This window comes from Dasypus novemcinctus, chromosome 13 (genome assembly GCF_030445035.2).
Source record: "Dasypus novemcinctus isolate mDasNov1 chromosome 13, mDasNov1.1.hap2, whole genome shotgun sequence".
Classification (NCBI taxonomy): Eukaryota; Metazoa; Chordata; class Mammalia; order Cingulata; family Dasypodidae; genus Dasypus; species Dasypus novemcinctus.
In genome coordinates this window covers 92,266,162-92,336,609 of record NC_080685.1, presented here as the reverse complement: position 1 = coordinate 92,336,609, position 70,448 = coordinate 92,266,162, and the positions used below count along the sequence as shown (strand labels likewise).

General features: G+C 46.4%; 3 protein-coding genes and 1 pseudogene across 6 annotated transcripts in view; 2 read left to right on the top strand and 2 right to left on the bottom strand.

Moving 5' to 3' along the window:
• Window positions 1–16,512, top strand: part of PIGR (polymeric immunoglobulin receptor) — an 18,680-nt gene extending 2,168 nt beyond the window's left edge. For 2 of the 3 annotated variants that reach the window (XM_071207698.1, XM_004470054.5), the window contains exons 2-11: window positions 5,327–5,425; window positions 6,390–6,734; window positions 8,036–8,695; window positions 10,451–10,771; window positions 11,340–11,663; window positions 12,482–12,650; window positions 13,060–13,181; window positions 13,863–13,994; window positions 14,116–14,174; window positions 15,279–16,512. In XM_071207698.1, the coding sequence (XP_071063799.1) occupies window positions 5,383–5,425; window positions 6,390–6,734; window positions 8,036–8,695; window positions 10,451–10,771; window positions 11,340–11,663; window positions 12,482–12,650; window positions 13,060–13,181; window positions 13,863–13,994; window positions 14,116–14,174; window positions 15,279–15,374 (2,271 nt within the window). In that variant the 5' untranslated portion in view covers window positions 5,327–5,382 and the 3' untranslated portion in view covers window positions 15,375–16,512. Of the gene's footprint in view, window positions 1–3,961; window positions 4,020–5,326; window positions 5,426–6,389; window positions 6,735–8,035; window positions 8,696–10,450; window positions 10,772–11,339; window positions 11,664–12,481; window positions 12,651–13,059; window positions 13,182–13,862; window positions 13,995–14,115; window positions 14,175–15,278 lie in introns of those variants that run through there. The other variant, XM_004470055.4, reaches the window with a different exon arrangement.
• A 17,696-nt stretch (window positions 16,513–34,208) lies between these two features.
• FCMR (Fc mu receptor) lies at window positions 34,209–50,601 on the top strand. Of its 2 annotated transcripts, none has more exons than XM_004470050.5 (8): window positions 34,209–34,401; window positions 40,208–40,543; window positions 41,278–41,415; window positions 42,372–42,579; window positions 45,063–45,193; window positions 45,532–45,687; window positions 45,868–45,926; window positions 48,698–50,601. In XM_004470050.5, the coding sequence occupies exons 1-8, from the start codon at window positions 34,365–34,367 to the stop codon at window positions 48,896–48,898; spliced, it is 1,266 nt and encodes a 421-aa protein (XP_004470107.2). In that variant the 5' UTR covers window positions 34,209–34,364; the 3' UTR covers window positions 48,899–50,601. The 2 variants fall into 2 exon arrangements, with proteins under 2 accessions (XP_004470107.2, XP_004470108.2); XM_004470051.5 differs by having other exon boundaries at window positions 34,267–34,401; window positions 42,375–42,579.
• A 157-nt stretch (window positions 50,602–50,758) lies between these two features.
• Window positions 50,759–54,949, bottom strand: IL24 (interleukin 24). Its single transcript, XM_004470053.4, has 5 exons — window positions 54,737–54,949; window positions 53,382–53,444; window positions 52,262–52,420; window positions 51,758–51,832; window positions 50,759–50,894 (listed from the first exon to the last, which is right to left on the bottom strand). The coding sequence occupies exons 1-5, from the start codon at window positions 54,905–54,907 to the stop codon at window positions 50,811–50,813; spliced, it is 552 nt and encodes a 183-aa protein (XP_004470110.1). The 5' UTR covers window positions 54,908–54,949; the 3' UTR covers window positions 50,759–50,810.
• A 14,636-nt stretch (window positions 54,950–69,585) lies between these two features.
• Window positions 69,586–70,213, bottom strand: LOC101436940 (ras-related protein Rab-11A pseudogene; annotated as a pseudogene).
• Window positions 70,214–70,448: the final 235 nt, after the last annotated feature.

Here is a 70,448-nt window from a genome sequence, read left to right as displayed (position 1 = left end):
GTGACGGAGTCAATATTCTTGATCTTCAGTGCCTGCATTTGAATTCGACCTCAGTCACTTACTAGCTATGTAGCCTTGAGCAAAGTTCTTACCTCTCTGTGCCTTAATTTTCTCATCTATGAAATGGGATTGCCCATTTCATCCTACCGCCTAGGGTTGCAGTGACAATTGAATGAGTTAGCACAAATAAAGCACCTGGAAAGAGCTCACTCTGTGTTAACTATACATACTATTCCCCACTTCTATTCCATAACACTTGCCTCTTCTTTCAGGCCATGCTTGCCCCCAGTCTGCAAAGAACACCCAGCAAACCGACTGTTTTCCTCTCACTCTGGGTCAGGGAAAAGGAGGGCTGTGTTGATTTTTAAAAGCAGAGTGGAAAGGAACTAATATTTTTATTAGTACCTCTGTAAGAGGTACTGTTATCTCCAATTTACAGGTGAGAAATCTGAGGGTTGAAGAGTTTAAATATCCTTCACCAAATCACACAGTCATCAAGTGACAGAGCTAATAGCCAAGTTTAGGAGTTCATGTTCATAGCAACCATGCATGAAGGTCAAGTGCAAGGCCCCCACCTCCTGAGGTTGAGTAATTGTAACCCTACAGTTAAAGAGCACTTTCTATTTTAAGGACTTCATACAAAGTGCTTATACTTTATACTAAGTATTTCCATAAACATTCTCTCACTATTGTGCCTTCCATATTCTGCCACCTGCCCTAGCCCTTCATGCTGGTGGAGTCCAGGATTCTTATCCCCATTTCACATTGAGAAGACTGAGCTAGTATATTTTGCCCAAGTGGTAGAGCTCTACTAATAGTCCAAGGCAAAGCAGTATGCTGGACTCCTGGGTTCACATCAGACCTTCAGTTACCTCTTCATGAAACTGCCCCCTCGGGTGCTCAGAACCAGGAGGGCATTTGGCAAAGTGAGAGAAACCAGCCCTGCCTTTGTCCCCTCTGAGAAAGGGTGAGACATAACCATCTCCAATCCAATCGGTCTTTGCTGAGCACCCTGTCCTTGCCACGTGTCCTCATGCAAGGCCCTCTGGGGAGGAGAGATTAATCACACTTGGTCTCTGATTTTTAGAAAGTCACCATTTGGTAGAGGGGATGAGAAAATTTCTGTGCATTGAGGCAGAATGGGCTGGATTCAATCCAGAGGTTCTAAGTCATTGTTAAAAGCCTTTTTAGAAAACCACAAGGCTTATTCTGAGAGCTTTACAGAGCTGTCAGTTCAAATGCTTGACTTCTGTTTATGTCTTACCATAAATCAGGTCAATTTTGACAGAGATGGGACCAGAGAGTACTGGATCTTTCTAGTTCAGACATTCTCAGGACTCTGACTATTCTCTTTCTTTTTTTTAAGATTTATTTTTATTTATTTCTCTCCCCTTCCCCCCCGCCCTCAGTTGTCTGTTCTCTGTCCATTTGCTGCGTGTTCTTTTTTGTCCGTTTCTGTTGTTGTCAGCAGCATGGGAATCTGTGTCTCTTTTTAGTTGTGTCATCTTGCTGCGTCTGTTCTCCGTGTGTGCGGTGCCATTCCTGGGCAGGCTGCACTTTCTTTCGCGCTGGGCGGCTCTCCTTACGGGGCACACTCCTTGCGCGTGAGGCTCCCCTACGCGGGGGACACCCCTGCGTGGCAGGGCACTCCTTGTGCACATCAGCACTGCGCATGGGCCAGCTCCACATGGGTCAAGGAGGCCTGGGGTTTGAACCGCGGACCTCCCATATGGTAGACGGACGCCCAAGTCTGCTTCTCACTATTCTCTTTTCATCTCCCTGCCCTCTGCAGTTCTGATTTCCTTCTCCTAACGTGGTCTTTACCTGGAGTCTCTCCCAGACTCCTACTACTTACATAAACTCCTACATAAACTCTCTAAATTTCCTTCCTGTCACTCCTAAATCTGAGGCCCCTCTCGATCACACAGACTGCTGTCCCTCCCTCAGTGATTTTGTGGTTTCTGGGCTCCTTCACCTGTGGGGAGATGAGAGTGACAATCCCAAATGGTCTCAGGCAGTGCCTCTCCTGAAAGTAGGGGAAAGGGCTGTTCAGGCCAAGGAAAGCCCCCTACCCCAGCCAGACCAGCCACCCCCACTCCTCTGGGCTCTCGAGCTTCCTGCTCCTCCAAGTTCACACTCACCAGAAGAGTCAGAAACTGCCAGCTTGGCTACATGTGCCCTTAGCACATGCTCTGTCTGTCCTCTGTGAGCCCCAGCTATTGGGAGAGCCCCACTGAGCTCTGCTGTGGGCCAAGCAAATGAGGAGGCCAGAACGGCTCTGGGGTTGCCAAGCCATTGGCTCACCAGAAGCCAGGCCAGGACTTGGGCCCAGGACACCCTTCTCACTTCCCATATCAGGAGAATCACAGGTTTGGACTCAAAGAAGTCACTCTAACTGAAGGGGAGTTAGCTAGGTTAATTTTATAAGGAGACAAACTTCTTCAGCTCAGCCTACACCCCTGCCTCCATCCGCATTCATGTACACATAAGATATGAATATATCAGGGACGCTAACTGGACAAGAGAATAATCTTGAATATAATAGCCTGACCAGTGGAAACATAACTCCTAGTTTTAGGACCAGAAAAAGGGTCTTTGTGCATGATATATTAACATCCATTTATTGCACATGGAAGAGGCCCCTCTGCTCATTCAAGGAATGATAACGGTGTAGCAGTTTCAAATTCCATTCTGCTGTGGGTCTTGGACCCAAAAATCCCTCTAATCTTTAGATGTCCTATCTGCAAAAGAAAGATAAACATACCTACTTCTTGGGTTGCTTTGGTCATATATGAAATCACTGAAAAAAAAAAGGAATCTAGCAAAACATCTGGTATTTCATAAGTGCCCAGTAAATGTTACTTTCCTTCCTTCCTTCCTTCAGCCAAACTAGCTCCAGCCACCCTGGAACTGGACTTCCTAGAGGCTGGAAGTCTAGTTTTGAGAGGAAGGGGTCTCTAAAGATTCTCAAAGCACAGGGTCCTTTCAGTTACCAAATTTTAGCTTTGGACAAAGAAGCTTCCCGACCCAGAGAGCATGGATGCCCTCTCCCTCTCATCATCACCACTGGGACTGGACTCTACACTTGCTTGCCAAGGTCACCCTCTGCCAAATTTGCCTTCCCAGCTGGGCATGGCCTTTGTTCTCCCCTGTGTTAGGCCATGCAAATGGTAGTGAGTGGACAGCTCCATGTGGACATGCACAGCCATCCAAACATTGAACAAGCGGAGAGGAAGCCTGTGCCGAAGTCGGGACCCCCACCTTGGAAAAGCTGGCATTTGGCTTGCCAGGCAAGTCACCTTGCCAATCAGGACTACATCCCCCAACTCATCTATGGGAAGACCCACTCCTGTCTCACAGAAATATTAGGAAGCTTGTTTATTTTGAGATGAGAACAGGGTTGAGAACCAAGGAAAGACACTGCCAGATGGGGCTCTTAAAAGTAAGTGCCATTTTGTCCTCTCACCTGTGACGGCACCCAGAGTCCGCACGCAGGGAAATGGTAGAGTCCCTGGTACCTTGCAACTTGCCCCCTGCCCCCGAACTGTTCCAGGACAGACTTTCCACCTGTCCCATGGTGACCCGTGGTGTCCACTCAGATGTCCTCCCAGCCCCCAGCATCCCTTGAGCACATCCAGGCTGGGGCTGAGGCTCTCGTTTTTGGCTAAGGTCTCACTCCAGGAGTTAATCATTGGCCTGGAGTGAAAGGTCTGGGGTGATTAACTGGACTCAAGAGAGCCTGAAGTGGCCACTGACACCCATATCTAGCCCCACCTCCCCCGCACCACCACCACCCCGCCCCCACTTACTCTTCCAAAGAACAGGAGAAACAGAATACCTTTATCTCCACAAGGAAATGAAAGGTTTCCTTGCCGGGAAATTCCCCTAATGAAAAGAAACTACCAAGATAAACAACTCTATTGCTTTTGGCTCAGTCTAGTAAAGGGTGTCTCCAGAAGCTGGGCGCAGGGGCCAGGGTAGTGAGCTGGAGGCCTGGGAGATAATGTCCTGGACTGTGGGTGAGTCCCTCCCCTCTCCCTTGGGAGCTCCCTTATCTTTATGGGTGCTCATTACTGCGCAGCACTTGTTATCGTGGTTTTCTCCTTTTAACACTCTCTCTCGTCAATCTATTACCAAGTTTAAAGCCCCACAAAGTCCGTGGGAAAGAGCGGTCTCCTCCCTCCTCTTTTCTTAGGCTGGGCACTGGGACCCTCATCCCTCCCCACCCTGAGCTGAGTCCACACAGCGATGAGGTCCAGCTTGCTGCACCCTCTGAGTGGGGCCTTATCTTGCATTCTCATCTTTGTCTGCTCTGGCCTCACCAGGCTGCATAACAAAGGCAGACGCCTGTGATTTTCAACCCTGACCCCATCGCCTAGTCACTGGGAAACCTTGGGCAGGTCACTCAGCATCTCAGTATCTCAATTTTCATCTCCATAAAATGGTTGTGATTAAACCCACTGCCTTACTTAAAGGGAAGCTATTAGGCGCAAATGAAATAGTGTAAGTGGTAGTGCTTTGATCAGCACAGGGGCACTGCAATAACAAGGAAAAGCAGAGGTAAGCCTGTTGTCCTCGAGTTACAATGTAAAGATTGGAAGGAGTCAAGGGCATGGCTGTTGGAGTCACCCCACTCCTCCCCACCCCCTCACCCCCACCATACCCATGTAATCCTTGTGTGACATTGAAAAAGGTACTTAGCCTTTAAACTTTCACTTCCTCAGGTATGAAATGAGGATAAGAATATCCACTTCATAGGATTGATATAAAGCTTAAATCTGATAAAGCATGGAAATTATTTAGTGCAGTGCCTAGGGCATGGGAAGAGAACAATTAATGGTGGCTATCACCATTATGATTACATTTACAACCCTAATAATTATTAGCCTCCTTTTTGGATCTTAGCTGGCTCATGTGAACATACCATAAAATACACCTCCCAGGGACATATGGATGGCAGTTGAAATGGGAAGATGGGGCCACGTGTTTGTAATAACCACATGGCCAGTGAGCCCGTGAGCGGTACCTAAGATCCCAGGTGTGCCCAGGACCAGGCACACTGAGCGAGGAGAATCAGTGCCTGTGTCTCTATACCAAAGGAAGCTACAGTTTAGGTGAGAAGAAAGGAATCTGCTTATAACTAACAGGAACAATAAGCGCTGTGATATGGGTCTTTGAGCTGGAATGGGAAAGGTGGAGCCACCCACTGATTCAACAGTTTGTATGTCACTTTTTGGAGACACAAAGCCAAAAAGCTGTAGAAACTTTAATGTCACCTGGTCTTGGAAGACAGGGGCCTCATCTCCTTGTCCTTATTGTCTTTCAGCATCTCACGCAAGAGGTTGACCTGGGCGGCACAGCCCCTCTCCGGAGCCACCAGCCATGACTCTCTTCACCCTCACCTGCCTGCTGGCTGTCTTCCCAGGTGTGTCTGCCAGGTCCCAACTTCCCATGGCTCCATCCCTTTCCCCCCATCCCTCTTCCAGGATCCAGCTTCCTGGGGACCTTGAAATCAGACCCATCCCAGGGAGGTCCCTTTCAAAACATGACTTCCCTTAAGGTGGGGTCACATGGAGACAATACAGAAAGGCATCTCTGGAAAAGGATTGGTGAGAGATGGGGATCTGGGACAGGAATGGCAATTCCAAATTCCAAGGCCAGGGATTTGGTGAAAGGTCTTTACTGGGAAATAAGACCTTGATCTCTGGATCAAGCATTTCTAAGACTTGTTATGGGATTTGGGGGAAATCATTTATCCTTCCTGGCTCTCAGTATTTTTATCTGGAAAAATCTACAAGGTGTTCTTATAAATAAAAGGAAATAGCAAATGTGAAAGCATAACACTCTACAAAGGTGACATTTATTTTTATAAACAAGGAATATCACTAAAAAAAATTTCCATTCCCTTGTCTTTAAATGATCATCATTAATTTATTAAATTATAACTTAATCATGATCAATCAATCATTTTTCCCAATCCCAGCAAATATCTAGCTGTCTTTCACAGTAAATATGCCACAGAGGGCACATGTGGTAAGTGGGAAATTTCATCATCTCCATGTGAACAGTCAGGATCCCTTCAGCAGACTTTTTTTCTTTCTTTTTTTTCTTTTTTTTTTTTTGAGGTACCGTGGGCTGAGGCTTGAACCTGGGACCTTGTATGTGGGAAGCCAGTGCTCAACCACTGAGCGACATTGGCTTCCCTGAGTTGGTTTCTTCATTTGCTTTGCTCATTGTTCATTTTTGTTTTATCAGGAGGCACCAGGAACTGAACACAGGACCTCCCTTGTGGGAGGCAGGAGCCCAACCGCTTGAACCACATCCACTCCCCCTTCAGCAGAATTTACCTCCCAAGTGCCTCAGCAATCTTCTGTCTTATCTCTCCACAGTGATTTCCATGAAGAGTCCCATATTCGGTCCCAAGGAACTGAGTAGTGTGGAAGGCAAGTCGGTGTCCATCAAGTGCTTCTACCCAGACAGCTCTGTCAACCGGCATACCCGGAAGTACTGGTGCCGGCAGGGAGCCAGTGGCCGCTGCACAACCCTCATCTCCTCAGAGGGCTACATCTCCAGTGACTACGCCGGCAGAGCCAACCTCACCAACTTCCCGGAGAGCAACACGTTTGTGGTAGACATCGCCCGTCTCACCAAGAGTGACACCGGGCACTACAAGTGTGGCCTGGGCATAAGCAGCCGTGGCTTGTCCTTTGATGTAAGCCTGGAGGTCGGCCAGGGTAAGGGCCAAGCCCCCTGAGCTTCTGTGGAAACGTGGGCGGGAACTACCTCAGGTGCAGTGGCGAGGGCTTGAAGAACTGCCTGAGGGGAAGGGCTTGTGGTCCTAGCACGAGGGGAGGAAGGCTGTGGGCCCTCCCCCTCCGGAGGCAGGACTTTTCATAGCAGGAGATGGGAAAGAGACAGATGGCGCCTGAGGGGAAGGGTGGCAGCCAGACCCTTCTAGGTCTCCAGGGCCTATACCATTTTAGGGCACCAGGAGGACAACTTCTCTCTTGTATTTGTTGCAGATGAGACAAAAGCTCTGTGAGTCACTGAACCCCTAAATCCCTGCCATGAGGCAGCCTTTAGAGCAAGGCCTTGGGTCACCAGAAGGTTCCTTTTCCAATGCGTATTTGTTACCTGGGATCCACTAGCCCATCAGCACTGTCAGCATCAATGAGATGATCAGTTCTCTCCAAGAACAAGGCCCTGAGGGCACAGGTCACTGCTCAGGGTTTGTTTAAATTAGGGAAGAAAAAAATTGGAAGGATCCTTCTGACGAGGATTTAACAGTGAGTGAAAGGGCATCTTCAGAGAAGAGGACCTTAAGGGAGGAAATTTGGGAAAGATGAGGTGCTTCTAAAGATGTTTTACTTCTTTGTGATGTGTCTAACATTGTCTGCTTTGTGGGCTAAATAGAGAATTAATTCAGATGATGAGGGAGATTCATAGAGTTTCGGAATCTTAAGAGCAGAGGAGAGCTCTGTTGCTGCTTCTGATTAAGCACTTTAAGTGATTGAAGCTCACTTCTTCCAAAGCAGCCCATTCCATGTTTTGACTGTTGTAATGTTTTAGAAGCTTCCATTGCCATACGCCGAAATCCACCTCCCTGTTGCTTACACTCCTTGCCCTCATTTCGGCGTGTATTAATTTTGGCACCTGCGCTGTACAGACGCTGTGCTAGGCAGGGGAGACAGGCATGACAAATGCATCTCTACCTTCAAGGAGCTTCCAGTTTGTGGGCAAGACAGAGGGGAACATAATTAACTATACACAAGATTGGCTGTAATAAGTGATACAGATATAAGTGCCAAGAGAGCCCAGAGGAGGGAGAGATTAATGCCAGCTTGGGGAAGGCTTCAGGGAGGAGGCAGCAGTAGAGCAGTAGAGCTGGGCCTTGGAAGACACATATGGGTGTGCTCCTCTGGGGAGGGGGGCATCCTGGGGGATGAGTACTCCCAGGCTCTGAATGGGAACAACGAGCAGTCCTGTGCTGCAAGAGAGGAATCACAGCTCACCCTTCTCCCTCTCCGTCCTGCAGGTCCTGAGCTCCCACCTGGCACTCAGGTCTACACAGCAGACCTGGGCAAAAATGTGACCATCACATGCCCTTTCAAGGCTGAGAACGCTCAGAAGAAGAAGTCCTTGTGCAAGAAGTCAGGCCAGAGCTGCTCCCTAGTCATCGACTCCTTTGAGAATAAGGGTCCCAGCTATAATGAGAGGACAAAATTCAGTTTAAAGGGTACAGGGCAATTAGTGTTCACTGTCTTCATCAACCGACTCCGGCCCAGCGATGCTGGCATGTTCGTCTGCCAGGTCGGGGACCAAGAGCCCAGTGCCGAGCAGAGCTTTGCCCACCTCCAAGTGCTGAAGCCCGAGCCCCAGCTAGTTTATGGAGACCTGCAGGGCTCGGTAAATTTTGAGTGTAACCTAGGTCCCGAGGTGGCAAATGTGCCCAAATTCCTTTGCCGGTCAAGGAAAGGGGGAGCCTGTGAGGTGATCATCAATACTCTGGGGACGAGCGCTCCAGACTTTGAGGGCAGGATCATGCTCATCCTCACGAACATGCCAGGCTTCTTCAGAGTGCCGATCACGGGCCTGAAGAAGGAGGACGCGGGGCACTACGTGTGCGGAGCCCACCCCGAAGGTGTGCCCGCGGAAGGCTGGCCCATCCAGGAGTCGCAGCTCTTCATCAATGAGGGTGAGCCCCTGGAGTGGGGGAGGGAAAGGGGGAAGCAATGCAGTCAGGGAGAGCCTAGCGTGGCTTCCTTTCCCAGAGCATGAACTGTGAGTCGATTCGTCAATATTCGTCTTTCTGCCAGCAATGTCCACTCACTGACGAGCCCTGAAAGGGGTGCTGTGTGGACAGCAGTTCATACAGGAGTGTCTTAGTTTCCTAGGGCTGCTGGACCAAAGACTAACCGGATGGCTTAAAACAAGAGAAATGTCTTCTCTCACCATTCTAAGAGGTTAGAACTCCAAGATCAAGGAGCCAGCAGGGCCATGCTCCTTCTGAAATCTGTAGGGGAGAATCCTTCCCTGCTTCTACTGGTCTCTGGTGTTTGCCAGCTCTGCTTGGGCGTCCTTGACTTGGACGTGCAGCCCTGCACTGACTGCTCCAGTTTCACATGGCCGTCTTCCCTGTGTCTGTCTGTGTCTGGGTCCAAATTTTCTCTTCCCACAGGGACCCCAGTCCTATCGGATTAGGCCCACCCTGATCTAGCTTGGCCTTGCCCTACCTAATCACATCTTCAAGGTCTCTATTTCCAAATAAGGCCACATACAAGGGATTGTGGGTTAGGACTTGAATATGCCTTTTGGGGGAACACAATCCAATCCATGACAAGAAGACCTAGAAAGCACGGCTTCTGCCTGTGTTAGCGCCTAATTATACTTCTGTTATCAAAGGCCTTTTGACTGCTGTCAGCACTGAATAGGAATGTAGAGAGTGAAGGTCCTGCTTGAGGCAAGACTTGAACATTGTGTTTCAGAGAGGCACAGTGTGCCACCCCATGAGGACCTAACGTGGAATCCTAGAGCCATGGCAGGGCTTATGGGGCCATGCTCAGTGGCCCCTGAGCAGGACAGCACCCCTTCCTTCAGATTCAGATGGCAGAAGGATTGCTTAGCTTTCCTGGGAGGGCAGTGCCATAACCTCTACATTTTCTGCTCCTGTCTCTCTTAGGGTTATTTGTTATTAGCAATATCTGGCTCACTCAGCTCTTCTTTGTAGAACCATAAACATGATGAAATAAATCCCTGCTCCTTTGCACCCTGGAATACTCTACATTGAGTTGCCTTCATGAGAAGTAGCAAGCCAGTACTTGCATTTCAAAGTATCCATTGTTGGGGTTTTTCTTTAAGGGGCTCATATGCCTCATGCATCATTTATTTATATACAGCTTGGGGTCTCTCTGCATCTGTGGTCCCCCAGGCTTCTCTCTGGACCTCGGTTTTAGCTGCTTGGGGAATAGCTATCCATTTCCTCGAAATGCTCCTCAGGATCTTAAACAATTAAACTTCTCTTTGCTACATAGTTTATATTTTAAATTATACCATCCTAAATATATTTTCTTAACTTGAAGAAAATCCGACTGGTCACTTTTAGGTGATGAATAGACAAAAACATTTATAGAGGAAGATTAGTTAAGAAGCCAAAGAGAAAGGCTGATATTCTCTCCTTAAACTCCTTCCACTCTCTGCTCAGAATAAGGCAGGAAGAGGGAATGAGCTGCCCAGGCTGGTTGTTAAGGTCACAGAAGCCTGGTCCTGGGGTTCCAGCTACAGGCTCTGTGTCATTAGGAAAGTCTTTTTTCCTTTTCTGAGGAAGGTAAGGTAATTAATCTGAATGTCACTCCCCATATCCTGGCTGAAACCACAGGGCGGGGGCTGCTCAGGCTATATAAGATGATTATGGGTTGCTTTCCATCCCATCTCTCTCTGTCTGTGCTTTTAGAGACCACCATTTCCAGTGTTCCTTCTGTGGTGAAAGGAGTTGCAGGGGGCTCTGTGGCGGTGCTCTGCCGCTACAACCCTAAGGAAAGCATCGGGCTGAAGTCCTGGTGTCGCTGGGAGAAGAATCAAAATGCCCAGTGCTCAGTGTTGAGGCCGAATAATAACAAGTACATGGGCAGGCTTGCCCTGTACGAGGAGCCAGGCAACGGCACCTACACAGTCATACTCAGCCAGCTCACCGCCCAGGACGCTGGCTTCTACTGGTGTCTGACCGATGGCGATGTTCGCTGGCGGTCCAGCGTGGAGCTCAAAGTTGTCGAAGGTAAGAGCTGAACTGGCACAAGAGGGAAGGGAGGTGGTCCCAGGACCTCTCCAGCCAGCAGCAGCAGATTCTCAGTCCATTCTTCCTCCCGTCCCACCTAACTCCATGCTGCATGGGTCAGTCCTCAGGAGCGTGCCTCCCCTTGGAGGTCACGGCTTTGTATCTATAACAAGTGCTGGCGCACACCCCATATCCGTCAAAGGAGCGTACCACATGTAGCACTTCCTGTGAGCATAAGCATCGGTCTCTTTTACAGGATATCCAGCCTCAGCTGAAGTGCAGCTCTTTGTGTTGAATCTAGAAGAGAAGGGAAGAGAAAAGAAAGCAAACTGAAGTCATGCAAAGTTGTAGGTTCTGTGATAGACACTCGACTGATTCATGGCAGTCATCAAAAAGAATTATAACATAGATGTACAATTACATGTCCTATGTATTCAGCGTAAGGCATTTATTTACAATGCTGCCCAAAGAGGAAATGGGTTACAATTGTCCCCACCACAGCTACGTCCCTGCAATATCGACTGCAGGGCAAACTCCTGTGCCTATTTTTCCTCCCTCCCTGCTCCAGGAAAGCCAAACTTAAGGGTACCAGAGGATGTCACTGTTCCACTGGGAGGGACTCTCAAGCTCCCCTGCCACTTCCGTGCAAGTTCTTACTCTTACGAGAAATACTGGTGCAAGTGGAGCGAGCAGGGCTGCCGCACTCTGCCCAGCCAAGATGAAGCCCAAGCCAGGCCTTTGTCAACTGCTGACCAGAATAGCCGGGTCATCTCCCTGACCGTGAGCCCAGTCACCAAGGCCGATGAGGGGTGGTACTGGTGTGGCGTGAAGCAGGGCCACAGCTACGGAGACACCATGGCCGTCCATGTGACCGTGGATGACGGGACAAAAGGTGAGTCTCTGTGGGCAGAGCCTGTGCCCCTCAGGACCTCAGGGGTAGGACCCTCTAAGGCCCCCGCCTAATAGCTTCTCAATCAGGAGTGGCCCCTTGCTGACTCTAAGGAGTAGAGGGTGGGGAGCCGGTTTACCTTCACGCAATTTCCCTTTTTGCTCCAAATTGCATCCCAAATAAACATACAAGCTAAGTGAAAATAGCGTTACCTAGCCTTAGCTTGAAGATAAATCCCATAGGTCCCCCTTCAAACCAGAGAGCCACTATCATCTGCAATATAGTTGTGCTTCCTCCCACTACCAAAGCCTGTTCTCAGGAGAGGGTCAGATGCCTTCTTTTACAAGTTCTGGTAAAGAAACCAAGCCAACCTATTCTGTTAATGTTCACATTTTAAGTCTCTTTTTTAACTGTCACATGAAACGTTTTAGCCCTAATTTAGTCTAATGTGTCTGGGTCCAGTGGGTCTGTCAGGCTCACTGTGGGACTCACTGCCAAACCACCACCAGGGGACAGTCCTATCACACCCAGCCTGACATCGAGAATGGGTCAGCAGGCAGGCGCAGCTGGATGCAGGGTGGAGTCTCATAGATGAAAATGCGTTGGGTATTAATGGAGCAGAGATCATCTGTGAGAAGCTAGGGGAGGCCATCACTCGCCATTTCTAATGCATCCAGGGTCCTACCCCAACAGCCTTGAGCTGTAATACCAACCTGGAGATTCCCAACAAAGCCTCATTCCTTGGATTCGCTAATTGCCAGGAGAAAAAAAAACATGGGGCAAGAACCATAAGCCACCCTCCTTACCCTGCTCTGTTCCAGGATCACACGACGTCGGCCGAGCAAATGCTGCTCCCAGTGAGGGGGTGGTGGAGCCGAATGGCAGGATAATTGAGCCCAGAGCCAATATAGATCCCAGCCTTGTGGTTGAGGGCAGAAAGGATCCTGGAGCCCCAGCTGGTGGGAGCAGAGCTGTCGCAGAGGCTGGCAGGTGAGGAAGGTTTCAGGCTCGCCATGGGATGTATCCCAGAGGCCACAGAACTGAAGCTGGGCCACCAGGTCCAAGGGAGAGGGCCTGTTTGTCTCATGAACAGCAGGGGCAGCCCTTATTGCTTCTTCTTGTGCTTGGGAGGGCCCAGAGGTCCCCTCCGACCTTCTCCCCATGGCTGGATGGGTGCTATTTATAATTTAGATCAGTCTCCCAGGTCTGGGATTCAGTGAAGCTCCTGTCCTTGTCTTTGCTATACATGTGAAGCCCTCTTAGGAGAACGGAGCTAAGAAGATGTACGGGGAGGAGGGAAGCAAATCACCCTGGAGAAAAACAGGCTGGAGCCAACCTGCCCGCTCATCCAGGGACCCCCAGGTTTCCCTTCTGTTGACTGACTTAATCCTCTTTCCAGTTCTGCAGGACAAGGCGGGAGCTCCACAGTGCTGGTCTCCACCCTGGTGCCCCTGGCCCTGGTGTTGGCGCTGGGCGCCATGGCTCTGTGGGTGGTCAGAGCTCGGCACAGGAGGAACGTCGGTGAGTCCCAGGGATGCTCCCTGCCCCTACCTCCCACCCCGAGCCCTTACTTCTGGTTCAGACACACAAAGAGGAGGCTGCCACTGTCTCTTTCCTTTCATGAGCTGCAGAAAAGTTTTCTGGGAAAGGGTGGTGGGGTAAGATAAACCCACTTACACCAAATCTTAAAGTAAGTGTGTGCCGACAAATATTGTCTCTTGAAGGGCATCTCCAATTGCTCAGGATCAAAGTTCAGAGGCTGGACAGCCTGGCAAGATGATGTCAAGGTGTCAGAACACCTGGACTTTCACCGTAGTTGGGTGACTTTGGCAATTCCCCATTTCATGCCGCCATTTCCTCATGGCTCAAAACGGGGATAACAATAACTCAGTCCTCAAAGGGCTGGTGTGATAATGAAATGAGTTGCCTTGCAAGGTCAAAGAGCCACAAGCTCAGGTCAGAAATTGAGTCTTGATGTCTCAAAAGGGAGTAGGGAGGAGACAAATAATCTGAAGGTCACTTCTATTCTGCTTCAGATAATTGTCATAAATGAGGAACCAGAGACCCTTGCTCCTACCTCAGCTGTACAGTAGAGCTACAGCAGACCAGCCACAGAGGAGAGGCATGTCACTAATCGCCAATTGTTCTCACACCTGCCCGCCCACCCCCCATCTCAATGCGAATCCTCTTCCCCTCCACCAGACCGGATTTCAATTAGAAGCTACAGGACAGACATCAGCATGTCGGACTTTGAGAACTCCAGGGATTTTGGCGCCAATGACAACGTGGCAGTCTATTCAGTCAATCAAGAGACTTCCCTTGAAGAAAAAAATGGTATGTTTCCTCACTCAGGGAAATGCTCAACTCCTGGGAGAGTAAGAGCTGGTCCTGACTCTGAGCCTGGGGTGGGAATATGATGTTCTGAGGCCTAATCTATGCCCTCCTCTTCACTCAGAGTGTGTTACCACCCCCGAGAGCATCACTGAGAATGAAGAACCCAAGAAGGCAAAAAGGGTAAGGGGAGGAGGGAGAAGGAAGCTCACAGTGTGATGAGGAAATGAAGCATGAGGAACTGCAGTTAGACATCAGGGAAAAAACTACCTCAAAGTGGGGCCAATCATAGAAGAAGGAAGATGTTATATTGTAAATATTATTGAGGAGAACTTTTTGAGGGAGATGTATCTTACAGAGAAGGGATTGTTGCTGGGGTGTTGATGTGGATGAGGCTGAGGAAGAAGGCAAGCAGCATTCATAGGACTGTAAGCTTACAGGAGGGAGAGAACCTGGGAGAGGAGGAAGACAAGTACATAAAAGATAAAACCACAGGGTGGGAAGACTAAATGTCAGATGCTGATGATTAAGGGGTTACTCTTCCTAGGCTTTGGGATGCATGGACCTCAGGTCACCTGCTTCCCTTGACGTTTTGCTCAGGACCAGCCTTTGGCCTGGGCCTGAAAGACATTCGTTCATGGCAGGCAGTTTGATCATCACTAGAAGCCACCACCTTCCCCAACCAAGTGCTGCAGTCCTTGAACTCCCACCAGAGACAACCCCTGCCTTTGGGCTACATATACCTTCCTCTCCTGCTTCAAAAGGATAATTCTCTGTGCCTCTAATTCTGAGTGTTTTTATCATATCCACTTTCCCTCCCAACAGTAGAGACCCCAGCATTTGGAACAATTCAGGGGATGAATTAACTCTGGAGACAGCCCTCACATCTAGCTGTAGTGCTAAGAGGCTACCTCTCCGGCTGCTGGAGAAAGAAACGTGTAACCTGCTGTGACTGACACCAGCCTTGGCCACCTTGGCCTGTGGACTGTGTGGGCAGAGCTTCTGGGGACAGGCCCAGGCAGCAGAGGTGGTTCCACTTCATGAGTTGGAAGGAGGTAGTGAGACAAAGGGAGATATTTTTAGAGGTTTTAACTTTCTGTTTCTCAAAATAAGTCCCTGTTGGTGAGCCTGGGGGCCAGAATAAGAACAGCAGGTCAACACAGGCTTTTGCTTCTGGTGCTCTAGATTGTGAATTTAGGATACTTATTGCATGTCCTCTCTGCTGACCGCCCCCCCCACCACCACTGAGCAAAGCCCAAAATACTGACTCCTCTCTTGCTCCCTTAGTCCTCCAAGGAAGAAGCCGACATGGCCTACACTGCCTTCCTGCTCCAGTCCAACAACATGGCGGCCAACGCCCAGGATGGCCCCAAGGAAGCATAGGCAGAACGCCGGGGGCTGCCCCCTCTGCCCTCCACAATCACCTTCACAGTCACGTTGATCGCAGGGCCCTCAGCTTCAGGGCCTCCCACTGCCTGCATTCGCAACCCACCGAAGCTTTTCCTGTGTGTGCTGGTCCCCTCCCCAGTGGCATGGAGCCTGGTGTCGTTCGGGTTGGGGGTTGGGCATGGGGGCTGGGGTTCCACCCACCTGCAACTTACTTGTAAGGTGAGAGGCTGAGGCATGGAAGGGGAATTGCAGTCTTAGAGCCGACTCAGAAAGAAGAGAGAAAAGGGTGGGTGGGTAGCTAGTTTCAGAAAGGAGAGCACTTGAGGGCCTCTGTGCAGGCTTATTTTGGGATGTCAATGGGATTTTCCCTTCTTTCTTTCCTCTCTTCTTCTTTCCTTCATTCAAAACACACGTTTGAATACTTGCTAGTTTCCAGGCACTTTGCTAGACCCTGGGACTGACCTGCTGCAAACCCAACAACCAGTATTTCTGGAAACACCATGAATCCTTGGAAGCCACAACTTCTCTTGGTGCATTTGTACTCACTAAGATCTTAAATACTTGCCAGGTCTCCTCCTCTGTCCTATTTGACCAAAATAGGGACTCGGGAATCATGTAACACAGATAACACAAATAATCATAAACATACATTCTTACAAATTTATAGATGAGAAAATTGTGGTGCTGAGAGGTGAAAAGGTTTTCCCAAGAGCACCAAGTGTGATAAGTCAGTATCTGGCTCCTAGCCAGAGCTCTTTCTTCAAGGGCCACTGCTCCCTTCTTGGAGGAGAATAGGATAAAAATAAGGAGAAAGATGTAAAGGGAGGTACCACTCTCACAAACCCCATGCCTGGGAAGATGGCACTTTGCTTTTCTGTCACTCACTTGGACATAAGAAGATAAAAGAACAGACACTCAAAATCCCTTATAACTGAGGAGTTCCAAAGAGAAGAGAAGGCAAGAGGCTGTTGAGGGTAGCAGGGAGAGGCTGATTTCACAGAGCTAACTAAGGTTTAAGGTCTTTTTCCCTCTGAACTCTGTACTTCAACCTGTTTCTACAAGCTGGCACTTGCTAACAAATCAAAACTGTGACTTAATTCATTAATAATTAAAGACTGTGATTGCCACCAAAGAGGCTAAGATTGCATTTTTCCCCCATACCTTCTGCTTCCCAGTCAGCCTTTGCTTTGATCCCACTCTTAGGCACCCAAGGACATGTGTCTAAACCAAAGGCTGCCCCACCTCCAATGCTGGGCTGAGGGCGACTGTGAGAGTGCCCAAAAGTGAGATCAAGATTATCTTCAACAAAAGAATAGTTTTGAATCTACGCCAGTGGTCAAGACCTCAAAGCTCTATACTAAAGAACACAGTTAAGCATACTTTATATTGGAATAAATTGAAAGCAGGTATAGCCAGCGTTCCTCTTGAGAATGAAAAAAAAAGTCTTGGTAAAATCTCCATGGGATATTTCACCTTAAATCTCAGACCTTCCTGAGTACCCTCCAAGGTCAAGAAGCTGCTAATTAAAACTGAAGTAAACAAATGAGTTAACTTACTCTCCAGGATTATTAACTGGAAGTGAGTTAAATAATAACTTAGATTTTAGAATAGTTGATCCAAAGTCTCTTTTGGAGGATGGTGATTAGTAGGAACTACTAAGGCTGTTGCAAGGTTCTGGCACTAAACCATGTTAGCTTATATGGAAGGTTCAAACTGTCTATGGGCAGCTCTACCCCACACCACCCTGCCCTTAGACTCCTCAGGACCCCGTGTCTGGGGGGTTTTCTCTGGAAAACCATTCCCCCCAGTCTTCCATCCTTCCTAATGAGGGGCAGAGCCATTGCTTCCACCCAGGCCTGGAACATAATGCTTCAGAAGCTGTGTGCCCCCCCAGCCTGCCCTTGCCCAGGACTCAGCCTTCAGTTATCTTCGGGTCTCCACTCCAGCCCCCCTGACTGGGGTGTCCAGTGCAGATTCCCAGGGCCCCAGCCTAGGCAGAGGCTTGGGCTCCTCCATATCAGGAGAGACGGTTCTCAGGAATGTTTATTTCTCTGTTCTCTATCATGGGCGTGCATATCAAGCTTTTCTTGGAATAGGAGCAAATCATTTTGAGACCAAAACCCCAAGGCATGCCAGAAACTAGCCTTGTTTTCCCCTGGAATTTCCTCTCTGACCCACCAAAGGGCCACGACTGCAGCAGAAGAATTGTGACACAGATTCTGGATTAATACCAACAGCCAGCAAGCCAATCCTTCACTTGCGCAGCTCATGCCAGTCCCTAGAATCAAAGAAATGTCACTAAAGCCACAGGCCATCTTACATTACTCACACTGATATTGCCAATCGGTCATAACTGGTATAATAATATACTTGCCCCTGCTCCTCATGCAGCCTCAGGTACGGAGGAAGCCTTTTATATAGGAAGCTGGTCTACAGGCTCGATGGGATGTCTGATAAGCTAAAACCGCCAATTTGGAGGAGTAAAAATCAGGCGTGAGACTTATGATGATAAAGCAATTAGTAATGACTGATGTCCAACAACTATTCAGAGAACTACTTAATATATTTCTCACGGCAACTGAATCTTCCCCAAGTTCTCAAATTATTTTTGAGAGGTTTTTTTCCCTGTTAAAAACTAATTATGGAGAGCAGTTGTAGCTCAGTGGTTGAGCACCTGCTTCCTATGTACAACGTCCTAGGCCCAATTCCCAGTACCTCCTAAAAAATAAAAAGATTTAAAAAAATTTTTTTAATCAATTATGGAATGATATGACTATGTATTACTAAGGCCCAACAGGGCCAGGATCCGTTTGTGGCCATTTGTTTTGTTTGTAAAGCTAAGAAAAAAAATAAGAATTCTTTCATTGGTTTGAGATTTTTCCAAGACTTGGTCATCTACTTCTTACATTAAATTATTTTCTAAAATGAACAGTTTTAGGAATAATATAAGTTTGCCTGTGGTTTTAGTAACATTTCTTGATCTACATTCCATTTTTCTCAGTCTGCTCACCTGGCCCAAAAAACACCTGAATTTTGAGGATGTTCTTTCATAATCTGTAACAAATGTTCCACAACAAAGCAAGGTGATGGTGGAGGGGTGTTGTATGGGAATTCTGCCTGTTATGCATGATGGTTTCGTAAGCTCACAGCTTCTCTAGTAAATAAATATCCATATATACACATAAAAAATTATTTAAAATAAAATTTTAAAAGCCCTGGAAAGGAGTTGTCCTGGGTGGTGCTCCAGGGACAATTGCCGGACATTGTATAACCTCCCATGGCCCACTGGAGGGAACGTGGGAGAGTGTGGGCTATGGTGTGGACCACAGGCCATGGGGTGCAGCGATGCCCAGAGATATACTCACCAGATGCAATGGATGTGTCATGATGATGGGGGAGAGTGTTACTGTGGGGGGAGTGATGGGGTGGGGGCGGTGGGGGTGAAGGGGGACTTCAAATTTTTTTAAAGTAATATTTTTTTAAAAATGAATAAATTGAGTAGAATTTGGAAAAAAATAAAAATAATAATAATAATAATTTTAAAAAGCCCTGGAAAGGTAGTGCCATCAGCTCTCTTTCAATCTAGAACAGAACAACTCTCCTAGGCATGTAGGCAGCAGAGAGGGGAGCCGACTACAACAGGGTCTGGGAAGCAGCGGCCAAGGTAGAGAAACGTGTAGTTTCGCCCAGCTTCCTGGAAATAATGAACTCTGCTAGGAAGCGTGTACAGTACAAACCGCAAGAGATATTCTCAAAAAGCCTAAATATCTGAGTGGACAGCAGGCACACTGAGAGAGAAAAGGCACAGCCAAGACCAGTGGCACGCAGCTCGCCAGGGGGCTAAGCAGGATGCCGGGGAGGCCGTCCAGCCGTGAGAGCCAAGGAGTTCTAGAGCTACTGTCTTAAAGAAAATGGTGGCCTGTCCACCCTCGCAGACCCAGAATTCCGTGTCCTGACACTGAAGATATAGAAAGTGCCCTAAACGTGAAGAGAGGATATTCTAAAATTCAGGTCATATTAAAAGTCACCCCAAATCCCTACATACTTAGGATCATAACCTTAGAACACCAACAGGAATAGGACTCTATTCTAGGAAAGAATAGTTCAAAAATTCTACCATTTCTTATAAAAGAAAGGAATGAGAAGGCGTATTTTCAAGTCTAACTCCTCCAAAGCCCTGCACCTGTGGAGTGGTGCATTCTGGGACAGGCAGGATTCCTGAGCCAGGCTGCCCGTACCTGCTAGGGTTCACTGTTGAGTCCAACAGGCAAGGGGGTTTTCACGGTCTGCCCTTGGCAAGAAGAGTGTTGGGTCATGGGGAGGACAGCTTCAGGATCACACTCCTTAGTCTGGAAAGGCCAGGAGTTGTATTTCCACACCAAGCCACTTGGGAGGTACAAGTAGGGGGTGTGATAACCAAGAAGGACCCACTGCAACAACCTCAGTGACAATGGCTGTTCTCCGCTGCTCTCTCACTACACTCTAGTCAGCATGCCAAACCATTTGCCACGTGCACCCTCACAACCTTATGAGAAATATTCTCCTCATCCTCATATCTTTAGGGATCTAACAAGTTAAACCTAAGTTAAAAAGCTGTTATGGACATTAAATGAATTTACCCAAAGGACTTAGATCAGTTCCTGGTATATCTGGTATTAGTTACTGGCTATGAATTTTTTCCATTGGGTTCATCCCTGCGTCAGTCTATAAGGAAATTGAAGCTCAGTGAAGTTGAAGAGTACTCCCGACAGAGTCCAGCACAGGACCTGAGAGAGTTTGGACAGAATTCTCTGGTGAGAGAAATGGACAGAGGTCACAGGAGTTGACTTTCTGGCCAGCTCCTGGTATCTGAATGGTAGATGAAATCACAGAAGCACAGCCTCAGCTTTACCTGGAAGTGTTTGCCATGAAGAACCCTAGTCCGTGGAATTGAGGTGACCAACAGGCCACTCTTTGTCTTGAGTTCTGATTTTCTGGGAGGGCTGAAGGTGGTGCACAGGGAATTTAATTGATTCATAGACTATTGAGCTAATCCTGGCCCAGAAAGCAATGCACCCAAGGACACCCTACAAGGGCTGGATGCTCTGCAAAGGGCATATCAGGCCTCAGACCCAGCTGCTTCTTTGCCTTAGGAATTACAGTATAATAAACTTAGCTGATCTTTGTCCCTGGTTCCTGGGAGATGTCCTCTAAATCTTCGGAATTTTCTCTTGTAAAAGTGTCTTTTGTTATTCCCCTTAGAGTTGGGTCCACTTCTGATAGTTCTTATCCTAAAGAGGTAACTCAGGGTGGGGCCTTGAACTTCCATCACTATCAGTTAAATCAGCCAGACCTCCCAGATCTCCATCTCCAAGAAGGGGAGAGGGGTTACAGACAGACTTCAACCACATAGCCACTGAGTCCATAATTGTGTCTACCTAATGAAGCACTAACAAAAACTATTGGGCTTCCATGATTTTTAGTACACATCCATGTGCCGGGGACATGATGCATTTGGACTCTACACAGAGAGGACAGAGAAGCTTGCATTCAAGATCCCCCCAGACCTACCCTGTGTGTCTCTTCCTTTGACTACTTCTTATTTTTTGATAATCATAAGTATAGCACTTTCCTGAGTTCTGAGTCATTCTAGTGAATTACCGAGCCTGAGGGGGTAATGAGCTCCCCCAAATTTGTAGCCAGTTGGTCAGAAGTGCAGATGGCCTGAGCCCCTGAACTTGCGACTGGTACCTGAAGGGGAATCTTGCAGCGGATCACCCCTAGCTGTGGAGTCTGAACCAACTCCAGGTAGTCAGAGTAGGAATTGAATTGCACTGAACTTATAGGAGTGTAGAGGGCCAGAAACTGTCCTACCTTGGGCCCCCCCAGCCGTGTGCTGTGTTTCTGCCCATGCCCTGTGGATGCTTCTTCAGTGCTCAGGTTTCTTTGTCCCTCCATCTGGGAGTCCCTGATCCTGAACCTCACTACCCAAGAGAAGGGAACATCAGAGACTCATAGAGTCCCATCAGATCCAACACGAGGTCATAAGAGGCAATAGACCATAGTGGCTAGGGCTCAGACACTGGATCCAGACTCCACAGGGTTGAATCCTGGCTCTGCCACTTTTCTAGTTGTGCCATCTTGAACAACTTACTTCACCTCTCTGTGTCTCAGTTTCCTCAACTGTAACACAGGGAGAGTAATACAACCTAAGGTAAAAGGTCATTATGGACGTGAAGTGGATTTACGTAAATGACTTAACACAGTTCTCCATATATCCGTATTATTCCCTCCACCTCCCTGTCCTCAGCTCTGAGTTTTTGCCACCAGGTTTATCCTTCTGGTCAAGCATTGCCCTCAGAGCAAATGCCCCTGGGAAGGATGTGGGGCCATTGAGTCCCCAGGCACTTAGTGTGTTTTGCTTCTTAGACATTCTCCTGGGACCAGGGCAATACAGCAACCCTGAAAGTCAGAAGGAAGAGATAAAATATAGGGGGGAAAAGAAGAGAGGAGAGAATAAGGACTATAAACAAATTCCATTTCACAATTTAGAAAGGGGGACAGGCTTCCCTTGGACCCCAACCCCAGAGACCACAAGGCAGCTAATGAAGATAGAGACTGGACAGTCCCAGGTTGGAGAACTTCTTCGTTTTGTTTTTGGATTTTTTTTTTTTTCCAGTATGTCAGAGCAATCTTTCTGGGGTTTTTTGTTTGTGTTTTTTTTTAGAGCAGTAGTAAATTTAGAAAATCATGCAAAAGCACAGAGTTCCCATACCCCGCTATACACACTCATAAACACTTTTCACTACTATTTTGTATTAGTATGGTATATTTGTTATAATCGATGAACCAATATTACTGTAACTACATTATTAAATATAGTCCATAATTTACATTTGGTTCACTTTAGTGTTGTACAGTTCTATGAGCTGTTGAAAATTTTTCATGGTGGTAACATATATACAACAGAAAATAACCCATTTTACACTTATAAGATTAGATGGTGGTAATTTCATTCACAATGTTGTGCTACCATTACCACCACCCATTACCAAAACTTCTCCATCACCCCACAGAGAAACTCTGTACCCATTAAATATTAACTGCCCATTCCCCATCCCAGCCCCCCACTCCTGGTCATTTATATTCTGATTCTATGAATTTGCATAGTCTAATAATTTCATATAAGTGAGATCATACAATATTCATCCCTCTGTATCTGCCTTCTTTTGCTTAATAGTATGTCTTCAACGATCATCCATGTTGTAGCACATATCAGAAAGAACTTCCTTCTTGAATAAAACTGCTGAATAATATTTCAATGTATGTACATGCCACATTGTGTTTGCCATTTATCTTTTGATGGACACTTGAGTTGATTCTAGCTTTTGGCAATTGTGAATAATGCCACTATGAATGTCAGTGTGCAAGAATCTGTTCAAGTCCCTACTTTTAATTATTTTGGATATATACCTAGAAGTGGAATTACGAGGTTATATGGGAATTCTTCACTTAACTTTCTGAGGAAACACCAAACTCTTCCACAGCAGCTGCAGCATTTTGCAATCCCACCAAAATGTATCAGGGTTCCTATTTCTCTGCATCCTCTCAAGCACTTGTTATTTTCCATTTTTTAGTGGTAGCCATTTAGTGGGTGTGCGATGGTATCTGATTGTGGGTTTGATTTGAATTTCCCTATTGGCTAATGATGTTGAGCATCTTTTCAAGTGCTTTTTGGCCATTCATATATCCTCTTTGGAGAAATTTCTATTCAAGTCCTATGTCCATTTTTTATTTGGCTTGTTTATCTTTTTGTTGTTGAGTTGTAGATGTTCTTTATTCTGAATATTAAAAGTTTATCAGATATATGGTTTCCAGATATTTTCTCCTACTCTGTAGGTTGTCATTAACTTTCTTGATAATATCCTTTGATGCACAAAATATTTTAATTTTGATGAGGTCCCATTTATCTACTTTTTCTTTTGTTCTTAGTACTTTTGGTGTAAAGTCTAAAAGTCCACTGCCTAATGCAAGGTCCTGATGATGTTCTCTTATGTGTTCTTTTAGGATTTACAGCTTTGCCAATTATATTTAGGTCTTTGATCCATTTTGAGCTCATTTTTTGGACATGGTATGAGAAAGGGGTCCACCTTCATTCTTCTGCACATGGATAGCCAGTTTTCCCAGTACCACTTGTTAAGGAGACTATTCTTTTTCCAGTGAGTAGACTTGAAACCCTTGTCAAAAATCAATTGGCCATGAATGTGAGGGTTTATTTCTGAATTCTCAGTTCCATTCCATTGGTGTGTATGTCTGCCTTTGTGTCAATACCATCCTGTTTTGATTACTGTAGCTTTGTAATAACATTTTTTGGGGGGTACTAGGGGCCAGGGATTGAACCCAGGACCTTGTATGTGGGAAGCTGGCACTCAGCCACTGAGCCGCATTGGCTTTCCTGAGTTAGTTTTTTCATTTGTTTTCTTGTTGTTTTTTGTTGTGTTGTTTTGGTTTGTTTGTTTTGCTTTTTTTTTTCTTTTCAGGAGCACCAGGGACCATACCTGGAACTGCCCATGTGGGAGGCCGGCATGCAACTGATTGAGCCACATCTGCTTCCCTGTAATAACTTTTGAAAACAGAAATTATGAGTCCTCCAACTTTGTTCCTCTTTTACAAAATTTATTTGGCCCCTTATCCTTTCACATGAATTTGATGATTAGGTTTTTCAGTTCTGCAAAGAAGGCTGTTGGGATTTTGATTAGGATTGCACTGAATCTGTAAATCACCTTGGGTAGACCGGACATCCTAACTATACTTGGTCTTCCAATCCATTAACTCAGAATGCACTTTCATTTATTTAGGTCTTCTTTAATTTCTTTCAGCAACATTTGGTAGTTTTCTGTGTATAAGTCCTTCACATCCATGGTTAAATTTAGTCCTACATATTTGATTCTTTTAGGTTCTATTACAAATGGAATTATTTCCTCATCAGATTGTACATTACTGATGTATGTAAACACCAATGATTTTTGCATGTTAATTTTGTACCCAGTCACTTTGCCGAATTTGTTGATTAGCTCAACTAGCTTTGTCATAGATTTTGGGGGGGTTTTCTGCATGTAGGATCATGTCATTTGCAAATAAGGAGAGTTTTATTTCTTCCTTTCCAATTTTGATGCCTTTTGTTTCTTTTTTTCTTATCTAATTGCTCTGGCTAGAACTTCTAGTACAATGTTGTGGTGGTTTGAAGCTGTATGTACTCCAGAAAAGCATGCTCTTAAATTTAACCCATTCCTGTGTGTATAAACGCTTTGTAAGTAGGATCTTGTGATGAGGCTACTTCAGTTAAGGTGTAATTTGCCTCATTTAGAATGGGTCTTAATCCTTTTACTGGAGTCCTTTATAAGTAATACAGAGAGAGAAAAAGAAAGCCAAGGAAGCAAGAAGGTAAAATAATCAAAACCCAGAAGATAAAGGAGAGACCAGCAGATGCTGCCATGTACCTTGTCATGTGGCAGAGAAACCAATGATCACCAGCAGCCAGTCTTTGGAAAGAAAACACTGCTTCAATGATGACTTGATTGGGATATTTTTCTGGGTTCCAACTGTAAGTGAATAAATTCTCATTGCTTAAGCTGAACCAATTCGTGGTATTACTTTGAGCAGCCTAGGAAACTAAAACAAATAGCCAATAGCCATGGTGTAAGTGGGCATCCTAGTCTTGTTCCTGATCGTGGGGGGTAGGGGGGGTGGAGTTTTCCATCTTTCACCTTTGAGTATGATGTTAGCTGTGGATTTTTCTTATATGCTCTTTATCATGTATTATTTCCTTCTATTCCTTGTTTTCTAGATATTTTTTTATCAAGAAGTGGTGTTGGATTTTGTCAAATGCATAGTCTACATCAATTGATATGATCATTTTTCCCCCATCATTCTATTAATGTGGTGTATTACATTAATGATTCTCTTATATCGAGTTACCCTTGCAATCGTAGAATAAATCCCACTAGATCCTAGGGTATAATCCTTTAAATATGCTGTTGGATTCAGTTTGCTAGAATTTTGTTTGACAGTTTTTACATCATATTCATAAGGGATACTGATCTGTAATTCTTTTCTTGTCATATTTTTATCTGGCTTTGGTATTAGGATGATGCTGGTCTCTTAGATTGCATTAGGAAGTGTTCCCTTCTCTTCAGTTTTTTGGAAGAGTTTGAGCAGGATTGGTGTTACCTCTACTTTGATTGTATCATAAAATTTACCAATGAAGCCATCTGGTCCTAGACTTTTCTTTACTGGGAGGTTTGTGATTACTGATTCCAATCTCTTTACTTATTATTGGAATATTGAGGTCTTCTTTTACTTCCTGATTCAGTTTAGATAATTTGTATGTTTCTAGAAATTTATCCATTTCATCTAGATTATCTAATCTCTTGGTCTACTATTGTTCATGGTATCCTCTTAAAATCCTTTTTATTTCTGTGGGGTTGGTAGTAATATCATCCTTTTTTTTTTTTTTTTTTTGTAGGTAGTGGGGATTGAATTCAGGACCTTATACATGGGAAGCAGGCATTCAACCACTGAGCTACATCTACTCCCCACCCCACTCCCTTTCATTTTTTATTTATTTGCATGCTCTCTCCTTTTTTTCTTTGTCTATTGTCTTAGAGTCTTGGCTGTTATGACAACTATTTCATAGTGGGTTGGCTTAAACAATGGGAATTTATTATCTTATGGTTTCAAAGGTTAGAAGGCTTGCTTCCTTACAGGATTAGCAATGTTATGACTGGCCAGAAATTCTTGAGTTCCATGACTTCCCATCACATGGTGATATCCTCTCCTTTCTCTTCTGGCTTCCATTGACTTCCAGCTTCTGGCTCCTCCAGCTGGCTTCAAATCTTCAAATCTGTCAATATTTGTTTCACAGATTTTGGGGCTCTGCTTTCAGGTGCTGCTTTAGTTTACCAAAGGCTGCTACTGCAAAGTGCCATAAATGGGTTGGCTTTTATGAAGTGGGTTTATGTGGGGTAAAAGCTTACAGTTCCAAGGCCGCGAAAAGTCCAAACTGAGGCACTTAAGAGGTGCATTCTCACCAAAGTCAGCTATTACTACTTCTGTTGTCCAGGCGCATGGCAAAGCAAGGTGGCTGCCAGTCTCTGCTGAGATCTAAGCCTTCCCCTCTGGGCTCATCATCTCCTCTTGAACTGCTCTGTGGACCCAGCCTCTTGGGGGCTTTGTGCTTATGAAATCTTCTGGTCCTCTCTCAGATGGCAGTATCAAAAATGGTGGCTTCCTTTTCCTGTGTGTCTTTCTCTGTGTCACTGTTTTTATCAGAACTAGCAGGAGGGTGGGGACTCGACCTGAGTAACAGTTCACTGACATAATCCAGTCAAAATGGTCTCACACCCACAGGAATGGATTAGTTCTCTTTTGGGGATTCATAATAGAATTTCAAACTGCCACAAGTATGTATATATTTATCATTGTTATGTCTTGTTGAATCGACATTTTTATTAACATATAATATCCTTTTTATTTTACCCTTGTGACAGTTTTTTACTTGAAGTTTATTTTATCTGATAGTAGTATAACCACCCAAGGTTTTTTATTCTTAATTGAGAGGTTTTTGTTTACTATGTGCATGGAATATTTGTTTCCATCCTTTCGCTTTCAACCTACTTGTGTCTTAGAATTTAAGACAAGTCTCTTATAAACAACATATGGTAGGTTCATGCTTTTTTTTCTATTCTGCTAATCTCTGTCTTTCAGTTGGAGAGTTTAATCCATTTAATTTACATTTAAAGTGGCTACTGTTAATGCAGCACTTCCTTCTGCAATTTGCTGTTTGGTTTTTGTAAGTCAGACACCTTTTTTGCCTCCCAATTCTTCCATTCTTGCCTACTTTTGTATTTGTTGATATTTTATTGCAAAACCTGTTGAGTCGCTTCTCATTTTCTTCTGTGTATTTTTCACATATTTTCCTTGTGGATATCATGGGGCCTGAATTTAACATCCTAAATTTATAACAATTTCACTTGATTTGATGCCAACTTAACTTCAATGGTATGCACAAATTTTGTTACTATATCCCTCCTCTACCCCACCTTTATGTTATTTTTGTCACAAATTACATCTTTATACATTGTATTCCAAAGTCATAGCTTTATCATGACTTTTTTTAAAAAGTAAAGTTAATAGATCACAAGGACTGTTACATAAAAAAACATAAAAAAACAAAAAACATAAGAGGTTCCTATATAACCCACTCCCCACCTCCCACCACATCATTTTTATAAATTGTATATTTTTGAGGATATATACATTACCAAAAAAAATGTTACTTTAAAAAATACAAGAGGTTCCCGTATACCCCCCAACCCCCCACTCCTCCCTCATCACTGTGGCATACTCATTGCACTTAGTGAACACATTTTAGGGCACTGCTATACTACACAGATAATAGTTTACCCTGTAGTTTGCACTCTCCCCCAGTACATTCAGTGGGAATGGCAGGATATATAAAGCCCAGCATCTGACTCTGCAATATCATTAAGGATAACTCAAAATCCCAAAAGTGCTCCCACATCACATCTCTTCTACCCTTTCCCTGCCCTCAGCAACTACTGTGGCCACTTTCTCCACCTCAATTTCTTCTATTACTCATCACAATAGTTTTATAGTAGAATATCAGTAAGTCCACTCTAGTCCATATTTTATTCCTCCATTCTGTGGACTCTGGGATGGTGATGTCCCTTCCACCTCTAGATCAAGAGGGGGCTTAGATTCCACATGGATGATGGATGCAATTCCTCTGCTTACAGTTGTAGGCACTCTTGATTCCCTGGTGTGGTGGTTGACTATCTTCACCTCCCTGTTAGCTGACCTGGGTAAGACCAATGAACCAGAAAGTAGGAGCCACCACTCTGCTGAGGCTCAGGGCCCAGGTGGCACAAGAGGAGTCCAGAGATTCAAGTCTCCTGAGTATGGACCATCCCTGGCACCAACCACAGGTTCAGTAAAAGTGACAGAAGAGGCATGTGTAGAAAAGTTACATTAGAGTCCAAATCCATCACACTCAGGAGCACAAATTCCAAAGTAGGGCCCTCTGACATGGCACAGATCTCCAAATCCATCTGCCATGACTATATACTCTGTGGACCTCTGTAGCCTTCTGGAGAACCAGTACCTAGGGTTGTATCTACTTTGGCTTTTTCTGGAGTCCTGCTGAGGTGCGCATAAGCACAGCGCCTCTGATGAGCTCCCAACTCTTTTTGGAAGACTCTTAGCCATATTGACTCATTTGTCTTTGCCATTTCCCCTTTTATTCAAGATCAAAGAGCAGTTTTTAACACTTGATCCAACATGTAGGCTGAGATATTCTGCTGGTCTGAGTTGACCCTTTTATTTGAGGTCTCTTTCTAGTTGCTTCTCCAGTTAGTGATTGGTAGTAATCCCTCAGTGCCAGGGAGGCTCATCCCCAGGAGTCATGTCCCACATTGAGGGGAAGGTAATGCATTTACATACTGAATTTAGCTCAGAGAGTGGCCACATTTGAGCAACATGGAGGTTCTCAGGAGGTAACTCTTAGGCACCCTACAGCTCTAGGCCTAGTTCTTATTCCAGGCACACAGGCTCCTAAGCATAGCCATCATTTCAAGGGCTCATTATTGGTCCACCCTTCCTTGTTGATCTTTGCCGTTACACTTGGGTATCATGACTTTTTGTGTGTTGGCACCTTAGATTCTACCAAAGTAAAAAGTGGAGTTACACACAAAATACAATAGTACTGGCATTTATAATTACCCATGCAATTACCTATACCAGTGATCTTTTTTTATATATGCTACATTGATCTACTGTCTCCTATACTTATCTTTCAATCTGAAAAACTCCCTTTAGTAATGCATGTAGGGCAGATCTAGTGGTGACAAACTCCTTCATCTTTTGTTTATCTGGGAATGTCTTATTCTCTCCCTCATTTTTGAAACACTCTTTTGTCAGATTAAAAAAAAAATTCTTGTTAGCAATTGTCTTCTTTTAGCACTTTAAATATGTTATCACCCCCCACACACCATCTTCTTGCTTCCATAGTTTCTAATGCGAGATTGGCACTTAATCTTACTGAGGCTCACTTCTACATGATGTGTTTCTTCTCTCTGGTTGCTTTCAGTGTTCTCTCTTTGCTTTTGGCATTTCGCCATTTGATTATACTGTGTATGGGTGTGGATGCCTTTAAGTTGAACTTGTTTGAGTTTCACTGGGATCTTAGATGTGTGTATCATGCCTTTCTGTAAATTTGGGCAGTTTTCAGCCATTACTTCTTCAAATTCAGTGTAATGTATTAGCTTACAAGCTTAGAGTTTTGAAGCTGTGAAAAAAATGTCCAAATCAAGGCATTATCAGGTGATGCTTTCTCACAAAGACCAGCTTCCAGTGATCCTGGACTTCTCTGTCACATGACAAGGCACATGGCAGCATCTGCTGGTCTCTTCCTTCTCTTCCAGGTTTTGTTGCTTCCAGCTTCTTGCTTCCACAGCTTTTTCTCTCTTTGTCTGAATTTCATTCTCTTATAAAGGACCCTAGTAAAAGGAGTAATTGCACCAAGCCTTAACTGAAATAACCTAAACAAAAGTTCCCACTTACAGTAGGTTTACACTCACAGGAATAGATTAGCCTTAACTACAAGATTCTCAAGGGACTACACTGCTTCAAACCATCACACTGCTCCACCTCAGACTGAATAATTTCACTTGTCTTATTTTTGAATTCACTAAATTCTTCCCTTTCTGATGCTAAATCCTTTTAGGGAATTTTTCATTTCAGTTATTGTGGTCCTCTGTTGGTTTATAATTTCTATTTCTTTACTGAAATTCTCATTTTGTTTACATACTGATTTTCTGATATCCTTCAGTTTTTTGTGTTTTCTTTAGCTCTTTGAACATATTTAAGAACATTTTTTAAGTCTTTGTCTGGTATGTACAAAGACTTGCTTTGTTGATGATTTCTGATACTTTATCTTTTTCCTTTGAATGGATCATCATTTCCTGTTTTGTTTTGCTTGTATGCCTTTCAATCTTATCTTGGACACTATGCATTTTAGTATTTTAATGTGTTAACAACTCTGGAATTTAGTCCCAGAGTTATTTGTTCCTTAAATTTGTATACAGTTAGTAATATGACAGACATTTCCTTGAATGCCAGGTTTAAACAAAATCAAACAAACCAATGCAGAAAAACACGTTCCACAGTCTTGGCAGACTGGTTCTGTGCTGGCTAGTACTCTCAAAGAACAGCCTGAGACAAAGATGTAGGGTCTTCTCCAATTTTTTCTGAGCATGTGTCTTGTTCTAGGTATGCACTCATGCCCTTAGGAAATCCCATGTTTAAAGGAATCTGAATGCCACCTCTTCTACCCATGAAATAGGCTTTCCTCTTAGTCCTGGGAGCACAGCAATTTGATTTCTTTCTTACACTGATTTAGCAGCCTCTAGGCTGCTTCTGTGTGGAGGGCAAGTTCTGGGATGGCAAACCGGAGATGAATTCCTGATTCAGTCCTTCAGCTTTTACCAGATAAACTGGCACAGGCATACATGCACCCATAAGTACATAAGGATCACTCTGTTCCCTCCAGATCTGGAACCAGGAACCTGTTCTGGGAGTGCAGGCTGGCTCTACACTGAGGCAGAAAGGTGCCGTGACACTTTCCTACCATTTTTAAGTTGTGTTTTTTTACTTTGGCACTCACCCACTCATTGTAATCTTTATCTCTTTTCTGGAGCTCTAAGAAAGATAGTTCTGCCAGTTTTTGTTAATTGCTCAAAAATTCTTTGGAGGAACAGAACCCTAGAGTCTCTCATCCCAACATCTTGGTCGACTAGAAATTCTTGGGTCTGGGAGTTTAGACAAACTCAGACTCTAAAGAGTCACCTTTTTTGTGGCAGTTCTCAGATCCCTCTCAAGAAATAAACTGCACTGGACAATGTGAAACAATAAGAATGATTTTATTCATAGCTATCATGGTAAGGGAGAGAAAGTAGAATGCATCTCTGTTGAAACAAAGGATAGCAAGCATTTAAGGGATGAGAGTGAATTCAAAGAAAAGCACTGGAAGATAATAAAGTGTTGGGTTTGATCACAGGGATGGTTGAGGTTGCCATTAGGACAGTTTGGTTCAGAATGTTCTCCTCTGTGGTAATAAGGCCACTTGGAGTCTGTAAGGGCTGGGAAGAAGGAAAAGGGAGATAAGGAGCTACCTAGTTAGGAGCCACTCAGGTGCCTGGACAGTAAAGGCCCAGGTGAGAGGGAGGTCAGGGGCCTGGGGTCAGGAAGAAGCCTGTCTAGAGTTTAGTCTTGCTAAAGGAAAGTTAAGGCAATCTTGGTCACCCCTAACAACCCAATATGATATGTGTAAGGGTTCCATTTGGGTAATACCTAATGTACAAATCTCTCCAACCCTCTCTCATTCCACACCCCTCCCGCATCACCTGGCAAGCCCCATCCACAGCCTAGCCAACATCTGAGCTTCACAGAAAAATGAGCACTCACAGTCATACAGCCACACCTCACACACTCACACATTCCATACACACCTCACACATCACAGATTCCCACCTCACACCCTCAGACCTCACACAATCACACCTCACACATTTCACACACCTCACACATCACACATTCCCACCTCACACTCTACCTCACACCCTCAGACCTCACACAATCACACCTCACACATTTCACACACCTCACACATCACACATTCCCACCTCACACACTCACACCTCACACATTTCATACACCTCACAAGTCACACATTCCCACCTCACACTCTGCCACCTCACACCCTCAGACTTCACACAATCACACCTCACACATTTCATACACCTCACAAGTCACACATCCCCACCTTACACTCTGCCACCTCACACCCTGACCTCACACAATCACACCTCACACATTTCACACATTTACGCATTTCACACACTCACACATCACACATTCCCACCTCACACTCTGCCACCTCACACTGCACGCATTTCACAGACTTACACTTCACACATCACACACTTCACACATCATATTTTTCACGTTTATAGTCACATGCATATCACCTCTCCCTGTCTCTCTCTCCTCTCTCCCTCCCCCTACTCTCTCCAGGACAGCTCCAGGCCGGGACCCAGTGAATGGTAGAGCCCAGCTGTGTCACAGCTGTGGGCCATCAGGACGAGCCCTCCAAAGAAGGAAGGGTGGAGGCTGATCTGAGCCAAGACCTCTGGCAGACACTCACTCTAACCAGAGGGCTGTGGCTGCCCTCTAACATCTTGGCCCAGTTGCTGGCTGGAGGAAATCACAACTACAGCTGCTCTGAGCCTGGGCAAATCAGATGGGTGTGGGCAGGGTAGCTGCCTGCCCACACAGTTTCCTCTGCACCTGCTTGAGCCTCACATTTGACTTTCACTGCGGATGTTGTTGTTTTGGAAAGCAAGTGACAAACTTGGAGTGTGGGGGCGAATGCAGAGGTGGCTTGCACAGGACCACTGTGGAGCCCCATGGCTCTGTCAGCCACACCCTTCCTAAAAAGATGATGGGAATAGCTTGAAGCCCCCTTGGGTACGAGAGGGTGCGGGGGCTGGGTGTGGGGCCTGAGAGCAGGCCTACTGTGGAAGAGCCAGGAATGAAAGCCTGGGAGTACACCACTCCACAGACATGAGATCTGACTTGGCCACAGGTATGGGAGTTGCCAGGCTCTGAGGTTTCTTGAATGGATTCAGCTGCAAACCAGCACCTAGGGCCGGGGAAGGATGGGGGCCATACGAGAAACTGGAGGCCCTCCCCACTCCTTGCCAGTGCTCGTCTCTCCAGACACTTCTATTTGGCTCAGGTGTTAACTCATAAATAACAACCCTGCACATCTCCTCATTAAAGCATTCTTAAAGCACGTCCACATCCGTGATTTCTCCTGGTCTGAAGGAGGTAGGCAGGGCAAGGAGCACCCCGATTTTATAGAAGAGAAAATTGAGGCCCAGGGAGACTTGCCCAAAGGTAGAACATGCTGAGCCAGGCCCGGAGCCCAGTCTTCTGACACCTCAAGGCCGATTGCTGCAACATCCCTGTCTTCCTCAGCAGTCACTGGACCTCTCCCCAAGACCCTCGGGGTCCCACAGGACCGTGCCACCAGGCTGCTGTGACATCAGGTAGAGTTGCTTTGTGATCTGTCACACCCTGGAGTCCTGGACGGTGGCCTGCGCCCCTGCCAGGGGTGGACACCTTATGGAGGGGCTCGGAAGAGACGCGGGGGGCTGATCCCGCGTAGGGCAAGCTGTGGTTAAGACCCCTGGCAGGATGCTCCACGGAGCACCAGAGATCACCCAGCCCTGCCCTCCATTTCACAGATCAGGAAACTGAGGCTCAGAGAAGGCTAGAGAATTGCTCAAAGCCCAGTAGTGAACATCCCCATGGACTGGGTACTTGAAAATATTTGTTGAATGAGTTCATTGGTCACTGGTAGGACCTACAAACAGTATCTTCTGACCTCAGGCCCAAACTTCTTTCTGTACAGCCTTCCTGAGATGGGGGGGAAAGTGTGAGGGGGCTCTTTTATCTTTAAGACAGGGATAAAATAAAACTGGCTCAGGACTGAGTTAATATCCATAAAGCGTGGGAGGCCCCTTTAAGATAAAGCACCGAAGGCAAAGAGATATCATGCCTGCTAGTAAATAAATAGTCTTAAGAAGCTGTCTGGAGGCCCTCAAAACGTGGTGACCCACACTCCCTCAACACAAGATGTTTCCTCAGCCGCTGACTTTCGCTGCCTCTTGCTGGTATTTTCTTTTTAGCATAGACTAATTAGGCAACAAGACAGATGGCCATTTCCTCATTTTCAAGTCTTGCTTCTCGTGGGGGCCAGAAAACAGTTTCAAGCTTCAGGCTGTGAAGAGCTCCTGGGTGAGCCGTGGGTGCCTGTCCCCGTGTCCAGTGGCTCTCGGATGGGATCTCGCTCTGGAAGGAGCCATGGACCTCTGGCTTTGGTCACTTTTCTTCCTGCCAGGTAAGTGCTATGGGGAGACACCACTCCACAGACCTGAGATTCGAATTGGCCACAGGGAAGGGAGTTGCCAGGCTCTGAGGTTTCTTGGATGGATTCAGCTGCAAACCAGCACCTAGGGCCGGGGAGGATGGGGGCCGTGCGAGATACTGGAGGCCCTCCCCACCCCTTGCCAGGGCTCCTCTCTCCAGACACCTCATTCTGCTCAGGTGTTAACTCCTAAGGGCTGACCGTGTCCCCTCTCCCAGAAGCATCAGCTTATTCATATGGGATCTTGTCATACGTGCCTATATAGTTCTTTCTTCTTACCTCTGAAGTCTCTTTCTTTGGGTCTCTTTCATTCCTGGATTTTTGAATTTCAACTCTAAATGAAGACGCCCTAATCTGTTCTGTAGTCCTAATCTGTTTCCTACAGCTACTCCATCTGTTTTAACTGTCTCTGATAACAGCCTCAAAATGCCAGACTGACTTCAAACACAGATAAATAAAACTTTCTTTTTAGAGCAATTTTAGGTCTACAGAACAATTGCCCAGAAAGTTCCTATATAATCACTGCCACCCTGCAACATTCCCCCTTCACACACACACATCAACTTTCCCAGACTACCTTTTTACCATCTATTATCGTTTATTACCCAGACCTTGAGCTAATCAATGGCCAACTTGTGCAGTTTCTAGATGCACAATTACCAGCATCAGAAGCAAAGCCTTGGGGAATGGAAAGGAAAAGAACACATAATCACCTCTCAACTATCTTTCCTACTTTCTCGACTCAGTGTGCGTGTAGCTCCAGATTAACCTTCCTAGAGCTTGACTCTAATCATAGGATTACCCTTCCCAGAAACCTCCAATGGCTCCCACTGCCTACTGAATTAAATACAAACTCCTCCCTTGCATTTGCTACTTACACTATGAGTTTATCCAACTCCCTTGGACTTTCTAACCTCCTCCTTACATACATTCTGGACATTCCTGCCACTGTGTTTTACTCATGCTCTTCCTTCTGCCAGAAACATCCTTCCTCTCACCACCACCCTTGATGGGTCCTCAAAGTTCATCTCATACCCCACCTTCTTATAGATTTTCCTGAGTCCCCTCTTCTGAACCCAACAAGCTGATCACATTTTATCTTATACTGTGGCTCAATGTGTCTTTACATTTTGTTTATTAAGTGGTGAGCTCCTTGAGGAGTGAAAGTTTCTTATTCATTCAGGGAGAAAGGCCAGAGCTGGGAGCAGGATGCCTTGGTTCGGTATCCTCTACAGAGGCTTGTTCCGGACTAGACATCTAAGAACTATGTGAAATTGTCAAGATAGGGAGCCAGCACATATTTTATTCAGCAGTTTTTTAGCCTGAGTGATAACTTTAAAATATTTAGACATACAGTCATTGAGTCTTCATTTGTCCTCTTGCCGCCGGTCCAGCAAATGGCCCCAGAGACCAGCGCATGCAGCCCGGGCCGTAGGGCACAGAGCCTGAGTGCGTGTGGTTTCCCTGGCAGAGCAAAGCAGTAGCACAGGGCGTAGGCTTTCCAAGCTCATTTATCTTGATGCATAAAAATAAATATGCTCGCTGCTGTGGCCTAGTACACACCCCATCACAACTAAAATTCATTCTTGACTCTTTAGCAAGGGGATGAGTACTGGGATTCGGCAGTTCGGTCGATTCTGGTGCCATTTACTGACAAGGCGAGTGTTTGTGAAGGAACAGGTTTGGGAAGGGAAATCAAGAGTGTTCTTTTGTGCATTATAAGTTTGAAAGACAACATAGGCATTCAAGAATAGTTGAAGGACTTTTGGTGTCTGGTCTGGCATGTAAAGATCCTGTTAGCTCCCATCCTAACAACAAGAAAAAAGCTGAAAAACAACCAACTCTTCTTAGATCCATCAAAGAATTGAGGTCACAGGGCAAACCACTGTCCCCCAAACAGGAGAGAAACTGATAAAAAGAACCACACCTTATGCTCAAAAGCCCAAGGACAGAAACTGTGCTGGAGTCAGTGCTGTTAGGAATGCTTAAACTGTAATTGATGACTTGCTGGAAGTTCAGTGCGGACTAATTTGAGAGTTAGAGACTCTGGGGACCGAGTTTTAGGGGTGCTCCCACGCTTTCCTGAGTTTTACCTTCATGAGCCCCACAATTTTGTCACAGCAAAGATGGGAGAAAGTGTCTTTCATGTTCTAGCACCCTTGCTGGAACGAAAGCAGCCATTTTGAAATATGCTCAACACAGTCCATTCTCCTCCATAAAAGACAGCCCTCAGAAGAAACTATTTAGTTGATTAACGTGCCTAGCCAACTTGGGGGAGAATAGTTCTAAACTCCAGCCCCCTCTATACTTCCTGTGTCACTTAGGGAGTAGGGAGGGGAAAAAAGCTGAGAAGTCCCTGTAAAGATCTCGGCCCAGGGCACAGGCTCACCAAATCCCTGAGACCAAATCATAGGATTCTAGAATGTTCTTCTCCCCCCACACTTAACCATGACAGGAAGAGGGCTCCTGGATAATAACAGGTGATGACAAGAGAGAGAACTGCAAGGCTCAGACACAACAGGGGAGACAAAAACAAGGATACCCGGGAGGGGGGGGGGGCAATTTCAGCCTCTGGCACCTACAGCTAAAGCAAACAGTAAACAGAGCCTAACTCCTAGGCAAGTAAACTTCACAGGAAAGGTTCCTTTTACACAGGACACGATGTCCACCTTTCAACAGAAAATCACAGGGTGTACTGAAAGGCAAAAAACGCCATTTGCCCCTCTCCTACCCTCCTCAAAGCCCCACCCCATGCCCCCAAGTTTCTTTTTACCTCTTCACTGCTGTCACTCTTCCTTCCACCGGGAATGTCCTCCTTAGACCTCGCGGCTCACCCAGAAGCCTCAAGCCTTGCCTCTTTCCCCAGTGCTCTCCTTGGCTCTCCTTATGTGCTTTTAAATTCCTCTTAAGGTGCGGTCTGTGGATGAGTTTCAGGAAGTTTATGGCGTGCTCTGCTCCACGATCACGCCATGTTCTCTCTTACATCCCAGTCTTTACAGGGCCTTTTCATTCGCCCTGGGAGACGCTCTCCTCCTCCACCCCAGCTTCCCAACCTCACCCCAAGGCACATACACTTTACCCTATGAAAACTCTTCCCAGACATATGCACACTTAGTTAACAATTAATCATATATGGTCTTACCCTTTTCTCGAAAAGGCTCAACCGTGTTAGCTCTGTCTTCTTTCAGCTATAGCATAAGCTTTTTGATGTCAAGGACTCATGAAACAAATTTTTTTAAAAAACTTTTTTAGAGCAGTTGTAGCTTTACAGAAAATCATGCCGAAAGTACAGATTTCCCTTACACACCACCCACATACAAACATACACAGTTTTCCCTATTATTGATAGTTTGCATTAGTGTGGTGTCTTTATTGCAATTGATGAGCAAATATTATCATAATGATATTAATACTATTACCTGGAGTCCATAGTTTACATTAGGGTTCACTCTTTGGGTTGTACAGTTCTATGGGTTTTTAAAATTTTTTATTCTGGGAACAGGTATACAACCTAAAATTTTCCATTTTAAACTCTTTCAAATATACAATTAAATTGTGTTAATCACATTCACAGTGTTGTGCTACCACCACCACCATTCATTACCAAAACTTTTCCATCGCCCCAAACAGAAACTCTGTACCAATTAAGCATTAACTCTATTCGCTACTCCCATCCCTGCCCCCTGGTAACCTGTTTTCTAATTCCTGATTCTATGAATTTGCATGTTCTAATTATTTCATATAAGGGAAATCATACAATATTTGTCCTTTAGTGTCTGGCTTATTTCACGCCACATGACATATTCAAGGACCATCCATGTTGTAGCTTGTATCAGAACTTCCTTTTCACGGTTGGATAATATTCCATTGCGCATATATACCACATTTTGTTTATCCATTCTTCCATTGATGAACACCCGGCTTCCACCTTTTAGCTATTGTGAATAATGCTGCTATGAACATTGGTGTGCAAATATCTGCTTGAGCCCCTGCTTTCAATTCTTTGGGGTATATACCCAGAAGTGGGACTGCTGGGTCACATGGTAATTTTAGACTTAACTTCCTGAGGAACCACCAAACTGTTTTCCTCAACAGCTTCACCGTTTTACAATCTCACCAACAATGTATGAGGGTTCCTATTTCTCTTCATCCTCTTCAACGATTGTTATTTTCTGTTTGTTGTTGTTGTTTTTATAGTAGCCATTCTAGTAGGTAGGAGGTGGTATCCCACTGTGGTTTGATTTGCATATCCCTAGTGGCTAATGCTGTTAAGCATATTTTCATTTGTTTATTGGTCATTTGGATATCTTCTCTGGAGAAATGTCTATTCAAGTCCTGTGCCCATTTTTTATTTGGGTTGTTAGTCTTCTTGTTGTTGACTTATAAGATCTTTATTCTGGATATTATACCCTTATGAGATGTATGGTTTCCAAATATTTCCTCTCATTCTGTGGGTTGTCATTTTACTTTACTTTTATAATATCCTTTGGTGTACAAAAATTTTTAATTTTGATGAAGTCCCATTTATCTATCTCTTTTCTTTTGTTGCTCATGAGAATCCATTGCCTAATACAAAGTCCTAAAGATGTTTCCCTATATTTTCTTCTAGGAATTTTATAGTTTTGCCTTTATATTTAGATCACCAATTCATTTTGAGTTCATTTTTGTAAATGGTGTCAGGTAGGGGTCTTCCTTCATCCTTTTGCACGTGGATATCCAGTTTTCCCAACACCATTTGTTAAAAAGACTATTCTTTCTCCATTGAGTGGACTTGGCACCCTTGTCAAAAATAAACTGGCCATAAATTTGAGGGTTTATTTCTGAACTCTCGGTTCTAGTCCATTGGCCTTTGTGTCTTGATGAACGGCATCTTTTTCCCTCCCGGCTCCACGCCCTTTCCCAGTACACATGCAACATGAGCACACTCGTGCCCCCGGAGCACACACTGGCCGGCACTCTTGCTTTTTTTCCTACGTTCCCTACCCCAGAATCATCATTCTCAGTTGCTTCCCATGCCCATTCCTCATTCACTTCTTCCAGAAAGTCTTCCTCAGACCCCACCACCCCCTGCAACAGTCTGGATCAGGGGGCCGGCTTGGCGCTTCCAAGGAAGCCTGAGCTACCTGCCGTGGGGCTCAGTGCATTTGTCTGCATCACCCATTAAAGGTTTAGCTCTGTGAGAGGAAGGATGCTGGCCATCTTACTGTCACAATCAAGTCATTCAGGAAATACTCGGGACTGATTTAATAAAGAGAACTGTGGATGAATTGTTGGTTGTGTGGGTCTGAACAATACTAAACTGAAAAGGTAAATCCATTGCAGCATAACTGTGCCATGCCTCCCAATGCCACACTGAAGTCACCTGTGCTCTTTGGGGTCATCCGTGGCATATGACCTCTCCTTGGAGTGGGTTTTACAGGCTTTACTATCCTCAGGGGTTCAGGGTCCGGGTCCTTACAGGGTCAGGTTTGGTGATGAGGCTGGGTTGGGGCTGAGGAGTAGCTTAAGGCTTGGGCCAGGGCTGGGGAGAGCCTGGCTGAGACTCGGACTTGGGCCTAAGGCTGAGGATGGATATAAAGCTACACTGAGGTTGTGAAGAGGGTTGGGGACAGGGAGAGGCTGATGCGAGAGATGAGGATGGGGCTGAGGCTTGGGCTGATAAGGAGGTCGGGCTCGGGCCAGGGAGAGGTTTGGAGATAGGGCCTGAGTTGGGGGTGTGGCTGGGCTTGGGATAAACTGGAGGTGGGGTTTCCTCTGTATTACCTTCCTCTCCCTACAGTATCTGGAGCTCTGAGGATGCTCCCAGAAGTAAAGCTGGAGGGAGAGCCAGGCGGATCCATTACCATCGAGTGCCCGCTTCCTGAACCGCACGAGAGGCTCTATCTGTGTCGGGTGGTAGCCACATCTGGGGTGTGTTCCACCGTGGTGTCCAACACGAACTTTGTCAAGGAGGAATACAAGAGCCGAGTCACCCTCCAGCGCTCCCCAGACAAGCATCTGTTCCTGGTGGAGGTGACCGAGCTGACCGAGAGTGACAGTGGAGTCTATGCCTGTGGCGCAGGCAGGGACACAGACCGGGACAAGACCCAGCAAGTCACCCTGAGCGTTAGCAGGGGTAGGTGCCCCAACTGGCTGGAGGTGCCACTCACCCAGGAAACTGTTCCACTTGGGAAGGGTGCAGCAACTGTCCAACTTCAACAGAGCCCCAAACCCTTACCCTATTGCCATATTAGCCGATCCCATAATAACTGGGATCCTCATAGCTGAAAACTCATCAAGTCAATGAACTCCGAGATCCACAGGGTTTTCCATCCAGCGTGCATGAAAGGAATGAGATAGGCGCTCTCCTTTTATTGTCCACCCTACCCAGGGCATGAGGGGCTGGGGGTAAGATTGAGGACAGGTTATGAGACCAGAGGAAACGCAAAGCAAAAGGACATAGTTGTCCTATATAACTGCTCCGTGAGAAATATCAGGGATGAGTATAAAAGAAAGGCACTCTCTTTTGTAGGCCAAACTTATTTCTTTGTGGTCTGATCATTCCTTATTTTTCCTAAATCCTGCTTTTTCTCTTGGCCCCACTGATTTTATGCAGCACTAACTCACAGCCTCGAATACCAGTGGCCTTTGATAGTTTTGCAGGAAAGGTTGATTGGGATCTGGGAGGAAAACATTTCATCGGGGCAGCACCGCGGCCAGTTCCTTTTCTGTTCCCGTAGGAGGATCAGCTGCCATTGCCTCACTGGCACCCACCTTGGCTGAGTCAGCCTCAGCTCCCACCCACAGTCCCTTCCCCAGGCTCCAGTCACCTCCTAGAGTCCACCAATGTCTTCCTCTTGCCTCCAACAGAGTATAACCCATTCTTGGAAGAGATGCTGAAACCTGAGCCTTCGAGATGGTTTCCTAGTCGTCTGCACCTGCCGATGCCCTTTACTGCCCTTTGGCCCCATGTACCTACAGAGGCCACTCCTGAATTCATATCCAAAGGTCAGGTCAACAAAGCTAGAGTAGAAGAGGTGGAAGAGATGATAGGGCATTATGAAGAGCAGGGGAGAGGGTGCATTCAGTTCAGAGGTGCTGGTGAGCAGAGGCGAGTCTCAGATGTACATTGCCCTGAATTAGGGAAGGGTACTTTTCCTGAGATCAGCTTTGCAGGTCTCTCAAGCCTGCCCTACGGCCTGGACACCAGGCCCTACTTGTAGAACTCACATATCACCACCAGGTGGCACCAAAGTAATGAAGTTTGTGCTCCATTCACAAAATCTCGCTCTTTGATGAATGACGGTCACAACCAAAACTAGGCAGAAATTTCCCAGCCAGAGGTCATCATGCCTTCTGCTGTCTTCCACCTGCTAGTGTCCAGGATTTTAACAATTCTATTTTTCAATAAGAAGATTAATGATGACCATGCTAAGGATACCTTTATATTTCTATATCATTTTCCAGTTTAAAGCACTTTGGGCATGCAATATTCCATCCTATCCTCATGTCTGCCCTGTGAGTTAGAGACATTAATTGAACATTATTATAAGAGAACCATGCTGAGGGCCAAGAGCGCTAGTGCAATTGAACAGATCATATATCCAAGGTTATGACCGGTAGGTGCGGGATGGGAGAGGATGGACAAGCACACAAATATAGCACGAGAAAGAGAGGGAACAGAATTATAAGCAAGCTTTTCCCCATGCTCAGAGGAGAGTGAGTGACCTGTCTGGGAAATCAGGGAAGGCTTCCTGGAAGAAATGGCATTTGGAGCAAATAAAGATAGGAATTCACTGGGTGTAGATGGCCTGCTGGGAAGGTATCCCAGGCCCTGAGGACTATAAGAGCAAAGGTTGTCTGGGTAAAAGGGAAGAGTGTGCTTGGCAAAACGACAGCGACTCAATCCTACTGAGACTAAGATGTGTATGTGAAAAGCCACTTTTTCTTGCTCTCTCATGCAGTAGCCACGACAGTTCAAAGGACTCAGACCCCTCCAGTCCACCACTCCTCTCCCTCTTCCCCCATCACCCACCACCCTCAAGTTGCCAGCATATCTTCAGCACCTGCTGCCAAGCCCCCAACCCTCCAGCCATCCACCTCAGCTCAGGTGGCGCTGCTCAGGCTCCGGACAGCCAGCTACAACCACCACACCAGGCTGCACAGGCAGAGGTAAGAGGCCTTCCCCGGTCCAGGGTGGGCTCATCCCCAGACAAAGGAGCCCAGAGGTAGGAGAGCCACTGGAATCTTCCTGAAATGTGACCATCAGAGAAGCTTCCTGACTTTACTCTAGAAGACCATGCAAAAGACACTACGTAGGAACACGGCACATTGACTCGTTAGTTGCATCAGGAATGTGCTCGTCAATGGCCCAGCAGAAGGTCCTGGGGAGCTGGGACCCAAGTCCTTCAGGCACTCAACACTCATTCAGATCTCTTTTGATGAGGAAGAACTCTAGAGAAGACTGCTTAATTTTGCACAACATTTCACAGCATTCAGTAGCAGCGTGCTCACATACCAATGCGCTGGCCGCCACATGGGTTGCAGTGTTGCAGACGTTGAGAGGATGGCTTCAGGTGCTGAGGTCACCAACTTCTCTATACCTCAGCTCCTTCGTTTGTCATCTCTGGGTTTCTTGGTTCTTGGCTTCATCACAAGAAAGGATTCAGAGATGTGCCAGTTTAATGAGGCCAGTAAAAAAAAGTTTATTAATAAATGAAAGAAAAGAGAGAGTACACACCCAAGACATGGGTGCGGGCTGGTAGAGGGTGAGATGCACAACGTGGAGCCCCAGGACAGGCCTTTTTAAGGCCTCTCCTCCTCTACCTGAGGGATCTCAGGTACTTGCTGCCCTGATTACTACCTTCACGGGTCAGATTTCAGGGAACCCATAGGGAGGCCTTTCTGTTCGGAGTTACCTGAGGCTTCTTTTGAGCCGTGGAGTTTCAAAGGGGACCTCGTGCCCAGGGTCTTGGCGTGCTTTTTGGCCGTAAAGGATACAGCTTTGTTCTCAAGCAGCCGCCTCCCCTCAGGGGGCTTCCGGGCTGGAGGCAGGGGGCTGCGTTCTGACCAGCCACGTCCCAGCTGTCGTGGCTTGAGTCTAACCAGCCGCCTTCCCTCATGTCTTACACTATCCTTCCTCAATGGGTCTAGTGTGAGAATTCATGAGATAGAGCAAGTGCCTGGTAGTTACTAAGTGTTAACTGCTGTTATATTAGAATTGCCTTGGGAGAGTTTGAAGAAAAAAATCACGGGGTTGAGGCCACCACAGACCAACTGAACCCGACTCTTGGGAATGGGGCCCAGCAACCATACTTTTCTAAAACTCCCCATGTGATTCTAAATACGCCTAAGATTGAGAACTATTAGTTTAAGGCTGTGCTGTTCTATCTAGTAGCCATAAGTGGCTACTGAGCACTTGAACTGTGGCTAATATGAACTGATCTGGATTTTCAAGACTTCATACAAAAAAAGAATGTAGTACATCAATAATTTTACATTAAATAGATGTAGAAATGAAATCTTAGATGTTCTTAGATAAGTAAAATATTCCTATCAAAATTACTTCCTCTTTTTAAAAATGTGGCTACTAGAAAATTAAAATAACACATGCGGCTCAGGTTTCTATTGAACAGCACTGGTCCGCTGGCTACGCTCAGTCCAGGGAAGTGCTGCAATAGACCACTAGAGGGCAGCACTACGCCGGGCATCGTAAGAAACATAACCAGGGGAATTATTTTTGCTTAACCAAAGACAATTACGTTAGTGTAGAAAGGGACTCCAACATCATTTGGGTTTTATAGATGAGGAAACTAAGGTCAGGAGAGTTTAGTGCTTTTTAGAAGAACCATTATTTCCTAGTTTCCTAGTTGAGTATATCCCAGCAACCTCCCAGTGAGTCAAGTCAATTCAACACTTTGAGTCTCTCCAATGGGCCAGGGGCTGTGTTATATCCTGAAGATGTAAAAGATGATAACATGCAATGGCCGCGTCTTCCTAACTGATGCAAGTTTGATTGTGGTGAGGGTATGAACACAAAAATTGGAAACAATGAATGGGGGGAAATGATTCTGGCTTATCATGATTGGGAAAGAAAAGAGGGCTATTGTACTGACTCCTTAAGGAAAGTAAAATTTTGATGCATAGAGCAGGAGAGATGAGCTTCCAGGCAGAGAGAACACCATGTGGAAAACTTCCCCTTTTCAACAGACATTACAGTCACATGACGCTAACTAATATTTACTCCTCCTAACAACCTTGTGAAGAAACTGAAGTGCAAAATTTGGAAGCGGGGGCTAACATTTATTGAGTCCTGCTAGAAACCAAGTGCATTAAGTTCTTTGTAGCCATTATATGGTTTCACACTCTTCACGGCTGTATGAATCAGGTTTTACTATCCCCATTTATGGGGAAATAAGGCTCAGAGGAGATAAGAGATTTGTTCAAAATTACACAGTCAATAAAAGGCAGAACCTGAATTTGAACCCAGGTTTCCTGACTCCATAGACAAGATTCTTTGGGGGGGGGGGGGGAGTTGGACTCCTTAACACAAAGGGACAAACCTCTCTCCCAAATGTTGGCCACTCATCGGTTCCTCCTTAAACCTCTCTCTCTTAGTGACCTTTTCTTCCTCCATCATTTTCTTTCCTCCTCAGAGCCTTCAACCGAGGCCTGTCTGAAAGGACAGAAGATCAAGGATTTCACATCCTTATTCCCACCATCCTGGGCCTTATCCTGCTGGCACTGCTGGGGATGATGATAAAAAGGTCCATTCGGAGGAGAAAAGGTGAACGGCTTGGCTCAGGGCTTGCCTAAGGAGAGCTGGACGACCCCCAGGGCCCAGGACGGTCAGACCCCCTTCCCTCCCTCCAACCGCAGTTCCGGGGGTCCCCGGGGAACCTCAGGGAGCCTGGGGCGTGGGGAAGGTGGATGGAGGTCAGTGGCCTGGACCCCGTTCCGGGAGGGTCACGCATCCAGCACCCTTTTGGTGACCGTGTACAGGTCACTGCCGCTGGGGGGAGAGGGGGGGAGACTGCCTTTGGTTGGCAGGACTCGAGGGTGGGGAGTGGGTGGCCACAGGCCTCTGACATTTTCCTCCCTCCTTCCCCTGGCTTTGCCGAGAAGCCTTTTCCCGGCAGGTCCGCCGACTGGCCATGAGGATGCACGCCCTGGAGGCCTCCCAGCGGCGCCTGTCGCAGAGGCCCCGCGCGTCGCAGCGGCCGCGCCCCCAGAACATCTACAGCGCCTGCCCGCGGCGCGCTCGCGGGGAGGAGGCGGCGGGTGAGCTCGCGGGAACGCTGGGAGGACCCGGGGGCGGACAAACGGCCGGCGCCGGAACAGCGTGGGTGCGGGGGGCGCGCTCCTGCCGGGACTTTGCCGCGTGCGGGGCGCGCGGCGCGGGGAAGCGGGGCCGCGCGCCTCCACCGCGCGCTCAGCGCCGCCCGCTCGGGTTCCCCTTAGGCGAGCAGGCGCCACCGCGGCCGGGCCCGGGAGCATCTGAGGCCAGCGCGGGGCTGCAGGTAAGCGCCTCCCTTCCCCTGACCGGCAGCCGCGATGGCAACCGCAGCCGCAGCCCTGGGCGCTCCCTCTTGAAGAGCAGTTTCTCGCGCTGCAGCCTCGCAGGAGCGGCGGGCGTGGCCAGCAGCCCCAGCGCCCTGGGCCTGTGGACGAGCCGTCCGTTTCCTCGTTGGATGGCGTGGGTAGACCGACGACCCGACCACTGTGGTGGCTTTGGTTACGTACCTGGCTTTTAGCCAAGCCTTTCTCCTGGGGTAAATGTGTGCCGGGTGCCAGGAGCTCAGCAGAGGACGATGCTGACGCTCCAAATACGTACGTTTTTTGATGTGGAAGAGATTAGACTTCTAGGAGGTGCTAAGGAGATGGGAGCTTCCCAGTATCACCCTGATATGAGGGAGAACTTTCTAGTGCGCTCCCTCGGAAGTGAGGAGATTGACTTCCCCGTGGCTGGAGGCAGCGGGCCTAGCCGAGGGCGTGGCCTGCAGACAGGCAGCAGGTGGGAGCCAGGAGCCGGAGCAAGCACTCCTCTTCACATCCCGCGGTGGGCAGGGGGCTTGTTCCGATATCAGTGGCCATTGATAGCTGTGCAAAAAGCCTTGAAACTATCCATTCATCTATGCTTTTCCAAAAGAAGAAGAGAGAACGTCCTAGTCTCTAAAGTAGCCTACAGTGGCCAAAACCTCAGGAACCAGAAAAAACTGTGGCCAGTGTCCCTGTCTTAATTGGCTTTAGACTAAGCTACTTCAGCAGACCCCGCAGCAGAGGGCTCACAAGATGATAGCCTATTTTCCTCTAAGTGAAGGTCCAAAGGTGGGGTGTGCTGGGCCACAAGATCATCCAGGGACTCAGATCCCTTCTCTGTTGCTCCACCATCCCCTGGAGTCTTCTCACCTGGTCCCTGTTCCAAGCTCCATCACCAGTACCTGGGCCACCCACAAGAGGGCGAAAGAGAAAGTGAAGTTCAGCAAGCTGCTGCTTTTATTTTGTTATTTTTTTAAAAAGGAGGTATCTGGGATTGAACCCAGGACCTCACACATGCAAAGCAGGCACTCAACCACTGAGCTACACCCAGCTTCTTTTGCAGGAACAGCCCCTGAAATTTTACATACTACTGCTGGCATCCCACCTGCCAGAATTTAGTCATGTGGCCACACCTACTTTCAAGGAAGGCTAAGCAAAGTGGTCGCTGGCTGGGTAAGCATGTGCCTTGCTGACAAAAGAGCAATACCCAGTAACAAATAGCTCTGCCAAAGTCACCTCCAGCGTCCTGAGCTTGCCCTCACCCCTGCTAGAGAAGGTTCACAGGAGCTTTGGAATGGTACAATGATGCCCAGGACTTTGGCTTGGGCCATGCTCAGACTTTTTCCCTGAAAGGCTCTGCCTCATGTGGGTGACATATTTTTGCCAAGACCCTTGCCCATCCTTGATACTCAAAAATTCAGTGTTCTAGACTGAGTTTGAGCTAAATTTTGAAATTGCTAAAATGTGTCCTTCCCATCTTCCCATGACTGACCTTCATCTACTCTTCTCTTACACCACCTGCTTTCTTTCAAACTGCCCTTTGACCACACAGACCCTCAGCTCAGCCTGTACCTCACTCAAATCTACCCGGCCTTGCTGCTTGAAACTCTCATTCCCACGGCTAGGGTTAAAAGGTAACTGACCGAACAAGCTTACACAACACATAGGATTTATTGATGTCTGGGTATTTCAGCCTTCACAGGGGACATTTTACTTTTTGAAGCCAAATAAATGTATCTCAAATGAAAAATTGTAATAGATAGTGGGACATATATATTTTTTTCTTTTTTTATTATCTTTTTTTAAAAGATACATAGATCACACAAAATGTTACATTAAAATATATAAGAGGTTCTCATATACCCCACTCCCCACAACCCCCCACTCCTCCCACATCAACAACTTCTTTCATTAGTGTGGCACATTCATTGCATTTGATGAGTACATTTTGGAGCACTGCTGCACAGCATGGATTATAGTTTACGTTGTAGTTTACACTCTCTCCCGGTCCATTCAGAGGGATATGGCAGGATATATATTTTTGAAGCAAGTTGCTGCTGCTGCTTCCCTCTTTGATAAAGTACGAAAAGTCTAGTTCCTTTCAGTGGACACTCAATGTACTTCTAGTTCTCAGCACTTGAGCTTAAAGACTTGACTGTTCCTTGGCAAACTCCTCTTCTGGCTGTTACAGTGATCATGGCCTGTCAGGCTCATTGGCACAGTCCTGTCCTCTGAGGGACGGCGGTCTTGATGGTGGACCATCCTGAAGGTTCTGTCCCCACAAGGTCTGCTGTCTTCCTCCCCTTCCTGGAATGCACTGTCATGCCAGGTCACGGCCTCCCTGGGCCCTTTCAGAGGTTCTAGACATGACTCACCCTACTTCCTAATGACTCCCTAAGAAGAGGCCTATTTATTCCACAAGTCACATCATCTAATCCCCGAGGGGAAACTCCTATGGCAGCTGGGTCTCCTTCAGACCCATGCTTAGCACATGATTTTAGTTTAAGCTCCGTTGAAGGCATTTCCTGTCCATATTTAGATCTAAGTATTTTCCAGTTACCTAGGGTAACTGGACACCCTGAAAATCCCCACGACTGGCCCGCTTGATGGGGCTCAGCCACTTCTGGTCTTCACTTTCTGGAAATCAGCAACCATGCCTGTGCACCCCATTCTCCCACTGTGGAAATCTGTCTGGAAAGTTACTAAAAATCACCCTTTCCACATCCAGTGACATTTTGTTGGTCGTTCCCAGGTGTCTGGAACTCTCTGGCTCCCCGGCTCCTGGGAGGTCCTCAAGACCAGCTGTGAATGCTTGAGCTTCGACTGCCAGCCCCCTGCCAAGGTGGGGGGTGCTGATTCAGAGGATTACATCAATATTCCCTGCCTGACTCACCAGCCGGGCTCTCCCTCCAGGCCTGGATCTTTGTGCCAAGGAGCCTCATCTGTCTACTGATTTCCAACACAGGCTCCCGCTCTTCCTGGCTCGCTCATCAGTTCCCACTCCCCACGTTGACTCTCAACCCCGGTCTCTCTGCCCTGAGTGTAGCTCTGATCCCCTGCTCCCCTTACCCATTTTTGCAGCCTCCTCTGGTCGGCAGGGGGCTCTGGGCTCAGAGCTTTTGTTCTGATGCCCCCTGCTTCCTTCCTGAGTCATCTACGAGGCTGGGGGTCCTGACCGCGGGGCCTCTGCTGCCCTGGCTCTAAGCCACATGGCATCTGGCTGTTGCTTCTCAAGTCCTTCCCGGGCTTGGGCCTCACACAGACAGAAGCCCCCTGGGCTGCATCGTGGGAGGTGGGAGGTGCCTCAGCCTCGGGAAGCTGGGAAGGGGCCTGGTATGAAGACACCCCTCGAGAATTTCTTTGCCCTGATTTTAAGGCTGACACTTGTGAGTGAAATTCCACTTAGCTGGAGTCCTTTTATTTTGATGTGATGAAGGATTCCAAATGGCCAGAACCTATCTCGTTAGTGCCCAATGCGTTTGGCATTGATGTTCCCACATCCGTTTCCTGGTTAATGAAAGCAAAATTGCATCCAAGTTAGGTAAGCCCAAGAGTAAGAAGCAGAAAGCATTACCATATATATCCCTAAATCCTCTCCTCTCTAAGTCACCTCTTTGATGCTTGCAAGTGGCCTGACCCCAGCATTTTTCCTCTTTTAGACATCGTCTTTATCGTTTCCCTGTCCCTCTTTCATAGCCTGGCACTGATGTTTGTCCACTTAATGTTGGTCTAGTCTAGCCACCCTTGGTCCAAAATCATTACAGTGCTGTGTTCTCTTTGTCAGTTCCAGATCCTTCATAGCAGGGCAGGGAAGGAAAGCGATCTTAGGTTCCTGGAGGGCCAGGGCCTCTGCAGTAGCACTTCTGTCAGGGATAAAGAGAAGCCCCACTTCCTACATATACTATTTCTCCTTGGAGTTTTTGGATTAACATCACAGTCAGGTATTCTATCTTTGAAATTAAGTCAACTACAAAGTTCAGCCAGAGCTTGAGAGGAGAGATGCCTAGCCTTCCTATTAAGAAGGAGGCCTGTCCCAGACACACATCTCAGCCTTTCTGGGCACTGATCCAGAAGTGAAGGGAAAGGCTGCCAGAATTGTATTCTGTTGCCTTTTATTAGCAGGGAATATCATCACAGATTGGGCAAGTATGTCATAAGCAATGGCAGTTTGACACCGGCAACTCTCAAGTGGCAGATGAAAGGAAAATGAGTAGGATATGAAAAGAAGGGCATGCAAAGGGGAAAGGAGGAGTAGTTGGGGGGAATACAGGTATGAATGGAATGTTTACAGAGCCTGCTCTGTGCTGGCACCTTAACTTACATTATATCTTCTGTCATTTTCATCTCTGACTGGTGCCCCCAACCCCCTCCCCAATGCTCTGTCCCTGCAGATATCATAAGACAGCATGATTTCTATGTGCTAAAGTTCAAGGGCATACCCCAGCATCCCTCACTGTTTCTCAACAATTCAAAGGCCAGACCAAAAATCCAGTTTATTAAGTATCCATTGAGCAGAGCACCCATCCACTGCCCCACACTGTGGCAGGAGCATATAAGCACAGGACACTGTGCCACCTTTGCAGAAGATTTAATCTCACAAATAAATATAACATCAGTTAAAACACTGACAGCAATTAAATAGAGTTGTAATAAATACAGGCATCTGCTTTGTAGATTATTCACAGTCTCCAACAGAGCCTTCCAGGGCTGTCCTTGGGCCACTTTATGAACAAAGTCTTTGAGGACAAGCCCAGGCCAAGGATGAGAGCCCATGGCTGAGGGTATGAATTGCCCCAGAGGACAGAAAGGAAGGGAGAACCATTTGAAATGACACGGAGCCAAGGAGAGTGTCCTGGTCTCGACATTCAGAGCTGGTAGAATTTCCCCATCCACGTCAAGAGAATGTCCACTTCTCCAAAGGCTTTGGTCAGAGCCGCTTCTCTGTCCAACTAAAGGGAAAGGAGAGTTGAAAGTCTGCTTTGTTGGTCACAAGAATGGGTTTCTCCCCACCCGCTCCCCCACCCCTTCTAAGCAGGCTGATTCCCAAACATGGGCTGCGTCACCTTGGGGATGGTTCATCTTTGGGATGAACTCACAACCTCATCGTCACATGCCTATCCGTGTATGGGGTCTGCATCAGGGATGAGTACACAAGGGCCAATGAGTGGCAGTGGGCGAAGAGCAAGGAAAAAGCATATGGCGCTCCTGACACCAAGAACCAGAGAATCTCAGCGCCGAGTGGATCTGGTCCACCCCCCTGAGGGCAGATGAGGAAAATGCAGCCCAGGTGGCCTTGGCTGTTGTTGCTCCTCACCATTTATTTATAGGCTGATTTATCTGTTCCTTAAAAAAAAAAAGTTATCAAAATCATATGGTTTTTGAGAGGACTGGGAATGAGATTTGGATGTTCTTTGTTGTCTCAATTTGGGAAAAGGTAATATAATTGCCCAGAATTTTTTTTTCAGAAACTAGGCTATTGGAGCATTATAGAAAAAACTGTGGGTGTGGGGAGGCCCTCACGTCTGACATTAATTGCCCAGCTCAAGCACCCATAAAACTCTCAAGGGAAAGTCTCTGATAGTAAAAACACCTTGTAGGGTCATACAGTAGCATTTTAGCTTGAAAAGTGACAGCAAAACAGACCACTTTGTTTGTGAGGCTGATGCCAAGCAAGTGCAAAATGACGCAGGTTTGCCTGTGGTCTTGCTGGTTCTGGGGCAAGCCTGGTGGAGTCACATGCGTTGTCTCAGAGGCCCAGTTCAGGCGAGTCTCCTGCTGGGCGGGCCAGCCCTCAGCCCCTGCCCTTGATTACCTGTTTAAATGCTCTCTGGAACAGCAGAAACCGCCGGTGTGCGCTCTCATTGATGGCAAGCGGCCCATTCTGCAGCTGGGTAACAAAAAAGGAAAAGGTCATGCAGGTCTAGTAGGAGCAGAGGCAAGCCTCCTCCCACTCATTCCTCCTGCTGCCAGAGGGATTTCCAAAGCTGGAGGGGAGAGCGCTGAATCCTGCATCCTCAAGGTAGCCTACAGTGTGGCAAGGGCTGCCTGCTTTAGCTCTCACAGCAATCCTATCACAGTGATTGTCAATAGTTTGCAGATAGGAAAGCTGAAGCCCTGAGAGCTTGAGTGCTTTGCAGAAGGCCACACAGCATGGCAGAAGGACACCTAGACTTGTTGCTCCCCAAAGCCCATGCACTTTTCTGTGACACCCCCACGACTTTCTATTGCAGAACGAAAACCAGGACCACCTAAAGATAGGAATGTCTCAAAACACTCATATTCCCGGGGGCCTCAGTCCCAGCTTTGCTCTACTCACGCAGGGTTGCAGTTTTGACACCATGACCACGAAGTTGTTGGCCAGAGTAGAGAGCGACTTCAGGATTCTGAGTTCAATGGCCTTGTTGTAGTAGTTTTTGAAAACAGTGTTCAAGTAAAACTTCAGCAGGGCACGTAGGAGAAAACCGCTTTCAGCATCCTGGGGGAGAATCTGGGTCACTCTGGAGGCCTCCACCCACCCCCAGCCCACATGCCTCCCAGGGCAAGGCTCGTGCCACAGAGGCAGGAGAACCCCGGGGAGAAATGCTTAACAGAGCTCTGAAGGAGATGTCAGGGGCGGGGTAGAATGGGACCCCTGTTTTACAGGAGGATCCCCGGACTGAAGGAGAGGATGTGGCTTGCCAAGGTCCCACAGCTAACGCAGGACCCCTGCCTGCCCTCTGGTTAATATTCTTTCCTTGATGTCTTATCGCCTCTCTAGTAGTAATGGGGAGGGCAGGCTGGAGCTGAGGTGGATCCTCAAAAGCACCCAGAACTTGGTGGTTGAGAGTTGGCAGGAAAATTGACTTGAAAGAGAAGAAAGAAGGAGAAAAGAAAACTAACGCCCTTGAGCACGGTGGCTGCACTCTAGCCCCCTTGAGCTCTGCAGGGTGAAGCTTGGTGCCCTGCAGTCATTCAGGGCTCGGTTCCTTTGCACTCAGGGCTCAGTATGTTTGTGCTCAAGGCTCAGTACATTTGTGCTCAGGGCTCAGTACATTTGTGCTCACTGACTGATGAGATGGGTGATGAGAAAGACCATAATGGGTGAGAGGAAATAGATGGAAATGGAAGAGGAGAAGTGGGCCTAAGCAGATGCCCATTGGGCCTACACAAGCAAAAGGGAAACAGAAGTTGATGACAACTCTCTGGCTAAATTGAGAAGGATTTGTACAATTTCTAATCTCTACCCTCTCCCCCTACACCACCCCCCACAACACCCATGCAGTAATAACCCCAGAGACAGAATTTCCTGGCTCCCTGCCCACCCCTGTCCTGTGTAGTCCTAGCCCGGGGCAGAAGTGATGAGCCTCCCCTCTCCGCCCCCCAGGCAATACCCCAGCCCCACCAACAGTGGAGCAGCTGCACAGAGGGAGGCGCCATCCTTCCCAAGGCTGGATTACCGAGACATTCTGCAAAACCTCCCTCTGCAGCAGCCGGACGCTCGTGATATGATCCTGAGTTTGCTGTGGGAACAGAAAGAAAAGATGTCTCAGGGGAGCAGATGTAGCCCAAGCGGCTGAGCACCTGCTTCCCAGGTACAGATCCCTGGTACCTCCAACAAACAGAAAAGTCAACTCTCATTGGGGAACAGGTGTAGCTCAGTGGTTGAGCACCTGCTTCCCATGTCCGAGGCCCTGGGTTCATTCCCTTGTACCTCCAAAAAGGGAAAAAAAGATGTTTCCAGGTTGGGCACCATAGAAACCAACCCTGCAAATGGGCACTGCTTCCCCAGACCCCTAACTCTATCCAGTCTGTGTGGTCTCAAAGGCCAGAGGGACCAAAAGGGGACCCAGGAAGGGCTGTGCTGACCTGGGCCCTGGGGAGAGAGCATGACCTTTCAGCCACAGAAAACGACTAGGCTTGACCCCCAGGTGTGCTGGAACCCCAGGAGCTCCTAGAGCCTGAGCTGAGACCTGATGAGGAAACTGTTTGAATCCTTTGGTCATTGGAGACCAGTAGGACATAAGCCTGTTTGGTTTAAATGCCACTAAGGGCGGGGGCTGCTGCTCTGAGCTGCCTCTCGCCCTTGGGGTGTCCTCTATGGTCCAGCCGCTCAGTCCTGTTCTTGAAATTAGAGTCAAAGGATCCTCCAGAGGAAGGGGCCTGGGGGCTGGTGGACCCTACCTCCTCACTGTGTAAGTAGGAAACTGAACTTGTTGGGATACTGCCCAGCTTCCCTTCAAGGTCAAGGGCACACCCATGTGTTGTCCCTCCTTCGGGAACCCCCACCCCTCTCACTTTAAGCCCCCTCTTTTTGCCCTGACCCCTGGCGTCTGGATCACGGCTTAAGGAGTTCGGGGAATTCCTGAGGGCTCGTACTGGCGCACTCTCAGGCCCAGGAGGGGCCTACCACCGTGTTTCACGCGCTGCCCCAGCGGCCCTCAGGATCAGCTGTCCCTTTCTGCCTTTAGCCTTGCTCTGGGCACGTGGGATCAGGCTAGCGGGCCCCGGCGGGGCCGCAGGTCAGAGCTCCAGGGGGTCTCAAAGGGTTTCCCCTGGCTTCCAGCTGGGGGTCTCCTGCCCCTCCGGCATGCGAATGAAGCCAGGATGAGCCAGGCCCCTTCTTTAAGCCTCCTGGGCTCGGTTTATTTTAGTATTGACTGACCACATCTTTCTGAGCCTCACTTTCCTCCTGCACTTATAGGGTTTATTGTACAGGAAAATGATTAGCAAGCTGCCAAGGGCTCCACAGCCCCAAAATAACATCCTCCACCCCCAGGGCCCTGCGTCTGGGTCACGCCAGCACCCGACTCACCACGGTGTCCCCGGCGGTCCGGAAGGCCTTCCACAGTTCCTGGAGAACTACCCCCTGCACTCGGCAGGGCCCAAATCGGAATTCTTGGCCCTGGCCCCCTGGCACCTGGCCCCAGAGAAGCAGGAGCAGACTCAGGCAGGGGAGGGCAGCCGGCTGCATTGGAGAACTCATCCGCAGTGGAGGAGGGCCCGGGGGACCCCTGCTGAAAGGAAGACAGGCACCCCACTGAGGCCGCCCTCCGAGCCTGCATGGCAACCCGCTCCCGCAAGTACCGAGGGGGCTCCAGGACAGACCCAGGAGTGAGAGACCCCAGAACGGTGCCCCTGGGGTCTGCGTAGCTCAGCCTTGGGGGCACACTGATGGCAAGCCCCAGGCTGGGGTGGGTTCCCAGTTAGAATATGGCAAGCGTGGCCTTGCTGGGGGAGCACTGGGGCGGGGCAGGAGCCTTTCTGTCCTTGGTGGCTGGTCCTGCCCCGCACCGTGTCCATTCACATCACACGCGCCCGGCACCTTCCCTGCTCCATTACATTTCCAGCCTCCAGTCTGTTAGTCAAATTTGACCAAAAGAGCAAAGACACCCTCAGGCTCTGACGTGCCAAAGAACACGTGTCTGGGGGACGGAACGTGAGGGGCGCGTTCCCCGGGCATGCACCTGCCCGCCCTCAAGTCCTCGTGACCACTTAGGAGGGCTTCTTCTCCTCCCCTGGAAGAACCGCAGTCCTGACTCCTCTTCACAGGGGACGGAGGGCTAATTCCAGCCCACAAGGAGGAGCCCAGCCATCGGTCAGGGTCGCACACTCACTCTGCCGCCTCAACTGACGGACTCTCGCCTGACTCTCAGAATTAACGTTTCAGGTAATTGAACAAGATTTCCAGCTGAATCATCGCAACACCTTCCACCCTGGTGCCAACTGGAAATGACTGCGTAAAGATCTTCCAAGCCCGGGGAATTTAGCACCATTATCTATTCTATCATAACTGTACGCAGAGAATTTCTTTCCAGTGCCCTTCCTTTTCCTTCCTTTCTTCCTTTCTTCCTTCCTTCCCTTCCTCCCTCCTTCCTTCTTACCTTCCATCCTCCCTATCTCCTTCTTTCTTTCTTTCTTTCTTTCCTTCTTTCCTTCTTTCCTCCCTCCCTCCCTCCTTCCCTCCCCCTCTCTCTTTCCTTCTTTCCTCCCTCCCTCCCTCCTTCCCACCCCTCTCTCTCTTTCCTTCTTTCCTCCCTCCATCCCCCTCCCTCCCCCCTCCCTTCCTACCCCTTCCTCCTTTCTCCCCTCCTTCCCTCCCGCCTCCCTTCCTTTCTTTCTGACAGGCACTAGTCTCAGACCTGAAGACACTCAGTCTTCCAGCTGTAGGTAGATCAGGAAGACCAGTGAAGACTTGACTTTGGCATTTGCGCCAACACCAGGACTCGAGAGAGGTGCTGGGCCTGCCCTGCATCTGTTACCCATGCCTCAAGTGTCTCTGTCAGTCTTTCCATTCAGTTCTTTCAAACCCCAAAGGCTTTGGAACCTCCCTTGAAAGTTCTTCTCTGAATGTGGTAATTCTCCTGGTCAGGAAATTCTTCCCCCGGTGCAACCTAAATCCCTCCTGGTGTGAAATTGAGAAAAGCAGCTCCCCACCCACAGTCATAGCTTACCCTGTACAGATACTCCAAGAGCTGATTTCTGTGTTCCCTCCTCGACCCCCATTCCCAAATAAGGCAGCAGCCTAATGCTACCAAGCCAAGCACTCAGGCGTCCCCGCGGCTCACCTCAGGTCCTGGAAGTGACACTTGAGGGCTGGGTATTCGGTGGCTGATTCTTCTTATAGAGGGGGAAGGTTGGGTGGGCACCCTCACAGTTCACCTCTCAGGGATCTGACTGTGGGTGGGAGCTTGCTGTCCCCGCAGTGGATGTCATTTCAAAGTAAAGGTGTGCAGGCAAGCAAGACTTTATAGGGATTGGTGTGGGGGGGCTGGGAGGTGGAGGAAGAAGAGGGAGGTGGAGAAAGGGAAATTGGTCATGATTTCCTCGAGAATTACTTCATTGCGTAGTCACCCTTTACCTTAAGACAATAAGACAACGGAGAAGGCAGCGCCTGAGGGGAGATGAGACCTACCTCTGCCACTGGCTGTGGGACCTGGGTAAACGGTCCCTGGCTTCTCTCTGCTTCTATAAAATAAAAATAATAATAATAATAGTCTCTCCTGCATTCTTCAGAGGGCAAGTGTAAGGAATAAGTGCAAAATTGGACTAGAGGTGCTTTGTAAACTCTACACCTTCTGCTAGGCAGAGTGCATCAATCATTTTCCCTTCTGGTCAAAATGATTCCATTGTTATGCCCTATTAAGGGCAGGAAGGGAGTCCAGAAGCTCAGGTATCTCTCCTATAATCTCTTGGGGCCAGGAATTTGAGGAATGACCCCTGACATGCAGCCCCCCATCAACTTTGGGGTGTCATGCACTCAACCAAACCATGCCCCAGTTTAGCTTCTGAAAACTGGGAAGGACAAGAAAGGGTGTGCATGAACTGGCCTGGAAAGCTGCTCCCTGGGGGACTAGCCTCCGCCTGCGCTGCCCTGCCTTGGGATAGCCCAGGGGATGCAGGCAGCACGGCATTGTGTAAAGAGGGCAAGCGCTGGTCTCCAGCCAGGAAGGTGCTGGGGCTTCGGTTTCCTCACATATAAACTGAGGGGATTAAATGGAGCAGTGTTTCCCAAAGCATATTCCATTGAAGCTAGTTTTGAGGAAAGTTCATCTTGCAAGACAACCTATGAAGAAAGATTTCTTCCTCACATAAACTAGAGAAGCCTGGTGTGTAATAGACCACTCTTGGGAACATACAATGTTCCTGAGAATAGTGAAGACTCTGAGAGTTCCACGTGGTGGTGATGGGGGAAGATGGCTTTAACTTTGTTTAACCCAGCATCTCTCGTAAGCATCTGGCCATAGTTCCCGGGAACACATTTTGAGAAACACTGGACTCTGATCAGAGATTGGTAAACTGTGGTCCACAGGCTAAACCTAGCCCACCACTGCTTAGCTATAAAGAATTTAGCAGTGCAAGCTAAGCATAGTCTTATGTTTTAAAATAATCGGGGCGCTGGGGGGAGGCACGGGGAGTCAAAAGAAGAGTCATATTTTATGGCATGTGGAAATCATATGAAATTCAAATTTCGGTGTCCACATAAATAAGGTGGTTTTTTTTTAACAATTTATTTTATTGATTTCTCTCCCTTTCCCCTCCGTTGTCTGCTCTCTGTGTCCATTCACTGTGTGTCTTTCTGCATCTGCTTGCATGGTCAGGTGGTGCTGGGAAACTGAGTCTCTTTTTTGTTGCATCATCATGCTGTGTCAGCTCTCCATGTGTGCAGTGCCACTCTTGCGCAGGCTGCGCTTTTTTCACGGGGGGGGCGGCTCTCCTTGCAGAGCGCATTCCTTGCGCGGGGGCTCCCCTACACAGAGGTGCCCCTGCGTGGCACAGCACTCCTTGCGCACAGCAGCACTGCACATGGGCCAGCTCACCACATGGGTCAGGAGGCCCTGGGTATCAAAATCCTGGACCTCCCATGTGGTAGGCGGACATTCTATCAGTTAAGCCACGTCCGCTTCCCTAAATAAGGTTTTATTGGGCCACAGCCACTTGCATTCCTTTACAGATTGTCCACTGCTGCTTTTGCACTACAAGGGAAAAGATGTACTTGTAACAGACCTGTGTGACCATGCCACCTACAACATTTACTATCTGGTCCTTTACAGAAAAAGTTTGCTGATCCCTGCTCTAAATTACCTTCCTGCACAAACATCTTAAGAGCTCCTTAAACCTGGGCCCAGGCAAGAGAAATGGGCATTGCGCTATGGGTACAAGAGGCAGATAACTTGCTCCAGCTCAGTGGAGAAGAAAGAATAAACAGCTCTTGGCCAACCACTCTGATCTCTCTGGTTGCAGCATCTCCTGCGCTCATCACACATGCAATGCTGTTTGTTTTCTTAAGCAAACAAGACACCTCTGTGCCATCTGGCCCACTGCCAGGGACAGCACAGACGAGCTTGATCGCTTTGCTCCTGGAGCACCTGAGCCTTGCCCTCTAGCTCCAGGGAAAGGCCCACACCATGACCTTCCCCCTCTCTCCCCCCTCCAAGGGCATGACTAAAAGTCCCTCGGAACTAGGGGAAGAAGATGCCAGGAAGCGGTTGTGAGGCACTGGAAGGAGGAGGTAGGAATGTTGGGACAGTATAGGAGGGGAAGGGAGGAGAGGGATGGGGAGACTAGACAGCTAAGGCTGAGCGGAAATGTGAGCCCCAGGGCAGCTGCAGTCCTAGACAACCACCTCTGATAGGCGGGGAGGGCAGGTTAGAACAAGGGCCTGAGGTCATGGCTTCACCTCGGTAGCTCCAGGATACCAATCTGGGGACAGGGTAGCACGCTCTGTCTGTGGAAGGCATAATATAATGTGGTTATTTCAGACCTTTGGCTCTGGTGAGCTTATCATAACATTAAGTGAGAAGGGAGGGTAAGGAGGACACTCAGGGACCTTGACCCAACATCAGCTGAGATTGCTGGTTATAAGCACGAGCTTTGGAGGCAGGTAGATCTGGGATAAGAATGTGATTGAGCCTCTAGCAGCCCATTGAGTCTCAGCTTCCTCACCTGCCAAATAGTTGTCACAGGGACACAGGGACACAATGGCATAAAGCCTTATTCCTTAATGTGGTCTGTGGACCAGGAAGCAATAGCAAAATCTGGGCATTTGTTAGAAAATTGGAATCTCGGTTTCTTCCTCAAAATTACTGCAAGAGAATGTGCAGTAGAACAAAATCCCCAGGTGCATAGTTTCAAGTTTGCGAAGCATCTACATAAAATGCATAAAGGACCCAGTTTCTGCAAAGTGCTTAACAAATGATGGGTGTAAATGAAGGGAGAAAGGATTAGGTCAGTGGTTCTCAACAGGGGACAATTCTATACCCAGGGAACATTTGGCATTGCCCAGAGATAGTTTTGGTTGTCACAACTGCAGGGGCTACTGATAATGGGATGGGCAGGAGGTGCTGCTAAGCATCTTAATACACACAGGACAACTCCCCCTGCACCCCCCCCCCCACACACACACAAAGAATTACCTGGCCCAAGGTGTCAACAGTGCAGAGGTTAAGAGACCCAGGACTAGAGGAATGGGTCTGAAAGCAGTGGGTATAGGGGCAAGAGCTGAAAGAGGACAGAGAAGGAAATGAAGGTAACCCTGACTGGGAGGGGGGCAGTGAATGAAACGGGGCCACCAAAGATGGCAAATTGGCAGGCCGTGCACAAGATTCCTGAGTGAGAGGTGGTGGGTGAGGCTTGGCCCCGCTGGCCGTGGCTCAGCCCTCGGAAACCTAAAGTATCCACGTATTTTTATCTGAACTACATCCTGACCCAGACTAAGACCTGAGGCTCTTCTAGTCTCCATGATAAGATGGAACTTGGGGAGGTTCCTATACAAAACTAGAGGGGAAGGGAAATCATCTGAGGATAATCCTTAATGTTCTCAAAATGCTCCTCATTGGATTTTCTTTACTTTTTTTTTAAGGCAGTACCTGGGATTGAACCTGGGACCTCACACGTGGGAGGCAGGCACTCAAACCACTGAGCCACACCCACTCCTGCTCATTGGATTTCATGGTTTTATTCTGATAATCTCATCCCCTTCTGTCCTCTGCAGAGCCTGAAGTTTGCCTTTGAGAAATCTACCTACAGTCTACATCCCCTACAAATTCTCTTAAACCTGTGGAGAGATCAAGAAGTGTCCCTTCACCACTCCTCAGTGAGATGAGAAGAGCCCACGAATTTCCCCTCTTTCTGCTTGTGGGAAACACCAAATGCAATGCATGTCTCATGATGATGGAGGAGATTGTTGTTATGGGGGAAGGAGTGAGGTAGGGGGAGTGGAGGGTATATGGGGACCTCATATTTTTTTAATGTAACATTAAAATAATAACTAAAGACCAAAAAAAAGAAAAAATAAAGAAGTAACTAGCATATTAATTAGGATTTCCTGAGAGCCAGGAGATAAGCGAAAGTTATCCCATCACTTATTCTCCCCCTGCAAATTGAGTTTGACCTTCACTGTAAAACAGGCTTTGACCTCCCCTGCATTGGTTGGGACATTCCTGTGGGCTGTGGGATACCTGGCACTTTCTTAGCCCTTTCCCTGTCTTAGCTGTGGTAATGCCAGAGTCAGGGAACAGCTGCCCACTGACTGGCTGCCTTCCACTGACGCTCTTCATTCTGCCTTCTCCTCTGTCGTTGCCATAACAAATGATTTATTATTACAGCCATTTCAAAGGACGATGGAAGAAACGAACAGATAATCCTTACATCTATACAGCGTGTTTCAGTATACCAAATAATTCCAAGTGAATTTTCTCACTCGGTGCTCGTCCTAACCTTTTGAGACAGGGAGGACAGATATTATTATCCTGACTTTTCAGATTAGAAAACTGAGACACAGAAAAGCCAAGTGATTCTTTTTTTAATATTTTAAAAATGTAAAGTCAAAATGGATTTTTGGGATTAGGAGATGGAATAGGAGTTTGCTCCACTCATTGACCTGCTATTGCAGTACTTCAGGAATGGTGCACCAAAAAAACACAAAAATTCTGTCCCAGGGGAGTGGGTGTAGTCAAGTAGTTGGGTGCCCACCTCCTACCTGGTAGGTCCCGGGTTTGGTTCCCAGTGCCTCCTAAAGAAAACAAGCGACACAACAAGCAGACAGAGTGAGCAGACATCGAGCAGACACAGCGAGCAGACAGATGAGGGAGCCGTCTTTGCGGAGAGCGGGGGTGGGGATAAAAAAATGCTATCCCAAAAGTAATGAAGTAATGTCAGTACTATCCTAAAAAATAATATTTAATTTTGTCGTAATGTATTGTGTGGCTTCTCAAGTGTGCATTTCATCACCAAACTGTTATATATCAAAGTATTTTTCTATGATAAAAAGAAGTCAAATCAAATGGTTTTTCCTAGGTCACGTAATAAATAAATGACAGACCCAGGAACAGAGAGCAGGTAATGCAATGTTCTTTTCTTTCCTTGCACCATGCTTGAGTACAGTTTCTTTTTTCTCCTTTTTTTTTAAAGAAGATTTATATTACATAAATGTTACATAAAAAATACAGGGGATTCCCATATATCCCACCCCTCCCCCTTCCACATTTCCCACATTAACAACACCTTTCATTAGTGTGCTACATTTGTTACAATTCATGAGCACATATTGAAATGAAGCATTGCTACTAACTGTGGACTGTAGTTTACACTCTGCCCCACACAATTTTATAGATAATGACAAAATGTATAATGACCTGTATCCTCCATTGCAATGTTATACAAGACAAATCCAATGTCCCAAAAATGCCCCCAGGTTATACCTCTTCTTCCCTCTCCTCTCCTCAGAACTTCTGGTGGCCACTGCCTTTATACAAGTGATAAAAGTTCTTCATAGTATAATAAGTCTATAATAGAATAATAATGTCTACTTTAGTCCATTGTTCATTACCTAATCTTCAGGATCTTAGGATGGTGATGACCACTCTGTCTCTAATTAAAAGGGGACTTATTCCATGGGGCAAATGGGTGGAGCGATCTTGCTTGCAGTTGCAGACACTCTCTGTTCCTTGGGATGGGCGTTGTCCATCATCATCTCCTTGTTAGCTGTCCAGAGCGAGTCCAGTGAACTGGAGAGTAGGTGTCACAACTCTGCTGAGATTCAGGGCTCAACCAGCACATGAACAGACCAAAGATTTAAGTCTCTGAGACATATATTTAGCAAGTATAGTGTCACTAATAGGTTCACATAAAAGGGGTAGAAGAACCATGAGTAGGGAAACTATAAATGAGTCTTACTCTGTTACACAGGGGAGCATAAATTCCAAAGTAAGGTGTGCCAAATTCTTGAACTTGTCTGCCCTGCTTATAGTGTCTAGATGTCTGTAGAGTCCTCAGGATCCGCATTGTTTGAGACACTTTACTGTGGCAGTCAATGAGATCCTGCAGAGACGTGCATAAGCATAACCTCTGGAATGATCTCCCAATTCACTTTGACATCTCTTAGCCATGAAACTCATTTAATATTTCCCCCTTTTGGTCAAGGTCTTTTTTCCAGATGCATTGCTATTTGGTGCTTGATGATAATCCCTCGGTGCCAGGGAGACTCAACCAAGGAGTCATGTCCCATGCCAGGGGGTGGGGGAGAAGAGGAGAAGGTAGTGCATTGATATGCTGTGTTTGGCTTAAAAAGAGTCCACATTTTGCCAAGTGGGATCACCATCCACCATCCCAGGGTCCTTAGGATGGAAGAATAAAATATAGATTAGAGTGGACTTACTGGTATTCTACTATAGAGTTATTGTGACTCTAGCAATGAAAGAAACTATATCATTGATGTGGAGACAGTGGTCACGGGAGTTGCTGAGGGCAGGGAGAGGGAAGAAGAGGTGTGATATGGGGGCATTTTCAGGACTTGGAGTTGTCCTGAATGATGTTGCAGGGACAGATGCTGGACATTATATATCCTGTCATAACCCACTGAATGCACTGGGTGAGAGTGTAAACTACAATGTAAACTATAATCCATGCTGTGTAGCAGTGCTCCAAAATGTATTCATCAAATGCAATGAACGCGCCACACTGATGAAAGAATTTGGTGATGTGGGAAGAGTGGGGAGTGGTGTGGAGTGGGGGTATAGGGGATCCTCATATTTTTTAATTTACCATTTTGTATGATCTATGTATCTTTAAAAATACATTAAAAATCTATTTTTTAAAAAAACAGTCCACATTTGAGCAACAGGAACACTTTCAGGAGGTAACTCTTAGGCAATATAATACTAAGCAAAGTTTCAGTTGCTCAAGAAAAGGTTCATAAGTACAATCATCAGTATCAAGGGCCTGGTACTCCCCATGTGCTCAGGGCATTCTTGCCACTCAATTAGAGGCTATAGCAGGACTCCCCGGGATGGGAATTCAGTGTTCTTTTGGTTATTGAGTGGGTCTCCACCCACCGAGACAATGCCCATAAACACTTGAACATATTCATATGCATTAGAGGCATGTCCCAACTATACCCCTCCCCACACAGCCCCCCACCACTGATGCCCCACACCAGTGATCCTACTCTGCCACAGCTGTGACTCTTCTATGTTCCAAAACCTCTCCAAAAATGAAACCAACAAAATAACTGAGTAAAATTTAAAATAAAACAATAATAATTTTAAAAATAACAATAAAATACAGAAATAATAAAAAGTTTTTTTAATAAAATAAAAATTTTTTTGTACGTTACATCTTTAATCACTGTAAGATTTGTTGTCTTACACAGTTGAATCTTTAAAGCCTTATGCTGAGTGGAAAAAAAATTTAAAAAGCCAGAAACAAAAGGGCAAATAGTGCATGATTCCACTTACATGAAGCAAATTCATACAGAAAGAAATAGAGTACAGGTTATCTGGAACTAGGGGTAGAAGGGCATGGGGAGTTAATGCTTAATGAGTACAGAGTTTTCAATTGGAGTGATGAAAAAGATGTGATAATAAACGGTGGTCATAGTAGCGTAACATTATAAATGTAATTAATGCCACTGAAGTGTGCACTTAAAAATGATAAAAATTGCAATTTTATGGTATACAAATGTATTTATTATCATAATAAAAATTTTTAATTTAAAAAAAGATCTGTTCTCTTATATGGACAGTGACAATTTCTTCCATATATTCCCACAGTGTCTTTTTTTTTATCTTCAAAAAAGCTTTAAGTTAAGGAAAAGCCACATAGAAAATATAGGGGTTGGATACAGTTTCTTGATCTTGCATACACTCATTCATTCATTGAACAAACATTTCTTAAGCACCTACTGCTTGTCAGAACAGGCTATAAGGAAAATGAATTACTATGACACCACTTGCGTGAAATGTCCAGAAAAGGCAAATCTATAAAGACAGAAAGATGAGTAGTTGTCCAGGCCTGAGAGGAGGAGCAAGGGAGGGGGAGAATGGGAATAATTACTAAAAGGCACAATGCTTTTTTGGAGATAAGGAAAATGTTCTAAAATTAGATCGTGGGGATGGTTGCACAACTCTATGAATATACTAAAGCCACTGAATTGTACGCTTGAAATGAATGAACTCTATGGTATGCAAATTACATCTCAATAAATCTGTTAAAAAAATGAATGAAACGCAGTCTGTGGGCTCTAATGACTCACAGGAGTAGAGATACACTTGCAAAGAGAAAGACTGCAGCACTGTGCAAGAGGTGCCATTAACAGAAGCATGAAGTATGTGGAAACACCTATCAGAAGCAGAATTTCCCACACTCTTGGCTGGCACAGTACTGGAAAAGGTGGGGAGGCTTTCTAGTGGAGGGGACATTTGATCTGAGGCTTGAGATCTGAGCAGGGTTTTACCAGCAAAATATTTAAAAGCAAGGGACAATGCTTGCTGGAACCTCCACAAATCCTGTGACCTCCACAAATCCTATGCCCAAGCAGTTTCTGTAGGGGACCAAGCAGAAGAAGGTTCTGGAAGCCATTAGAAGAGGGAGAACCAGGGATTGTTCTTTGGCCTAAGTATTCATAGAAATCAATGTGAAGAACAATTCAAATGCAGAATGGGAGAGAAGTGCCAGGGTTCCTGCTTTCCAAGTAAAGGCTTTGGCCAGTCATAGCCAAGAGTCAGCCTGTTCCAACTCCTGGGTCTGCCACCCATCCTGCCACCCAGGTCTGGATCCTAGATTGACTTTGAGTACCAAGGGTAGATAAATACATGGTGGCAGACAGGTTGGAAAAAATGAGTTACAGTGTCTCCTGAGGAGGTCCAGGTAAAGGTGTCGCTTATTTCCCTGGGTCACCTGTCTCATATACCCAAGACTGCTTTTTCTAAAGAGGAAAAAAAAGAAAAAAGAAAAGGAAGGAAAAAATGAAGGAAGAGAAGGAGGAAGAAAAAATGGAAGGAAGGAAACAACAGAAAAAGCTTCAGTGGGAATGAGAGATCCCATTAAGGGTCAATACTCAAAATAGCCTTCCTCTTTTCTGCCTATCCAAACTCATTCTTTAGGCCTGCAAAGAGCTTTCTGGATTCCTGGGTGCCATTAATTTCTCCTTCTCTGTGCTCCTATGGAGCATCACTGGTCCATTGTTGATGGTACCCATGTCATCCTGCCCTGAATCCAGATTGCCTTCTCTCCCAGCTGTGAGGTTCCTGGGCACCTGCGCTGAATTTTATCCATCTCAGAACGTCCCTCAGAACCTCACATGCCGGTGCTCAGTCGGCCTTTGCTGAATAAGTGAATTTCTTCTGATGGTTCCATGTCTAATAATATACAGAGAAAAAGAGCCTCCCCGGCTGATCCTCCTGAAGCCTTTGCTAAGCATTCCTCCTCTTTTCTTAGGCAAGGGTGTGAGATGAGACCTGCAACCCATGACATTAATAAAGCACCTGGAGCACTTTCGCATGTGTCCGCTATATGAGAAAAAGCCCCATGAAATTTGACCATGCCTCTGATGAGAACCTTAGGCAAGCAGGATCTGGGATTAGACCAACACAGGAGAGAATCCTGGTTCTGTAGCCTTATCCCTAGTTCCTCCAAGCCGCTGCCTGGAAGGGACTGCGCACATTTTCTGTGCCTATTTCACCCATCTTATCGGCTCCCCTCCAGTCTCGCCCCTCTTTAGAACACTGCTCTGGGTGAATCTCCTGAACGCACAGCTCTGATCATATTACCCCTCAGCCCCCCAATCCCCTTTGGTCTCTGACAAGGCAAGCATCCATTATTCTTTGTTGAGGTTGTTTTCTTATCATTTTTGTATCCCACCAGTGCCTAACAGAGAGCCTTCTACCTCGCAGGTGCTCATTAAGTGTGGCTGTTCCCAAATCCACTCTTAATTTCAAAGTCATGCAAACAGAATATGCTTAAAGGGAGGGCATGCACATGTGTGGGGAGAAGGGGGAGAAATTAAATTGCTTTTCACTTTTTTATGATCCTCAACTGATTATTTCTTAGACTAAAAGTCCACATAATCAAGTGCTATTCAACCACTAAAAATCATTTATAGATTACTGTTCACAAACTTCAAAAAATCTTTTATAAAATTTTAGGTTAAAAAGAAATAAGTTTTAAGATGGGATATAAAGTGTGATCCCAGTTTTGGAAAAAAAAAAAAATAGAGGAAAGCATATGTCCTGGTTCGAGTCCTTTGTGGATCCCAAAAATCCTGTTCTTAAAGAGAACCCATTACTGTGTCTGTAAACCTATTGCATGTGGTGGGACCTCTTGGTTGGATTCAGTTAAGGGCCATTTTGACTAGATCAATTAATTCAGTTAAGAGCCTTCATCTGGATTGTGGGACACTTTGGCTTGAATTCAGTTGGAGACCTCTGATTGGAGTATTTCAGCGAGACATGACTCTCTTGCTGGAGTCTTTTATAAATGGGAGAAACATTCAGAGACACACAGAAAAAGAGAGCTGCCACTTTTACCCTGCCACGTGAGAGAGAACTGCAGGATCACCCACAGCTGAGCCTGGGGAGAAATGAGCCTGGAGGAGGCAGAGTCCAGCCGCCATTTTGCCTGGACAGTGGCAGGACTCCAGGATCTTCCAGCAGATGACTTTAGATGAGGCAGCATCTCTGATGATGCCTTGATTTGGACATTTTCACAGCCTCAGAACCATAAGATTTTACCCTAATAAATTCCCATTATAAAAGTCACCCCACTTCTGGTACTTTTGCATTGGCAGCCTTTAGCAAACTAAAACAGCATATACACTGAAAAGGATCCAGAAATTTAAATGCCAAGATGTTAACAGAATTATCTCTGAGCAGTGGGGTAATGGGTGTTTTTATTCTGTTTAGCTTATCTGTATTTTCTAAGTTTTATCAAAGGTGCAGGTTTTAAGAATTATTTTAAGTTTAAATAAATCATTTGTTTCACCATTGCCCACTGAGAAATTGTGAAATTCCCTGACCTGCTGTTCAACATTCGCTGAGATCTGGTCCACTTTCTTCCCAGCATCTCCACTTTCCACACCTCCGCACATAATTCTGCCCTCCAAAGTGAGCTGCTGGTCTCCACCTCATGGCTCTTACTTCATCTGGGCCATCATCACCACTTGCCAAGCACGAGCCACCATATGTTTGCCTTGACATAGAATGATGGCTGCAGTATATTGCTGACTGTGAAAAGCAGATCACAAACACATACACACATATCATATACATTCTATTTATGTAAAATTGTGCAAGAGCATGTGAATCCTGTTAAGGGCACTTATTATTTTTTAATAGTCCCCCTGTAACTGTTCATTAGAATGGGAATATATTCCAAATCAAGTTACAGAGCATGCATAAAATATAAAGTAGCAATTTACAAACAGGTAATAGTATCTTCATAATCAATACATGAAAATAATAAAATGACTAGAGAAGAAAACAGAAATGGCTGACTAGAGCACTGCCTTCTGTGCACCCCGCATGTCATGAGCACCACAAAAGACAGAAGATTGACTATGAAACACAGTAATCTGTGCAAGCCCACACAGACATATTTTTGGGGGACATATCATCATCCTGAATAGCATCACCACAGTTGACAAAACTTTCAGAACACTCTAGAGTGAGTGCATAATATTATCCACACGAAAGCAAGACTAAATATTATTGTGCACATTTCTGAATGAGAAAGCTATTTGTTCCACTGATGTTATTAAAGTAGTGGAAGAAAACTATTTCAAATTTGTACAATACCTAAATGCATTCTATTTCAATTCAAGGTATTATTTCATTCTACATACTAAAAATATACATGCTTTTAAGTGGTACCACTTGAGCAAAAATTAACCTCTCACTGTACACTTTGGACATACAAAAAGCAAAGATTTAACTGGACTATATTGTATAACATACTGCAAATCTCAACTATCAATATTGTCAAAATAATTATCCATGCCTGCTGGTGGATATGGTGGTAAAACTAGGTTGCCTTTCACTTACTGCAAATTTCTATACTATCAGCATTAAATCAGCATTGCTTAGGCAATAAAATGCTGCATAATCAGCTACTGGGAAATTTCATCAGTTAAACGACCCAGGATGCTCAACACAAGAGAGGCACTGCAGATGGAATTCCACCAATCTCTCTAGTTCCCACCGTGCCAGGCAAGATTGCTTAACATATGGCCCCATAACTATACCGCTACTATACCAGTCTTTTGTTTTTAAGGTAATTTCAATAATTTCTTATCTTCAATAATAAGCATTTCAATAATTCGTGCCCAGAAAAAAGTGCTCCTCTCTCTAATCAACTTCGATGTTTCCAAAAAAAATTTTTTTAAGTTTGCCAAACTAAGCAAACCTATTAAGGCTTTAAGAAGGTGACTTCCAGAATAATGGGAAATGTTTAAGATCTCAAAATCCTGCTATGTTTATAGGGCAATTCTTAAGACTTGTGGAAACATAAACTGCGCTGAGATAAAAGTGTATTAATAATAAGCTACTCTGTGGCAAAATGGCAGCTGATTTCTAAGGTCTCCTTAGTTTGATTTGATCAAGATCAATAGGCCTGAGCATCAAGTGATCAGGTTCTACTATGTCCTATAGTGACAGGGCTACCATAATGAAAAGGAAACAATAATCGAGGAAGCCAAACATCCAGTTTATTAAACTAAGGCTAGGAAGGCCTGCAGTCCTTTGGGACAAGTGAATGATTTTATAAAGCTGAAATCAAAAGACTGAAGACATGGAAAAATTCACAAGTATGAGCAAATCATAAAACATAAAGGGGACCACAAGGATTAGAACTATATTTAAATCTCACGCCTGGGAAATGGACTCTACACAGCTAGGGGAGGAGAGAAATGCCTTCTGTGTCCTGACAGCACTGCACCTTTGACTCATTTCCAGTGGCTGGTGGAACTTGAGTAGGAACCATATTGTTGCTTGGAGACATGTCCTTTTCACGTCGGTCTGACATTGCTTCTGAGAAACAATGCAGTAGATCTCTGTCTCTGAAAAACAGCTTCTACACTTGTAGAGTCTAGGGCAGATGTCTCAGTGAGTTGGGAAAGCACTGGCTTCATCCGTAGGGGCTGCCCTGATGTAAATCACTGGGATTGCCCACAAATTGGTAACAATGTTACTAAGAGCATCGCCTCTCCGTTTTCAGCCATCGCTCAGCATTTGTATATGTGTGATGTTTAGCAATGTCACAAACCAGTAAGGCACCTACGCTCCATGATAATCTGCTGTTAGAGCCTGGTATCACTCTTGCCCTGCCGTGTCCCACATCTGTGCCTTTATTCTTTTCCCATCAACCTGGATACTTCTCACTACAAACTCTACACCAGTGGTACTCCTTCTTCCCAATTAAACCCATCTTGAGTGATTCCAGACAGGAGATTACTCTTTCCAACGCCAGAATCTCCAATAAGGACAGTTTTGTAACCGTATACGTTGTCACAGCTGCTCATTGTATGGCCAAGGATGAAGGGGCGGAAGCAGCAGTTGAATCGGTGGGACCAGGGCAAGGGGACTTATTTTGAAAGAGTAAGATTTCAAGCGAGGCATACTTTCATTTTCATGTTTATCCTATTTTGTGTAATTGACATAAAAAGAACTTGATGACACCTACCACTTGAAAGAGAGATTGAGATTTGCATAAAAATTTTTATGCATTCTTCAAATCTTCCTTGAAACCATTTCCAA

Coding starts and splice junctions, on each gene's coding strand:
- FCMR (XM_004470050.5), top strand. CDS start 34,365: ATGGACCTCTGGCTTTGGTCACTTTTCTTCCTGCCAG. Junction 34,402..40,207: donor GTCACTTTTCTTCCTGCCAG/GTAAGTGCTATG, acceptor CTCTCCCTACAG/TATCTGGAGCTCTGAGGATG. Junction 40,544..41,277: donor CACCCTGAGCGTTAGCAGGG/GTAGGTGCCCCA, acceptor TGCCTCCAACAG/AGTATAACCCATTCTTGGAA.
- IL24 (XM_004470053.4), bottom strand. CDS start 54,907: ATGAGTTCTCCAATGCAGCCGGCTGCCCTCCCCTGCCTGAGTCTGCTC. Junction 52,421..53,381: donor AGGTTTTGCAGAATGTCTCG/GTAATCCAGCCT, acceptor ATTCTCCCCCAG/GATGCTGAAAGCGGTTTTCT. Junction 51,833..52,261: donor TGTCAAAACTGCAACCCTGC/GTGAGTAGAGCA, acceptor TTTGTTACCCAG/CTGCAGAATGGGCCGCTTGC.